Here is a 72,089-nt window from a genome sequence, read left to right on the forward strand (position 1 = left end):
TGAACATTCTCATTCCTCTATTTATAAAGACTTCAGTAATCTAGGTTTTCAGCTGAATTTCCTGGAAGTGGGTTCGTGCTATATAGTATGACACCTTTTAATTCTTTTAATCCATTTTGCCAGATTATATCTTAGAAAAATGTTGCTAATTAATGTTCCAAATAACAATTAATAAGAGGGCCTATTTTTATGCACCAACCCTAAATATTATTATTAGAAAGTATTTTCTAAGTTGGTCGATGAAAAACAGTATCTTATTGTAATTTTAAAGTTGCATTTGTTGATTACTAGTGAGGATGAGTATTTTATATACATTTCTAGACAATTTGTTATTCTTGTGTGAATTGCCTATTTGTGTTCTTCATAATAATTTTAATTGATGAAGATTAGTGGTGCTTTGAGGGCAGAAATATATCTTATTTTTGCTGGAGCCTGTTTTCATCAGTGTTGCACCCTGGATCTAGCCCATGCCAGGACCTAAAAGTATTTGTAGAATGAAAGAATGAATGATAATCCACTATTATATTTTTACTGGTTATTAATAGAAGGGAATCAAATTAATGTTGCATACACTTATTTAGTGAGCAATGAATGCCATTTTCTCCACAAAAAAGTTTTTCTCTGAAGAAAATTTAACTTCTTTTCAACAATAACACCATTTATAGCCTGAATGGATAAATACAAGATTGGACAGATTTGGCTATTTTCATGTTTGTTTGTTTTTTCTTTTTTCTCAGCAACTGTCAGATTTTTCTATTCTTGCTAGCTATTTTGGAATACTAGGACACAATTAGGGATTTGTTACCTCATTTCATTATAGAAAATGAAAGCACCAAAATAAAACATCTCAAATGCTCATCATTTCTGAGAATATTCTACAAATTTGTGCTTTCTCTGGATTGCGTTCCACAACTGAGACAATACTCAAACTTTTTTGATCTTAATTGTACTTAAACTGACCTACTTTTTTTTTTTCCCAGAATATTTTGTTTTCAGCAGAACTTCTATTTTCATTGAATCTAGGGATATGAAAGTGACATATTATAGATGTAGAGTCTTTCACACCGTTGCACTTGCATATATATGTGAGTAGGTGTATGTATACACACAAACATACATATATTTCTTTTGGGCAAATTGTTTTTCTTGTTAACTTTTCTCAAAAATCCTGTTACGAAGAGAAAGTAGAAGCCACAATTTTTTGAGGCAGCTCCTGGTGTCATACATACAAACATATTCTGTGATCTGCATTGTATAAAAAACCCTTGTTTACCCTGCATCCCACTTCAGTTTCTGTTCCAACTCCGCTCCTTCTAAAAGAAAACTGATCTCCATTGATCACCCTTACTTCCTGTTTTCTTCCCAAACTATTCCAAGTGGGCTTTGGTTTTGGCATTGCTGTAGAAGCAGGTTTTCTAGATCTCCTACTTCTTCCTTTCCAGAGCAAGCATGGAGCTAGTAACACTTTTCCAGTGTTCCCAACCTCTCCTGGGACTCTCTAGGACTGGGAGTAGGCAGAATTAGCAGGCCAGGTCACATTGGTCAGGTACATTTGAACCCACTAACTAAAAATTCATCACCAGCCTGGCCAACATGGTGAAACCCTATCTCTACTAAAAATACAAAAATTAGCCAGGTGTGGTGGCAGGCACCTGTAATCCTAGCTACTCAGGAGGTGGAGGCAGGAGAATCGCTTGAATTCTGGAGGCGGAGGTTGCAGTGAGCTGAGATCGCGCCACTGCACTCCAGCCTGGGCAACAGAAGGAGACTTTGTCTCAACTGCCCACAACCCCCACAACAACAACAAAAAATTGTAATGTAGACATAGCTGTGGACTCTTGATTTCCATAGTGGAATTTGAGAAAGTGCTCCTGGTATTTAGTGAGCAGGGGCCAGGGATGGTAAACCATTTGCAATATATAGGACAGCTTCACCAAAAAGGAGTTATCCTGCACTGTTATCAATGATACACTCCTTGAAAAACACTTATCTAGAGGAAGAAACTAATTCCCTAGTAACAAAAGTTGAGATTGCAGAAATCAGAAAACTGGACAGAGTTAAAGGGAAAAAGCAGATATTATGACCAGGAAAGACAACTGGGAAAATAATATATACCCAAATCTAACTATACTTAAAAAAGGAATTAGAAAAGGGGAAGATGCCTTGTCATTATTAGATCAGAAACTGTGGCAGAGGTCCAAAGAAATCTTAGGTAGAAAGAGAGGGGAAGATATGAGAGGGCAGACTGAATTGTCTGTAGACCCTGCTGAGAAGCAGGATCCAAAAAAAAAAAAAAAAAAAACTGTTGAGAGGTAGCTCTTAAAGCTGAATGTGAAAAATTCATAATATAGACAATTGGGAACCCACTATCTTAAGGATTGAGACTGCTATTTTGAGTAGTTACAAAGATTCTGGACAGATTATAGAGAAGAGTAGGAAGATCAGTAGAAAATACTGGAAGAATTACAAGGGAAGTATCAATATGACAGTTTTGGATGAACTTCATGCTGGATAAGTAAATGGAATAGACTTCTAAGGGAAGACGCAACAATAATGAGGCATATTATGGGGGAATCAGGCAGGAATAAAAGAGAATGAGTCCAGTTTGATGGGGAACAATCACTTGAGTGGGATTGTTCTACTCAGAGAGGAGAATGTGAACAAACTATTTGAACCCTACAGTCAGATTGGGTCTCTGAAATCTAAAGCTATAGCCATGACCAGAGTCTATGCAAAATAACAAACCCAGAATTAACCTGAAGCCGTGTGTTGGGAGTAAATTCTTACGAGATTATGGATATATGCTTCATGGATCCACGAGCCTATTCCCTCAACAGCACCACCTTAGCCTTGAATGATGAACAACATAAATAGAATGTTAGGCAGCTTATCTACATTGTCTCCTATGTCTGGCACACACATTTAAAGCTAGGAGCTTGCATACACTAAAGCTCCCACAGAACTTGGCATCACTTGATAGTCCTGGACTGCAAGCCTGACTGCAAAACACAGAAAAACTAAAAAATAAGTTTAAATCCCTAACATCTAGAAGGCCTGTATAAAAGGAGGCTATTGTGGTCAACTTCCGTATTCGCCCCCTCTCCCCACCTTCCTCTCCCCGGCACATAGGCTGGTGTCTGGAGTCCTTGTCTGTGTAACAGCTACTTACCTCTGCATAATACCAGCATAAGCAGACATGAAATGAACAAGGTCAAAATCCCAAATGACCTACAGTTTAAGGTCATTCACTCAGACCGCAGCAGGTAAACACCAAACTCACATGGCATAAAACAGGTCACTGCCAGTCTCTAAATTTAAAACCAAAACGAAATTGGACCACAAAATCTTAAATTCCTCCTATGGCTTAAACATTTTCATGGGCAATTTACTTCTCAAATTTCATTTATCCTTGCAATGTTCCTAACCGATGCACCAGATGTCTTGTATATACACGTGGTCCCAGGTATGTATCTCCCTGCTGTAGTTTCCTCTGGTTTTCATCTATTCTTTTAAACATGGCTCTTCTGATCTCCATCTCAGGAATTGTTTTTTATTCTTGAAAAAAGAGAGTTGAAACACTGGGCTATTTTGACAACTTATATAGGATCCTCAAATTCTAGAACTCCCATTGTTACAGTACTTTTCTAAATAAAGCCATAAATAAGTAAAGCCAAATATTAAGTATATAATTTGAAAGAAAATCATATAGAAAGAACACCTGTAATTCTATCATATAGAGATAATAGTCAATAACCATTTATTGTTATTGTTATTGTTTAGAGAGGTATAGACACATTATGGTCATGTGTGTATGTATATACATATATTTTATAAAACTATAGTAGTTGACAATAGCGTGTATTGACATTTTCCAGTTTTAAAATAAGAATATATTATTATGGTGTAAAATTTGTTAACAACCTGATGTTATTCATATGATATTGTCCCTTATTAGATATTTAGGTTGTTTCCTTTTTAAAACTGTTATTATAAACAACTCTTTAACATTTTTTTTTTTTTAATTTTTATTTTTTGAAGATGGAGTCTCGCTCTGTCGCCCAGGCTGGAGTGCAGTGGCCGGATCTCAGCTCACTGCAAGCTCCGCCTCTCGGGTTCCCGCCATTCTCCTGCCTCAGCCTCCCAAGTAGCTGGGACTACAGGCGCCCACCACCTCGCCCGGCTAGTTTTTTGTATTTTTTTTTTAATAAAGACGGGGTTTCACCGTGTTAGCCAGAATGGTCTTGATCTGCTGACCTTGTGATCCGCCCGTCTCGGCCTCCCAAAGTGCTGGGATTACAGGCTTGAGCCACCGTGCCCGGCCTTTAACATTATTTTTAAATCAAGAGGACAGTTAGTTCCACCTGTAGATATTTTTTTCTACCCTCAAATTGTTAATTGTATTATATTGAATAACCAATCCATCATATATGCACTGATTTGAAATATCTTTATCATGTACTAAATTCATATTTGTGTCTGGAATTTTTATCCGATTAGTGGTGCAATAAATTCATAGTCACTGATTTCAGCCAAGTCCTTATTACTTATTTGTATATCTTCATGCTTGGCTTCCACTTTTATTCTCCTCAGGTATTAGTTTAGAACTTCACTATAGTCAATGCTCCCTTTTAATCTTGGTGCTAGTCTCTTAACTTTGTCATCAGTAAGATAAAGGCCACAAGTGAGGGCTATGACAATGGAAATTTATACTGTCACAGTTCTAGGGGTTAGAAGTTTGAAATCAAGGCATGAGCAGGGCCATGCTCCTTCTAAACCCTGGAGAGGAGAATTCTGTCTTGCCTCTTCCTAGCTTCTGGAAGCTCTTGGCAATACATGGTGATTCTTTAGCTTGCAAATGCAGCACTCCAGTCTCTGCCTCAGTTGTCATGGCCATCATCCCTCATGTGCCTTCACATTGTCTTCCTTGTGTGTGTGTGTGTGTCCAAATTTCCCTCTTTTATAAAGATTGCAGTTGTATTGGATTAGGGGCCCACCATAGTCCAGTATGATATCATCTTCACTAATTACATCTGAAACAGCCTTATTTCTGAATAAGGTCACATTCTGAGGGAGTGGGGTTAGGACTTGAACATATATTTTGGGGGAACACAATTCAACCCATAGAAATCTCTCCTCCAACCGCACACCACCCACATTCGCTCTCATTTCACTCTCCTCTTGTATTGAAGGATGATGGCATCTTTCTGTTCAGGTTAATTTCATGTTTTTGTTCTTTATTCCAACAGCTTCTATGTGTTCTGAGACTTTGCTCTATCAACCAACCACTCTTTTTGGCATTTTCATCTTCTGCCTTTCCATTAAAAACTCCCCTGCGTTCCGACAACACATCGCTCTCATGTCCCTTTCTTATCCCTCTCCTATTCAAGATACGAAGTTATCCCTTCCTTGAACTTGAACCCCGCTTTAGTCATAATTACACCTTTCTCTCATTCTTTATATATTAGGTCTCTTCACTTCTATCAAGGGCATTCACTGCTTAGGGTTTTCATAAAGAATTGCCACTGTTGTCTTTTGACATGAATCATTGCGTGTAGAGGACAATTAAAGAAAATCAAGACTGAGTTAAGATGTAAATATTAATTCATTTTGATTTGATTTCTATATATGGTGAGACATAGAGTCTAGTTTTATTCTTCTATGTATGGTTATCCAGTTTTCTCAGCATCATTTATAGAAGAAACTGCTTTCTCCTTATTGTATTTTCTTGGTATTTTCATCCAGAATGGGTTGGCTGTAAGTGTGTGGATTGGTATCTGGGCTCTCTCTTCTGTTCCATTGTTTTTATGCAGTACCAGCTGATTTGTTGTCAGGTACCATGATGCCTCCAGTTTTGTTCTTTTTGTTCAAAATTTCTTTGGCTATTTGGGGTCTTTTGGGGTTTCATATTAATTTTAGTACTTTTTTTCTATTTCTGTGAGGAATGTCACTGGTATTTTCACAGGGATTACACTGAATCTGTAAATTGCTTTGGGTAGTACGGTCATTTTAACAATATCGATTCTTCCAATCCATGGGCATAGAATATACTTTTGTTTAAAAATAAAGATACTACTAGACCAAAAAGCTGTAAAGCTACTAGAACAAAACACTGGAGAAATGCTCCAGTACATTGATCTGGGCAAAGATAGTTTGAGTAAGCCTCAAAAGCACAGGAAATAAAATCAAAACTAGATAAATGGTATTACATAAAGCTGAAAAGCTTCTGCACAACAAAGAAAACAATCAAAAATTGCATAGACAACCTACAGAATGAGAGAAAATATTTGCAAACTATCCATCTGACAAGGAATTAATAATCAGAATATATAAAGAACTCAAACAACTCAGTAGTAAAAAACCAAATAATTGATTAAAAAATGGGCAAAAGATTCTGCCATTTTGAGAAATGGCAGAAACTGACATTTCTCAAAAGAAGACATACAAATGGTTAACCGATATATGAAGAAATGGTCACCACCACTAATTATCAGAGAACTGCAAATCAAAACCACGATGAGATATCATCTCACTCCAGTTAGAATGACTTTTACAAAAAAGACAGAGAATAACAGATGCTGGTGAGAATGTAGAGAAAGGGGAACCCTTGTACACCATTAGTGGGAATGTTAATTAGTACCTTCTTTTTTCAAAAAGACACCCGCACTTATGTTTCTTGCAGCACTATTCACAATAGCAAAGTCATGGAATCAACCTAAATGTCCATCAGTGGTAGATTGGGTAAAGAAAATGTGGAATGTATACACCATGGAATATTACACAGCCGCCAAAATGAAATTATGTCCTTTGTAGCAACATAGATGCAGCTGGAGGCCATCATATTTTAAAAACATAACTAGTGAGATGGCTGCTGATGCTGTGAAAAGTGCTGCTATGATTATCATACTGATTCCAACAGGAATAGTTTGGTTGAGACCAGTAAGGGTCGAAATTCAACCACAATTGCCCCAGTTATGAAATCCTACAGCCTGGAGTGCATGTACAGCAAACTAACAAATATAGACGAAGAAGAATACAAAGAATCTGAACGAACTGTCACTCCTGAAAGTTCCATAAAGTGGTCTGTACCAACAGACAAATGAACAAGGAGCAAAAAGCAAGAACCACGGGATACTCAATCCAAAATCAACCACTCTCGCAAAATCAACACAAAACCAAGACAAGCATCTGAAGATATTTAGAAACAGTGTTACAGCATGGAACATCCAGAAGTAGTATATAAGCTTTACTGTCTTTTGGAACTCTGTAGGAATGTCACAGAAAAATCCTGATAGAAACAAAGTTCTACAGGAAAATTGCTAAGAAGTGGCCAATTATTTTTTCTACCATGTTGAGTGAAGTTTTGCATTTCTCATTTCCGATGATCTCATTCCCGATGATCTTTTCTTTCTACTTCTTCTTGGTGTTTAAGAAGTTCAGCTTGGGCCAACACAAGTTATTTTTTGCAATCAGTGTATAAACTGGATGTTTCTCTGTTGGTTTCACTATTGCTGGTTGTATATTGGGTACATTAGGCATCCTCACACTGCCTAGTGGAGGTCTGAAGGGATTGTTGAGATCTGGTCCAAAAGAAAGGAAATGAATATGTCCAAGAGATGTCTGCACCCCCATGTTTACTACAGCACTATTTACAATACCCAAAATATAGAATAAACCTAAGTGCCCATCAATGGATAAATGAATAAGTAAAATGTAGTATATACACAATATTATCCAGCCGTAAAAAGAATAAAATCCTGTTATTTGCAGCAGCATGAATGGAAGTGAAGGACATTATGTTAAATGAAATACACCAAGCACAGAAAGACAAATATAGGATGTTCCCACTCACATGTGTGAGCTAAAAAGGTGGAGCTCATGAAGATAGATTTCCAGAGGCCAGGAAGGGTGGGAAAGGAGGGAATAAAGAGAGATTATTAATGGGTACAATTATACAGCTACTAATAGATAAAAGAAATAAGACCTGGTGTTTGATAGATCAGTAGGGTGACTATAGTTAACATTAGTCTGTTAAACATTTCAAAATAGCTAGAAGAGAATAATTTGAATGTTTCTAGCATAAAGAAAAGTTAAACATTTCATGTGATGGATATCCTAATTACCCTGATTTGATTATATGTATGTATCAGATTATCACATGTACCCTGAAAATATGTACATCAATTATGTCTCAATAAAAATAATTTTAAAAAATATGTAAATGTTGGATAGTTGGCTCAAATCCTTCCTGAGTATCCAATATTTTCCCCCATGAACCTGACAGTGTTAGGTTAATATTCATGAATCAGGAGAATCATGATGGTGTGCCCTGGATGCTTGGAATGTCCTTAAATTGTGGTAACAGAGAATTTTAGATATATTACATTATAAAAAATTATTTTGTCACACTAACCTTAAACTAACAAAGATTTGAGAACTGGATTAAGTTATCTTTCTATCCCCAGGACCTAGCAGAGTTTGGAACCTATTAGGCGACCAATAAATATTTTCTGATGAATGGGATCATGGATAAGCAAATGATGTCTATTCTGAGATAGCTGGTGTTACAAGATGGTTTGTCCATATACAGATCTGTTTTACACATTCATTTCATTAATGCAGTACTTTAACCAGGAAATGGGCCATTCAAGGTAAAGGTTACATAATACAAAAGAAAATGGAATTTTCCAACCAGATATTCTGTGAAGCATTGTTCATATATTATAGGAGGTAAAAATAAATTACTTTTAAAAAAAGTGCTTGTGTGCAAATAAGTTTGGGAAGAACTGAGCTTTTTTGCCTCTTATTTATTTAGGTCTTTCACATCTTTATTATTTTATTAATATTATTTTTAAATTGATAGATAAAATGGTATATATTTATGGTGTACAATATACACATGATGTGGAATGACTAAATCTAGCCAGGAAGGTTTTTCTTTCAGTGCAGAAATTCTTAGAACTCACAAATTATTTAGATTTGCATTTGGCTGCATGTGACAGAAATCTGATTGCATAGATATAAACAAGTAGGAGTTTATTTTTCTTATGTAGAAAAATAAATGCAGACACAGGCATCCAGAGCGGAACGTCAGTTCCAGGATGCCTCCGGTGTGCAGTCTCCTTTCTGAATTCTCCTGCAGCCTCCCTGGAATAGTGTGGGCCTTTCTTTCTCATGCTCACACAGTGGCTGCTGCACTTCTAGGCAGGAAACACAGGGAAGACTCAGGGGCAGAAGGTGGAAAACAGGAAATATGTCCCTTTATTTCTGGAAAGAAATATATTTTTCTCAGTTGTCCACTTAGTTACCTTGTGCTTATGTCTCACTGCCAGGAAATAATAGGTCATGTAGCTATCCCTAGCTGTAAGTGAGTCTGGAATAAGGAGTATTTTTAATTGATGCATTGCTGCCCTAAAGCAAAATCAAAGATCTGTTAGTTAAGAGAGGAAGAGGGAATGGGTATTGGTCTGGCAACCAACAGTGCATAAAACTAAGGTGTATTGTGACTTCCCAAAAGGGGGAATATAGTCATATGTGTTATTTCTTCACTCTGTTTTTCAAGATTTCCTTTGAGGAGGCTTTACAGGTATTCTGGCAAGAACATAATTGACATCATGACCAGAAGGTAGCCTGTCACTGATTTTAATCTTCCCAGCATATAATTCTGTCCTCTCTTAGGTAAATAATCAGAGACATTAGCTTTTTTCATACTGCATTTCTGAAGAAAATGGGCCTTACATTTCTTAGGTTACAATACTCTAGGCAGATCTCGGTCAACTGATAAGGATGCTGCCGTATCAGGGAAAGATCTCAAGCAGGAACACATAAGGATCTATTTAAAGCAAACAAACAAACCCTAAGTAGAGCTAATTTCTGCTCTGTCCGACTCTTAATTCTCACAGTGAACGACATATACTGGAAAAATTATCCACCAAGATAGTTTTTGTTTAACTGAGGTGGATTGATGGTAGCAATGGTCTTGATTTGTTTACTCCTTCCATTAAAGACACTGAGTCTATACTAGCCTTGGCATAGATCATGTGTGTAACCAACAGTGTGCCAGTTCTGAGTCCAAGTCTTTAGAGGCCCTGTGTGTTTCTTCTTGTTGCCTCTTGCTCCTCTCCCTTTGCCATGAGAATAAGGCTGGATGAACCTGCTGGTGAGCAGCCATGTGGAATACAGCAAGATGGCATAGGCTTGTGAGCAAGTTCATCCAGGATTGACTATTTAATTACCCTACAGCTAGCAATAGACACACAAGTAAGTCTTGATGAGCTCAGCTTCCATCAACAAAATGCTTAGTCAACGTAAACACTTGTGAGTAACAAAAGTTTATTGCTATATGCCAGGGAGATTTTGTGTTTTCTGTCATGGTTGTTACATGGCATTACTGTGGTAACAGATAACTGATACACTAATCCAGCTGAGAAGGGAGGTTGAACAAGTTGTGAATAAATTGGAGTGTCTGGAACACTATTACTTACCTAAAAGCCCCTGCTGTTGGGTCTCTTCTCTGCATTTCTTGCCTCAACTTGTTTTGAAAATTGCATCCGAACTTGTATATGAATCTCCTGAATATCTTTGCTCTTTATTTAGTATTATCTTTACTACATCTTTTGAATGTTGTAGGCAACATTACTCTTTTAAAAACAACTTTTATTTTAAAAAATGAATATTTTAAAATCATATAGTAAGTACTTCTGTCCCACCACACAGAATGAGTAGTTCTTAACATTTTGTTACATTTGCTTCAAGTCTCCTGTTTTATGACAGCATACTCCTACATGTAAAGTTGTGACCCCCTGATCTCCCAACTCCCCGATCTCATAACCCCTCTCATTCCTGGGGTCAGCCATTTGACAGATTTAGTGTAAATCCTGCCAATACTTTATAAAAATATATTAAAATACTATGTTTATAAACAGTTATTTTAAAATGTAGGTTTTATTATTATTTGGGTATGGTGAGGCCAACAGATCAGGACCCAATTGCCATTGAAAAGATAGTTTATTACAGTCCCCAACGGGAAGGCTATACCTCACCATGCAGGGGCCACAAGGGGAAGCACCAAGGTCAGTCAGGGGTCAGAGAGAGCTAGGGGAAATCACTGGCAAAGTCTTTATTGTGGGTTCTGCAGAAACAGGTGAGGCAGGATACATGGGCTTAACATTGGCTAATTTGAATAATTTCAGCTGGCTCAAGGGTATAGGGGTTGTCTCTAGTTGTCTGGTAGGCCCTGGGGTGATTAGGGCAGGGGAATGGTGGCCCTAAGTGAAAGAGCCCTATGGGTGCTATATAAAGGAGGTGGTGGTGGGGTGGTCTGGGCTCTGGATTGGTTGGTTTGCATATGAAAAGTACACTCACAGGAAAGTCTTTTACTGTCTCTAGCAACTAGCTAGCCCTGGGAAGGCCGGTTTCTTCAGGGTCAGCAAAGCTCCCACCATGTCAAAGCATTAGAAACATAGAAAATAAAAAAACAGGATTACTACAACATTGCATATCTATAAATAAGGTATTACATTCCATGCATTTTTATAGACTGTTTTTAGAGAAGTTTTAGACTCACAGAAAATTGAGTGGTAGGTACAGAGACTTCCCATATATCCCCTGTCCTATACATGTGCATCACCTCCCACATCATCAACATCCCCTATCAGAGTGGTATGTTTGTTACAACTGGCGAACCTACATTGACATATCATTATCTTCCAAAGTGTGTAGTTGACATTAGAGTTCCCTCTTGGTATTGTACATTCCATGGGTTTGAGCAAATATATCATGATGTTTCCACCATTGTAGTATCATACAGAATAGTTGCACTTTCCTAAAAATCCTCTGTGCTCTGCTGATTCATCTCTCCTTCTCCTCCTCAATCCCCTAACAACCACTGATCTCTTTATTGTCTCTGGAATTTTCTCTTTTCTAGAACGTCATGTAGTAGGAATCATACAATATATACCGTTTTCACGTTGACTTTTTTCACTTAGTAATTTGCTTTTAAGATTCCTCTGTCATTTATTTATTTATTTTGAGACAGAGTCTCGCTCTGTCGCCCAGGCTGGAGTGCAGTGGCGCCATCGTGGCTCACTGCAAGCTCCACCTCCCGGGTTCACGCCATTCTCCTGGCTCAGCCTCCCGAGTTGCTGGGACTACAGGCGCCTGCCACTATGCCCGGCTACTTTTTTGTATTTTTAGTAGAGATGGGGTTTCACCATGGTAGTCAGGATGGTCTTGATCTCCTGATCCCGCTATCCATCTGCCTCTGCCTCCCAAAGTGCTGGGATTACAGGCATGAGCCACCACGCCCGGCCTAAGATTCCTCTGTCTTTTCATGGCTTGATAACTTGTTTTCTTTTGGTGCAGAATAATATTTCGTTGTCTGGATATACCATCTTTTTATCTGCTCACCTTTTTATTTTAATTTTTATTTATTTATTTATTTTTGAGACGGAGTCTCGCTCTGTTGCCCAGGCTGGAGTGCAGTGGCCAGATCTCAGCTCACTGCAAGCTCCGCCTCCCGGGTTCACACCATTCTCCTGCCTCAGCCTCCCGAGTAGCTGGGACTACAGGCGCCTGCCACCTCGCCCGGCTAGTTTTTTTGTATTTTTTAGTAGAGACGGGGTTTCACCGTGTTAGCCAGGATGGTCTTGATCTCCTGACCTCGTGATCCGCTCGTCTCGGCCTCCCAAAGTGCTGGGATTACAGGCTTGAGCCACTGCGCCTGGCCCCATTCACCTTTTTAAAAACCTCTTGATTGCTTCCAAGGTTTGGCAATGATGAATAAAGCTTCAATAAACATTTGTGTGCAGGTTTTTGTGTGGTGGTAAGTTTTCAACTTCTTTGGACAAGCACTAAGGAGTGTTATTATTGATTGTCTAGCAACCATATACTTAATTTTGTTAGAAACCACCAGACTGCTTTCCAAAGTAGCTGTACCGTTTTATATTCTCACTAACAGTGAAGGAGAGCTCCTGTTGATCCATATCCTCTCCAGCCGTTGTTGTTGTCAGTGTTCTATATTTTTGACATTTGAATAGGTGTGTAGTGGTATTTTATTGTTGTTATAATTTGCATTTCCCTGGTGACATGGGATGTAAAGCATCTTTTCAGATGCTATTTAGCATCTGTATATTTTCTTTAGTGAGGTGTCTGTTAAGGTCTTTGGTCCATTTTTAATTTAGTAGTTTCTTTTCTTTCTTATTGTTGAATTTTTTGAGTCCTTTATGTTTTTTGGTTAAGTCTTATCAGATGTGTCTTTTGCAAATATTTCTCCCAGTCTGTGGCTTGTCTTCTTATTCTCTTAAAGTTGTCTTTTGCAGAGCAAACGTTTTTAATTTTAATGAGGTCTGGCTTATTAATCATTTATTTCATGAATTATGCCTTCAGTATAATATATAAAAAGTTATTGCCATACCCAACGTCATCATCTCCTATATTGTCTTCTAAGAGTTTTATAATTTTGTACTTTACATTTAGGTCTATGATGCATTTAGAGTTAATTTTTGTAAAGGGTGTAAGGTCTGTGTCTAGATTCACTTTTTTTCTTTTTGCGTGTGGATGTCCAATTGTTTCAGCACCATTTGTTGAAAATGACTCTTTGCTCCATTGTATTGCCTTTACTCTTTTGTCAAAGATTAGTTGACTATATTTATATGTGCCTATTTCTGGACTCTCTATTTTTTCCCATTGATTTATTTGTCTAGTCTTTAGCCAGTACTAAACTGTCTTGATTACTTTAGCTTCATAGTAAGCTTTGAGGTTGGGTAGTGTCAGTCCTCCCACTTTGTTCTTGCATTGTGTGCATTTTAAAACCTTATATACCTTTCTTTTTCCTTTTGTTTAATTCAAAGATAAAAGTAGTATGCTTTTTAAACAAATTTTTAATTTCCGTAGGTTTTTAGGGAAACAAGGGGTATTTGGAATATACAATGTTTGGGTTTCCATTCCTGGAGTTACTTCACTTAGAATAATAGTCTCCAATCCCAACAAGGTTGCTGTGAATGCCACTAATTCATTCATTTTTATGGCTCAGTAGAATTCTATCATATATATTTATCACAGTTTCTTTGTTCACTTGTTGATTGATGGGCATTTTGGTTAGTTCCACAGTTTTGCAATTGCAAATTGTGCTGCTATAAACATACATGCACAAGTGTCTTTCACATAATGACTCTTCTCCCTCTGGGAGATACTCAGTAGTGGAATTGCTGGATCAAATGGTAGTTCTACTTATAATTCTTTTAAAGAATCTTCACACTGTTTTCTATAACGGTTGTAGTGGTTTATATTCCCACCAGCAGTGTAGAAATGTTCCCTTTTCAATGCATCCATGCCAACATCCATTATTTTTTTATTTTTGAATTATGGCTATTCTTGTAGGAGTAAGTCGGTATTGCATTGTGGTTTTAATTTGCACTTCCCTGATCATTAGTGATGTTGAGCATTTTTTATATGCTTGTTGGTCATTTGTGTATCTTCTTCTGAGAATTGTCTATTCATGTCCTTAACCCACTATTTGAGGGATTGTTTTTTTTCTTGCTGATTTGTTAGAGTTCCTTGTAGATTCTGGATATTAGTCTTTTGTTGGATGTATAGATTGTGAAGATTTCTTCCACTCTGTGGGTTGTCTGTTCATTCTGCTGACTGTTCCTTTTGCCATGCAAAAGCTCTTCAGTTTAATTAAGTCCCAGCTAGTCCCATCTATTTATCCTTGTTTTCATTTCATTTGCTTTTGGTTTCTTGGTCATAAAATTCTTGCCTAAGCCAATCTCTATAAGAGTTTTTCCAATGTCATCTTCTAGAATTTTTATAGTTTCAGGTCTTAGATTTAAGTCCTTAATCCATCTTAAGCTGATTTTTATATGAGGTGAGAGATGAGGATCCAGTTTCATTCTCCTACATGTGGCTTGCCAATTATACCAGCACCATTGGTTGAATAGGGTGTTCTTTCCCCACTTTATGTTTTTGTTTGCTTTGTCAAAGATCAGTTGGCTGTAAGTATTTGGTTTTATTTCTGGGTTCTCTATTCTGTTCCATTGGTATATGGGCCTCTTTTTATACCAGTACCATGCTGTTATAGTGGCTATGGCCTTATAGTATACTCTGAAATCAGGTACTGTGATGCCTCCAGATTTGTTCTTTTTGCTTAGTCTTGCTTTGGCTATGAGGATCTTTTTTGGTTTCACATACATTTTAGGATTGTTTTTTTCTAGTTCCGTGATGAATGATGGTGGTATTTTCATGAGAATTGCCTGAATTTGTAGATGACTTTTGGCAGTATGGCCATTTTCACAATATTGATTCATGAGCATGGGATGAGTTTCCATTTTGTTGTGTCCTCTATGATTCTTTCAGTAGTTTTTTGTAGTTTTCCTTGTATAGGTCTTTCACGTCCTTGGTTAGGTATATTCCTAAGTATTTATTTTATTTTTGCAGCTATTGTAAAAGGAGTTGAGTTCTTGATTTGATTCTCAGCTTTGTTGCTGTTGATGTATAGGAGAGCTACTGATTTGTGTGCATTAATTTGGTATCCTGAAACTTTGCTGAATTCTTTTATTCTAGCAGTTTTTTGAATGAATCTTTCGGGTTTTCTAGGTATACAATCAAATCAACAGCAAACAGTGACAGTTGGACTTCCTCTTTACTGATTTGGATGCCCTTTATTCCTTCCTCTTGTCTAATTGCTCTGGCTAGGTCTTCCAGTACTATGTTGAGTAGAAGTGGTGAGAGTAGGCATCCTTGTCTTGTTTCAGTTCTCGGAGGGAATGCTATCAGTGTTTCCCCATTCAGTATTATGTTGGCTGTGGGTTTGTCATAGATAGCTTTTACTATATTGATATATGCCTCTTGTATGCCGATTTTGCTGAAATTTTTAATCATAAGAGATGCTGGATTTTGTCAAATGCTTTTTCTGTATTTATTGAGATGATCATGTGATTTTTGTTTTTAGTTTTGTTTATGTGGTGTATCACATTTAGTGACTTGCATATGTTAAACCATCCCTGCATCCCTGTTGCAAAACCCATTTGATCACGGTGGTTTAGCTTTTTGATATGTTGCTGGATTCAGTTAGCTAGTATTTTTAAAGAATTTTTTGCATGTATGTTCATCAGGGATATTGCTTCTGTAGTTTTCTTTCTTGGTTTTGTCTTTTCCTGGTTTTGGTATTAGGGTGATACTGGCTTCATAGAATGATCTGGGGAGGATTTCCTTTCTCTATCTTGCAGAATAGTGTCAATAGGATTGGTACCAATTCTTCTTTGAATGTCTGATAGAATTCAGCTGTGAATTCATCTGGTCCTGGACTTTTTTTTGTTGGTAATTTTTTTTATTACAATTTCAAACTCACTGCTTGTTATTGGTCTGTTCAGGGTATCTAATTCTTCCTGATTTAAGCTAGAAGTGTTGTAAGTTTTCAGGAATGTATTCATCTCTTCCAGGTTTTCTAGTATATGCATGTATAGGTGTTCATGGTAACCTTGAATGATCTTTTGTATATCTGTGGCTTCAGTTTTAATATCTTCCCTTTTGTTTCTAATTGAGCTTATTTGGCTTTTCTCTCTTCTTGATTAATCTTGCTAATGATCTATCAGTTTTTTATCTTTTCAAAGAATCAGCGTTTTGTTTCATTTATCTTTTGTATTTTGTTTGTTTGTTTGTTTCAATTTCACTTAGTTCTGCTCTAATCTTCGTTATTTCTTTTTTTCTGGTGGGTTTGGGTTTGGTTGGTTCTTGTTTCTCTAGTTCCTTGAGATGTGACCTTAGATTGTCTATTTGTGCCCTTTCAGAGTTTTTAATGCAGGCATTTAGGGCTAGGAACTTTCCTCTTAGCACCACCTTTGCTGTATCCCAGAGGTTTACATAGGTTGTGCCACTATTGATGTTCAGTTTGAAGAATTTTTAAGGTTTCATCTTGATTTCATTGTTGATGCAGTGATCATTCAAGAGCAGGTTATTTAATTTCCATGTATTTACATGGTTTTGAAGGTTCCTTTGGAGTTGATTTCCAGTTTTATTCTACTGTGGTCTGAGAGTACTTAATGTAGTTTCAATTTTTGAAAAATTTATTGAGGCTTGTTTTGTGGCCTATCATATGGTCTATCTTGGAGAAAGTTCCTTGTGTTGATGATAGAATGTATATTCTGTGGTTGTTGTGTAAAATATTCTGTAAATATCTGTTAAGTCCATTTGTTCCAGGGTACACTTTAAATCCATTGTTTCTTTACTGACTTTCTGTCTTGATGACCTATTTAGTGCTGTCAGTGCAGTATTAAAGTCCCCCACTATTGTTGTGTTGGTGTCTGTCTCATTTCTTAGGTCTAGTAGTAATTGTTTTATAAATTGGGGATCTCCAGTGTTAGGTGCATATATATTTAGGATTGTGATATTTTCCTGTTGGACAAGGTCTTTTATTATATAATGTCCCTCTTTGTTCTTTTTAACTGCTGTTGCTTTAAGGTTTGTTTTGTCTGATGTAAGAATAGCTACTCTTGCTTGCTTTTGGTGTCCATTTGCATGGAATGTCTTTTTCCACTCTTTTACCTTAAGTTTATTTGAGTCCTTATGTGTTAGATGAGTCTCTTGAATGCAGCAGACAGTTTGGTTGGTGAATTCTTATACATTTTGCCATTCTGTATGTTTTAAGTGGAACATTTAGGCTATTTACATTCAACGTTAGTATTGAGATGTGAGGCACTATTCCATTCATCATGCTATTTGTGGCCTGTATACCTTAGTTTTTTTTTTTTTTTTAATGTATTTTTGTTTTGTAGGTTCTGTGAGATTTATGCTTCAAAGAAGTTCTGTTTTGATGTGTTTCCAGGATTTGTTTCAAGATTTAGAGCTCCTTTTAGCAGTTCTTGTAGTGATGGCTTGGTAGTAGCAAATTCTCTCAGCATTTGTTTGTCTGAAAAAGACTGTTATCTTTCCTTCATTTACGAAGCTTAGTTTCACTGAATACAAAATTGTTGGCTCATAATTGTTTTGTTTAAGGAGGCTAAAGATAGGGCCTCAATCTAGCTTGTAGGGTTTCTGCTGAGAAATCTGCTGTTAATCTGATAGGCTTTCCTTGGTTACCTGATGCTGTTGCCTCACAGCTCTTAATATTATTTCCTTTGTCTTAACGTTAGATAACCTGATGGCAGTCTACCTAGGTGATGATTTTTTTGTGGTGAATTTCCTAGGTGTTCTTTGAGCCTCTTGTTTTTGGATGTCTAAATCTCTAGCTAGGCTGGGGAAATTTTCCTTGATTAATCCCCCAAAGATGTTTTTCAACCTTTTAGATTCCTCTTCTTCTTCAGGAATGCCAGTTATTCTTAGGTTTGGTCATTTAACATAGTCCTAAACTTCTTGGAGGCTTTGTTCATTTGTCTCATTCTTTTTTCTTGACTTTGTTGGATTGAGTTAATTCAAAAACCTTGTCTTCGAGCTCTGAAGCTTTCTTCTGCTTGTTCAATTCTATTCTTGAGACCTTTCAGAACATTTTGCATTTTTCTAAGAATGTCAATATTTCCTGAAGTTTTAATTGTTTTTTATTTATGTGATGTATTTCACTGAAGATTTCTTCCCTTATTCCTTGTATCATTTTTTGATTTCCTTAAATTAGACTTTATCTTTCTCTGGTGCCTCCTTGATTAGTTTAATAACTGACCTTCTAGATTCTTTTTCAGGTAAATCAGGGATTTCTCCTTAGTTTGGATCCAGTGCTGGTGAGCTAGTGTGATTTTTTTTAGGGGGCTGCTAAAGAATCTTATTTTGTCATGTTACCAGAATTGTTTTTGTGGTTTCTTCTCATTTGGGTAGGCTGTGTCAGAGGGAAGGTATAGGGCTCAAAGCTGCTGTTCTGATTCTTTTGTCCCATGAGTGTTCCCTTGATGTAGTACTCTCCTGGCTTTCCTAGGAATGTGGCTTTCTGAGAGCTGAGCTGTAATGATTGTTATCTCTTTTCTGGATCTAGTTACCCAGCAGGTCTACCAGGCTCCGGGCTGGTACTGGGGGTTGTCTGCACAGAGTCCTGTGATGTGCACCATCTGCAGGTCTCTCAGCCATGGATACCAGCACCTGTTCTGGTGGAGGTGGCAGGGACAAAATGGACTCTATGAGAGTCCTTAGTTTTGGTTGTTTAATGTACTATTTTTCTGCTGGTTGGCCTCCTGCCAGAAGGTGGTGCTTTCAAGAGAGCATCAGCTGTGGTAGTATAGGGAGGGTCAGGCAGTGGGTAAGGCCCTAGAACTCCCAATAGTATATGCCCTTTGTCTTCAGCTACCAGGGTGAGTAGGGAAGGACCATCAGGTGGGGGCAGAGCTAGGCTTGTCTGAGCTCAGACTCTCTGCTTGGGTGGGTCTTGCCACAGCTGCTGTGGGGGATGAGGGTGTGGTTCCCAGGTCAATGGAGTTATGTTTTCAGGATGACTATGACTACCTTTGCTTTGTCATGCAGGTTGTCAGAAAAGTGGGAAAAAGCCTGCAGTCACAGGCCTCACCCAGCTCCCACACTATCCAAAAGGCCAGTCTCACTCCCATCGTGCCCCCACCAATAGTACCAAGTCTGTTTCCAGGCAGTGGTGAGCAAGGCTGAGAACTTGCCCCAGGCTACCAGTCTCCCAGCTGCAAAAACAAGCAGGGCTTTCATGCTTCCCCACCTGTGGAGTCTGCACACCGGAGTCACACCCTCCCCCAAGTCCAGGCCAAGAGACCTCGTGTTTGGGTGGAATTGTTACAAAGAGCAGGTGGAGATTTTCTTTTCCCTGTCAACCTTTCCCAGTTCCTTTGGCAGCCCTCCCCAAGGACCCCGTGAGACAAGGCAGAAATTATTTCCCAGGGGACCCAGAGAGTCCACAGGACATTTCCTGCTGCTTCCTCTACCCTTGTTTTTTGCTCGGCTCTCTAAATGGACTCAGGTCCCGGTAAGACCAGAATCTTCTCCCGTGATCTAGACCTTCAGGTTCCCCAGTGAGGGTGTGTGTTCAGGGGTGGACAATTCCTCTTTCTTATTTCCACAGCTTGGGCACCCACAATATTTGGGATGTCTCCTGGGTCCTGTAGGACCAATCCACTTCCTTCAGAGGGTCTGTGAGTTCTGTCAGCTTTCCTGGTTTATTCCTGCAGTAGTTCTGGAGCAAAAGTTCATGTGAGTTTCCACACACTGCTCTGTTTGCATGGGAGCTGTAATCTAGTCCTGCCTCCCATCCACCATAATCCCTCCAAATTCCCCTAACTTTCTTATTTCATCCACTGCCATATTCAGTGAAAGCAGAATATGCATGTTAAGGTGCATATATTTTACCTACTTACTTATTTTTCCTGTTGAACTTTTACGTCATATTCTAACATAAGAATATTTCTCGAGTGTTGAGAAGATGGCCGAATAGGAACAGCTCCAGTCTCCAACTCCCAGCGCGAGCGACACAGAAGACTGGTGATTTCTGCATTTTCAACTGAGACTCCACCTCTGGGGACAGCGCACAGCTGAAGACCAACAGGGGAAGCAGCGGGGGACTGTGCAGACGCGAACGACTCTGTCTGACAGCTTTGGGGAGAGCCGTGGATCTCCCAACGCGGAGGTTGAGATCTGAGAACGGACAGACTGCCTGCTCAGGTGGGTCCCTGACCCCTGAGTAGCCTAGCTGGGAGACATCCCCCACTAGGGGCAGTCTGACACCCCACACCTCACAGGGTGGAGTACACCCCTGAGAGGAAGCTTCCAAAAGAAGAATCAGACAGGCACACTAGCTGTTCAGCAATATTCTATCTTCTGCAACCTCTGCTGCTGATACCCAGGCAAACAGGGTCGGGAGTGGACCTCAAGCAATCTCCAACAGACCTATAGCTGAGGGTCCTGACTGTCAGAAGAAAAACCATCAAACAGGAAGGACACCTATACCAAAACCCCATCAGTACGTCACCATCATCAAAGACCAGAGACAGATAAAACCACAAAGATGGGGAAAAAGCAGGGCAGAAAAGCTGGAAATTCAAAAAATAAGAGCGCATCTCCCCCTGCAAAGGAGCACAGCCCATCGCCAGCAACGGATCAAAGCTGGTCAGAGAATGACTTTGACGAGATGAGAGAAGAAGGCTTCAGTCCATCAAACTTCTCAGAGCTAAAGGAAGAATTACGTACCCAGCGCAAAGAAACTAAAAATCTTGAAAAAAGAGTGGAAGAATTGATAGCTAGAATAATTAATGCAGAGAAGGTCATAAACGAAATGACAGAGATGAAAACCATGACACGAGAAATACGTGACAAATGCACAAGCTTCAGTAACCGACTCGATCAACTGGAAGAAAGAGTATCAGCGATTGAGGATCAAATGAATGAAATGAAGCGAGAAGAGAAACCAAAAGAAAAAAAAGAAGAAAAAGAAATGAACAAAGCCTGCAAGAAGTATGGGATTATGTAAAAAGACCAAATCTACGTCTGATTGGGGTGCCTGAAAGTGAGGGGGAAAATGGAACCAACTTGGAAAACACTCTTCAGGATATCATCCAGGAGAAATTCCCCAACCTAGTAGGGCAGGCCAACATTCAAATTCAGGAAATACAGAGAATGCCACAAAGATACTCCTCCAGAAGAGCAACTCCAAGACACATAATTGCCAGATTCACCAAAGTTGAAATGAAGGAAAAAATCTTAAGGGCAGCCAGAGAGAAAGGTCAGGTTACCCACAAAGGGAAGCCCATCAGACTAACAGCAGATCTCTCGGCAGAAACTCTACAAGCCAGAAGAGAGTGGGGGCCAATATTCAACGTTCTTAAAGAAAAGAATTTTAAACCCAGAATTTCATATCCAGCCAAACTAAGTTTCATAAGTGAAGGAGAAATAAAATCCTTTACAGAAAAGCAAATGCTTAGAGATTTTGTCACCACCAGGCCTGCCTTACAAGAGACCCTGAAGGAAGCCCTAAACATGGAAAGGAACAACCGGTACCAGCCATTGCAAAAACATGCCAAAATGTAAAGACCATCGAGGCTAGGAAGAAACTGCATCAACTAACGAGCAAAATAACCAGTTAATATCATAATGACAGGTTCAAGTTCACACATAATAATATTAACCTTCAATGTAAATGGACTAAATGCTCCAGTTAAAAGACACAGACTGGCAAACTGGATAAAGAGTCAAGACTCATCAGTCTGCTGTATTCAGGAGACCCATCTCACATGCAGAGACATACATAGGCTCAAAATAAAGGGATGGAGGAAGATCTACCAAGCAAATGGAGAACAAAAAAAAGCAGGGGTTGCAATCCTAGTCTCTAATAAAACAGACTTTAAACCATCAAAGATCAAAAGAGACAAAGAAGGCCATTACATAATGGTAAAGGGATCAATTCAACAAGAAGAGCTAACTCTCCTAAATATATATGCACCCATTACAGGAGCACCCAGATTCATAAAGCAAGTCCTTAGAAACTTACAAAGAGACTTAGACTCCCACACAATAATAATGGGAGACTTCAACACTCCACTGTCAACATTAGACAGATCAACGAGACAGAAAGTTAACAAGGATATCCAGGAATTGAACTCATCTCTGCACCAAGCGGACCTAATAGACATCTATAGAACTCTCCACCCCAAATCAACAGAATATACATTCTTCTCAGCACCACATCGCACTTATTCCAAAATTGACCACATAATTGGAAGTAAAGCACCTCTCAGCAAATGTAAAAGAACAGAAATTATAACAAACTGTCTTTCAGACCACAGGGCAATCAAACTAGAACTCAGGACTAAGAAACTCAATCAAAACCGCTCAACTACATGGAAACTAAATAACCTGCTCCTGAATGACTACTGTGTACATAACGAAATGAAGGCAGAAATAAAGATGTTCTTTGAAACCAATGAGAACAAAGATACAACATACCAGAATCTCTGGGACACATTTAAAGCAGTGTGTAGAGGGAAATTTATAGCACTAAATGCACACAAGAGAAAGCAGGAAAGATCTAAAATTGACACTCTAACATCACAATTAAAAGAACTAGAGAGGCAAGAGCAAACACATTCAAAAGCTAGCAGAAGGCAAGAAATAAGTAAGATCAGAGCAGAAGTGAAGGAGATAGAGATACAAAAAACCCTCCAAAAAATCAATGAATCCAGGAGTTGGTTTTTTGAAAAGATCAACAAAATTGACAGACCGCTAGCAAGACTAATAAAGAAGAAAAGAGAGAGGAATCAAATAGACACAATAAAAAATGATAAAGGGGTTATCACCCCCGACCCCACAGAAATACAAACTACCATCAGAGAATACTATAAACGCCTCTACGCAAATCAACTAGAAAATCTAGAAGAAATGGATAATTTCCTGGACACTTACACTCTTCCAAGACTAAACCAGGAAGAAGTTGAATCCCTGAATAGACCAATAGCAGGCTCTGAAATTGAGGCAACAATTAATAGCCTACCCACCAAAAAAAGTCCAGGACCAGATGGATTCACAGCTGAATTCTACCAGAGGTACAAAGAGGAGCTGGTACCATTCCTTCTGAAACTATTCCAATCAATAGAAAAAGAGGGAATCCTCCCTAACTCATTTCATGAGGCCAACATCATCCTGATACCAAAGCCTGGCAGAGACATAACAAAAAAAGAGAATTTTAGACCAATATCCTGATGAACATCGATGCAAAAATTCTCAATAAAATACTGGCAAACCGGATTCAGCAGCACATCAAAAAGCTTATCCACCATGATCAAGTGGGCTTCATCCCTGGGATGCAAGGCTGGTTCAACATTTGCAAATCAATAAACGTAATCCAGCATATAAACAGAACCAGAGACAAGAACCACATGATTATCTCAATAGATGCAGAAAAGGCTTTTGACAAAATTCAACAGCCCTTCATGCTAAAAACGCTCAATAAATTCGGTATTGATGGAACGTACCTCAAAATCATAAGAGCTATTTATGACAAACCCACAGCTAATATCATACTGAACGGGCAAAAACTGGAAAAATTCCCTTTGAAAACTGGCACAAGACAGGGATGCCCTCTCTCACCACTCCTGTTCAACATAGTGTTGGAAGTTCTGGCTAGGGCAATCAGGCAAGAGAAAGAAATCAAGGGTATCCAGTTAGGAAAAGAAGAAGTCAAATTGTCCCTGTTTGCAGATGACATGATTGTATATTTAGAAAACCTCATTGTCTCAGCCCAAAATCTCCTTAAGCTGATAAGCAACTTCAGCAAAGTCTCAGGATACAAAATTAATGTGCAAAAATCACAAGCATTCTTATACACCAGTAACAGACAAGCAGAGAGCCAAATCAGGAATGAACTTCCATTCACAATTGCTTCAAAGAGAATAAAATACCTAGGAATCCAACTTACAAGGGATGTCAAGGACCTCTTCAAGGAGAACTACAAACCACTGCTCAGTGAAATCAAAGAGGACACAGACAAATGGAAGAACATACCATGCTCATGGATAGGAAGAATCAATATCATGAAAATGGCCATACTGCCCAAGGTTATTTATAGATTCAATGCCATCCCCATCAAGCTACCAATGAGTTTCTTCACAGAATTGGAAAAAACTGCTTTAAAATTCATATGGAACCAAAAAAGAGCCCGCATTGCCAAGACAATCCTAAGTCAAAAGGACAAAGCTGGAGGTGTCACGCTACCTGACTTCAAACTATACTACAAGGCTACAGTAACCAAACCAGCATGGTACTGGTACCAAAACCGAGATATAGACCAATGGAACAGAACAGAGTCCTCAGAAATAATACCACACATCTACAGCCATCTGATCTTTGACAAACCTGAGAGAAACAAGAAATGGGGAAAGGATTCCCTATTTAATAAATGGTGCTGGGAAAATTGGCTAGCCATAAGTAGAAAGCTGAAACTGGATCCTTTCCTTACTCCTTATACGAAGATTAATTCAAGATGGATTAGAGACTTAAATGTTAGACCTAATACCATAAAAACCCCAGAAGAAAACCTAGCTAGTACCATTCAGGACATAGGCATGGGCAAGGACTTCATGTCTAAAACACCAAAAGCAATGGCAGCAAAAGCCAAAATCGACAAATGGGATCTAATTAAACTAAAGAGCTTCTGCACAGCAAAAGAAACTACCATCAGAGTGAACAGGCAACCTACAGAATGGGAGAAAATTTTTGCAGTCTACTCATCTGACAAAGGGCTAATATCCAGAATCTACAAAGAACTCAAACAAATATACAAGGAAAAAACAAACAACCCCATCAAAAAGTGGGCAAAGGATATGAACAGACATTTCTCAAAAGAAGACATTCATACAGCCAACAGACACATGAAAAAATGCTCATCATCACTCGCCATCAGAGAAATGCAAATCAAAACCACAATGAGATACCATCTCACACCAGTTAGAATGGCAATCATTCAAAAGTCAGGAAACAACAGGTGTTGGAGAGGATGTGGAGAAATAGGAACACTTTTACACTGTTGGTGGGATTGTAAACTAGTTCAACCATTATGGAAAACAGTATGGCAATTCCTCAAGAATCTAGAACTAGATGTACCATATGACCAGCCATCCCACTACTGGGTATATACCAAAGGATTATAAATTATTCTACTACAAAGACACATGCACACGTATGTTTATTGCAGCACTATTCACAATAGCAAAGACTTGGAATCAACCCAAATGTCCATCAGTGACAGACTGGATTAAGAAAATGTGGCACATATACACCATGGAATACTATGCAGCCATAAAAAAGGATGAGTTTGCGTCCTTTGTACGGACATGGATGCAGCTGGAAACCATCATTCTTAGCAAACTATCACAAGAACAGAAAACCAAACACCACATGTTCTCACTCATAGGTGGCAACTGAACAATGAGATCACTTGGACTGGGGAAGGGGAACATCACACACTGGGGCCTATCATGGGGAGGGGGGAGGAGGGAGGGATTGCATTGGGGAGTTATATATGATATAAATGATGAATTGATGGGTGCTGACGAGTTGATGGGTGCAGCACACCAACATGGCATAAGTATACATATGTAACAAACCTGCACGTTATGCACATGTACCCTAGAACTTAAAGTATAATTTAAAAAAATAATAATAATAATAAAAAAAGAATATTTCTCATTTTATTTATGTTTCTTATTTTGGACATTTGGATGACAGCTTTCTTAGTCCTTTAAAGCTGCGATAATAAATACCTTAGACTGGGTAATTTATAACAATGGAAATTTATTGCTCATAGTTCTGGAGGCTGGGAAATCCAGGATAAAGGCTCCAACAGATTGGGGGTACTGGTGAGGGCCTAGTCTCTGCTTCAAAGATGGCAGACACCTTCTTGCTCTATCCTCACATGGTGGAAGGGGAGAACAAACTCCCTCAAACCACTTCTATAAGGGCATAATCCCCATTCATGAGAGCTTTGGCCTCATGACTTATTCACCTCCCAAATGTCTGTCTCTTAATGCCATTGTACTGGCATTCAGTTTCAATATATTAATTTTGTGGGGATACAGACATTCAGAACATATTAGGAAGTAATGAGTTTTTATGTTACCAACAATGTTGTGATGAGCATCCTTGTACTTGCCTCTTGGGACCTGTGTCTATAGGTATGCTGAGTTGTAGAATGTGGCACCCAGAACTCTAAGAAGGCTCCTACAATTCCTTGTGCTCTAGTGTACACAGCCTATGTCAACCTCCCCGCTTTAGGGTGGTTGAGACTGTGACTATAAAGGATTTCACTCCCATGGTTAGAATATACTATAAGACAAAGATGAAATGAGTTTCAGATGTAATTAACCAAAATTAGTTGACTTTGACTTAATCAAGAGACATTATTCTGGGTGGACCTGACTTAATCAGGCAAGTTCTTACAAGGAACTGGACCCTTCTTAAGAAAAGAGATCAGAAGCATGAGGGAGATTTTCCATGCTGGCCTTTAAGAAGCAAATTACCTCATTAACTGCTTATGGAGGGAGCTGTGTGGCAAAGACCTGAGAGCGGTCTCTAGAAGCCGAGAGTGGTTCTTGTTCAACAACCAACAAGAAAATAAGTACTCAGTCATACAACTGCAAGGAATTCAATATTGTCAACAACCAGTTATCTTAAAGGTGATCTTGAAACCTTAGATCTAATCTACTTTCTGTCACTACGGGTTGGATTTTATTTGCCAGAATTTGTATAATAGAACTTTACAATCTGTACTCTTTTTTCTCTGTCTGTTTTCATTCACCATAGTTATTTTATGACTCATCCGTGTTGCATGTATTAATAGTTTATTACTTTTATTGTGTAGTAGTATTCTAGTTTTTCTGTCCTTGTGAATATTTGATTTGGTCAGTCTTTTAAATTGTAACCATTTTAATAGGTACGTAGTAGCATCTCGATGTGATTAATTTTTGTTAGTGACAAATGATGCTGAATATCTTTTTATGTGCTTATTTGCTATCTATATATGTTTGCTGATGAAGTGTCCACTTAAATCTTTTGTCCTTTTTTTAAATGATTTTTTCAAATTAAGTTTTGAGAGTTATTTACATTTTGTAGATACACATCCTTTATCAGATAAGCAATTTGCAAGTCATTTTGTATGTGATTTACAAACATTATCTTTTGGTCTGTGGCTTGTCTTTTTACTTTCTTAATAGTGTTTTTTGAAGAGGGTAAGTTTTTAATTTTCATAAAATCCAACGTACCACTTTTTGTTTTATGGATTTTGGCTTTGGTATTGTATTTAGGAATTCTTTTTCTAAAATACCATCATAAAATTTTCTTTTATCTTTTCTTCTTGAAGTTCCATAGCTTTCAGTTTAACATTTAGGTATATTATTCATTTTGAGTTACTTTTTCAATATTGTGGATAGGAGTACTTACTTGGTATATGGATATCCAATTGTTCTAGCACCATTTTTTGAAAAGACTATTCTCAAGTGAAAATTGTTTTACACCTTGGTTAAAAATCAATTGCTCATGTGTGTATCGATCTATTTCTTGACCCTCCGTTCTTTTCCATTGTTCGAGTAACCTGTCTTCGTGTCGGTATCATACTGTCTTGATTACTATATTTTTTATAATAAGTCTTGATATTGCAATGTCACTTCTCACTTTGGCAAGTCTCTGAAGTTCTCTTACTTGATAATGCTTGCTTCCATTTGGCTGACTCTGGTCCCAAAGGTGGGATGATTGCAACTCACGATTTTTTAAGATTCTGATTTCAAAATGATAGACCAGAGGATCAACAGCCCTTAGATAGCAATATTCCTCAAAGTGTGGCCTGAGGACCATTCACATCAGACACAACTTTGAAGTTTGTGTGTGTGATATTACCATTTACATTCCTGTATGTTTATGCCTGATCTATTAAATCAGAATCTTTAGATATGGGGCTCATAAATCTTCACATTTAGTAAGTTTTCTGAGTGATTCTTACGGACATAAAAGTTGAAGAATTGCTTATGCAACAGTGCTGGGAAAAAAAAAACCCTTTCTTGTGCATTTTTCACATTTGTCACACAGATGAGTAAAGCAGTAAAATGGATGTACTTAGTTAGGTGGAAATAAAGAAAGCTTTAATTTACCTGTTCATTTATATACTCCCTCACTTTTTTATTCAAATGTTTATTTACTATTCATAGATGACAAAGGATAAAGTAGAAAATGTAAAATGTAAAAATGCAAAAACACAACTTGAAGAATTCGTGGAATCTATTTTCAAAGACAGGATATGTTTCTCAAGTATTATTTATGGCTGTCTGATGATGACTCAATGCTCCCTGCAATCAGGAAACAGAGGAACATTGTGCTGGAAGAACTGCCCACAAGCATCCCCACCCCCAGACTTTTTGCAGATTTCTTTTAAACAATCCCAGACCAAAACAAAGCTAACTTATCCTTAAACCTATTTAGGATGGGAAATTTTGTGGCCTCCTTCAAACATTAGTTCTAGTGCTGAATAATACCACTTCCTTTAATATAAGTTCCTGAGTTAAAACAGATACAGTTTCTTTATCATGGAAAATTCAAGGAGGTGGGAGGTGGGGAGTGCTGTAGAGCCCACCCTGCCCTGAGAAATATGAGAACTATTAAGAGGCTGATCAAGCTGGGTCACCTTGTTTTCACTTTTGGTCTCTTTTAGTGGTATGTCCACATCATAATGTTTTCTTTGGTTCCCTGTAACTCCCAATCTCTGCTAAGGAAATAGTCTTGAAAACTCATTCACATCAATGGCAAATGATAGATAAATGCACAATATCTCACACTGTAGAACTGAAGTGTGGTACTTCAGATACTGTCAGTGGCAGTGAATCTGTACAGGTCTGCAATCACCTCAGTTCTTGCCTCCTCAGAAGAAAGAATTTGACCGAGGGCCATAAGACAGAGTGAGGGATGGAGGCAAGTTTTAGAGCAGAAGGGCAAGTTTATTAAAAGGCTTTAGAACAAGAATGTGTGAAAGGAAAATAAATCTTGGGGCTCCCAAACCACTAAACTAAAGGGAAAAATCAAGCTGGGAACTGCTTGGGGCCAACCTGCCTCCCATTCTATACAAAGTCACCCCTCTACTCACTGAGATAAATGTACATCTGATTGCCTCCTTTGGAAAGGCTAGTCAGAAACTCAAAAGAATGCAACAATTTTCTCTTACCTACCTGTGACCTGGAAGCCCCCTCCCGCTTCAAGTAGTCCCAACTTTGTGTCAAGTTGTCCCGCCTTTTCTGGATAGAACCAATATTCATCTTACATATGTTGATTGATGTCTCATGTCTCTCCCTAAAATGTATAAAAACAAAACTGTACTCTGACCCCATTGGGCACTTGTCATCAGGACCTCCTGAGGCTGTGTAACGGGCGCACATCCTCAACTTTGGCAAAATAAACTTTCTAAATTAACTGAGACCTGTCTCAGGTACTCGGGGGTTCACAAATGAAAGGAAGTAAATTGCACTTGGAAGAGGGCCAGTCAGGCAACTTGAAAGATCAAGTGCCCAGGTTGACTTTACCTTAGGGTTTGGCATGCTTCCGGGTCTTATGTTACTTCTCCCGATTCTTCCCTTGGGATGGGCTGTCCTCATGCACAGTGGCCTGCTAGTGCTTGGCAGTGGGGGGCATATGCACAGTAGTTTACGGGAGTTGTATGCATGTTCTCTTGAGGTTTTTTTTCCCACTTACCAGTCAAGTGCTCCTGTAAGGTCATATATCAGTTAAACTCTACCATTTTGCCTTAGAGCACATGCTTGAGCCCACTCACCCAATTCCTGAGGTCTTACTGGAAAGCTGATCAACAGTTTCAGGTTTTTCTTTTTTCTTTTCCTTTCTTTCTTTCTTTTTTTATTATTATTAGATGAAGTTTCACACTTGCACAGGCTGGAGTGCAACGGTGCAATCTTGGCTCACTGGAACCTCCACCTCCTGGGTTCAAGCGATTCTCCTGCCTCAGCCTCCCAAGTAGCTGGGATTACAGGCATGCACCACCACGCCTGCCTAATTTTGTATTTTTAGTAGAGACAGTGTTTCTCCATGTTGGCCAGGCTGGTCTAGAACTCATGACCTCAGGTGATCCACCTGCCTCAGTCTCCCAAAGTGTTGGGATTACAGGTGTAAGCCACGATGCCTGGCCTCAGGTTTTTCTATCTATTGGGGGACTGCTTTTCCCTGGCACTGGCTGAGACTAATTCTTATTTTAGAGAGACAGTTTAGCAACTGCCTGACCGTCACCTGTAGGTTGACTGACATTCCTGGTGCAGGGCAGGGGGGTCCTCTCCTGCCCTGTCCATGTTTGGTTAGCAAACTACTGTGACAATATCAGAGCTGCATAAGATAGATACTTTGGTGGATCCTCTCCCGTGTTTCTGAAATTAGTTGCAAAAGGCATTTTGTTATTCTGCTTTCTCGTTAGACAGTCTTGCAGACTGTATGATATAAGCTCTCAAAAGGGTCGATAATTAAGATCAGTCACAAAAAATGACTCTGTATTAGAGAATAGACATCACGTCTGTTAGGTTTGCAAGATAGAGAACTTAGAGATCAAAGAAACTTTACACTCAGAGAATAACTGAGCATGTTCAAAGTTGGGAGGGGCCTTAATATCCAATCATGCAAAGAAATTATATGAGAAATGCATTGTTAGACAATTTCATTGTGAAGATTGTAGAGTGTACTGACACAAACCTAGACTGTATAGACTGCTTCATACTGAGGCTATATAACATACAGCCTATTGGTCCTAAGCTACAAGCCTATATAGCATGTTACTGTACTAAATACTGTAGGCAATTGTAACACAATGGTAAGTATTTGTGTGCCTAAACACATACAAACATAGAAAAGGACCAGTTAAAAGATGGTATATTGGCCAGGCGTGATGGCCCACACCTGCATCCCAGCACTTTGGGAGGCCAAGGTGGGAAGATAGTTTGAGGTCAGGAGTTTGAGACCAGCCTGGACAACATAGTGGGACTGTGCCTCTACAAAACGTAATTCAAAAAAAATTTTTTTTTTAGCTGGGCATGGTGGCATGTACCTGTAGTCTTAGCTACTTGGAAGGCTGAGACAGGAGGATTACTTGAGCTCAGGAATGCAAGGCTGCAGTGAGTTATAATTGCATCACTGCATTCCAGCCTGGGCAACAGAGCTAGACTTTGTCTAAACAAAACAAACAAACAAAAAACTAAAAGGCAATATGAAAAACAAAATATGATACATCTGTATGGGGCATTTACCATGAATGGAGTTGGTGGAACTGGAAGTTGCTCTGGGTGAATCAGTGACTGGTGAGTAAATGTGAAAGCCTAGGGCATTACTAAACACTACTGTGGGCTTTATAAACACTGTTCACTCAGGTGACACTAAATTTACAAAATTCTTTTTTAATAATACATGAACCTTTGCTTACTGTGACTTTTAAACTTTATCAACTTTTAATGTTTTTAAAACATTTTGACTCTGGTAATAACACTTAGTTTAAAACACAAACACATTATACAGCTGTACACAAATATTTTCTGGCTGGGTGCAGTGCCTCACGCCTGTAATCCCAGCCCTTTGGGAGGCTGAGGTGGGTGGATCACTGGAGGCTAGGAGTTCCATACCAGCCTGGCAAACATAGTGAAACCCTGTCTGTACTAAAAATACAAAAAATTAGCTGGGCATGGTGGCACGCGCCTGTAATCCCAGTCACTCTGGAGGCTGAGGCATGAGAATCGCTTGAACCCAGGAGGTGGAGGTTGCAGTGAACTGAGATTTCATCACTGCACTCCAGCCTGGGCAACAGAACCAGACTCTGTCTCACAAAAAAAGAAGAATTTCTTTATATCCTTATTTTTTAAGCCTTTTTTCTATTTTCAAAGATTTTTTTTTTGTTTACTTTTTAAACTTTTTTTTGTTGTTGTTAAAAACTAAGACACAAATACACATATCAACTCAGGAGTACACAGGGTCAGGATCCTGAATATCACTCTCTTTCACTTCCATGCCTTATTCCACTGGAAGATTTTCAGGGACAATAACATGCATGGAGCTGTCATCCCTTGTAAAAAAAAATGCCTTCTTCTGGAACACCTCTGAAGGACCTGCCTGAGGCTCTTTTACAGTTACCTTTTTAAAAAATAAGTAGTAGGAGTACACGCTAAAATAACGATGAAAAGTGCGGTACAGTAAACACATAAACCAGTAACACAGTTGCTTATCATCGTTATCAAGTACTATGTACTAACCTATATTTTTGACTGGCAGCACAGCACATTTGTTTACACCAGCATCACCATGATAACAGAAATGTTTCAGCTCCATTATAATCTTACGGGATTACTATTATAAAAGTGGTCTGTTGTTGACCAAAATGTCATTATGGGTGCATGACTGAACTGGACTCATTACATAGATGAGGAAGCTGGGTTCCAGGGAGGTAAAGTGATGCATTCTAAGTCACATAGATGACTAGGGACTATCTGTAATGTGGAAATCAGATACAGCAGCCTCTACATTATTTTGGTAACATAATTATCATGGGCTTACTAATAACCCAAAGCAAGTAAAGAGCATGCTAAATACCTTCTTGTTTCATAATCATGGCAAGAGCTCTGCAGTACAAATGCAAGATAATGTCCTCTGAGTCCAATCCTTTGTGGGAAGAGGCAGAGTATAAATAAATAAGCAAGTAAGCAAGTAACCTCCAACTTACACTCCCAACAATGAAGAGTTTTAATTTTTTTTTTAATGAGTGCATCCATAGGGGTATGTATGTATATTAGCTTATATCGTGTACTGACTAGAAAATGATCCATGAGATCTCGGAAGGCCCATTCCCTTGATTAGTGGTAAGTTAGGTTAGTTAATTAAGGTTACTTTAATACTAATTAGTCAGGGCTTTAATTATGCTTTCAGAACAGGAACACAGGACTCATATGGTTCTTAGTGACCCAGTTAACTAAAGTGATAGGATTTTTGTCTTTCATCTAATAATGATTCGTGATAAGGAACAGATGGAGAAAAGCTGATCCTAATGGGATTATAGGAGAATTCTTTAACCAGAGTCAACTAGAGAGCAGCAGAAGGTCTGAGATTAAAAAAGCATCCTCTGTAGCTTCTGGAATAGCTCTGCAGGGAGAACAGCCAAGGGGTTGAAGCATGGCTGACTTTGTCACGAAGCGCTCCCAAAAATTGGCCCCAAACTAGTAAGTCAATGGATTGTAGAGTATAAGCAATAAATGACGGTTTTAATTGCAGAAGGGGTGTCATGACAAACAGAAAACTAAGCAGAAAAAGCCTTTTCCCAACCATGGTAGTGGGCTTTACTTACTGAGTGCCCTTTGTATGCCAGACCATAAGACTTGCTGGAACTGTGGAAATGAGCGTGTCAGGATTCCACTTCTCAAGGCAGAGATAGTCTGGTGGGATGGACAGATTTGCAGACAGATAAACTATGCTGCAACATGCTAAATGTGCTATTGGGAAATCTGTCCCTCCTACCCAGACTGTAAACAGACTGGAATGCATCCAATTTTCCATCAAATTCAGCATGAAAATGTGGTTAACTTCTTGCCAGTCCCAGTACGGTCTTCTGGTAGCTGTAGCCTCTTGTATTCTGGCATAATGTGGTGATAACAATGTCCTCTAACTTGTTTAGGAAGACTTTTTGAATTCGGTGCCCTTTAGAGATGACAATAAGCAATGTGACAACTCAAGACTGACTCGAACAACTAAATTTGCAGCAAGTCATTGGATCTGTACATGTTTGTGGTTTCAATGGATTATATCTATTTTCCATATTTGCAGAATACTTTGTAATCCCCATCCAGTAAAGCCATTTCCCTCTACCATAGAAATGGTAGCAGAATAATCTATGAAAATATTATTTTGTACTGTAACATCCTTTCTTTTGCATGTATTTTCCTTCCTATATACCAAGTCTTTGTGATTCCCTGTCTGGGGGGTCTTTTGTACCATGGGCCATAAAAACAAACTAGTTTTGTTTTTTAAAGCCCAACCTCAATATTGTACTGGATCTTTGCTGGAAGGAGCCATTATGCAGGCAAAGTTAAGGCTGAAGCTTGGAGGTTGAAACACCATTATGGAGAGGGGTGGGGGCAAAGGGGAGGCCAGCCCTGGGCTTTACAGTTTCTAAAAGAATTGCACATTTTATCTACTTGGGGTGGCTGTGGAATCTCTGATGAGACCTGCGGTGCAAGTGGAAATTTTGGATACTTTGATCCTGACAAAGACATATTGGAGTCCCTGCTCTCAAAGAGCCCCTGCTGGCTTGAATAATGAGCATACAGGCAATGAACTTCACGAACAGGAAACCAGAAGGCCCTTCCCAGGCAGTGGGCTTGGCTCTGCAGATCTCAGAGTCTGTGTAGCAGATCCTAGAGTCTGTGTAGCAAACTCAGTGATAACAAAGATTGAATTTCTTGCCAGCTTTTTTGAATAGGAACTCAAAACACATAGAATTTGTTTTAGAAAATTATAAGTAACGTTGACATTAATCCTGTGTTGTGGCTTACAAATTCTTACACATTACCCCACTCATATTCCATAATAAGCAAATGCATTCTTTGCTCCTGAATCAGGGACATATGTTCTCAGCAGTCTCATTTCTGCGTTCTTAGGACCCTTGATACCTACTGCACAAAGCTCCCCTCCATTACCACCGGAAAACTCCCCTTTAGGATCTACGTATCTGACTAGAAAGAAGCTTAGACTAGTATTAGTTATAATGTAAACTCATTTCACATGAACTCGGAACATTCATGAATTCAAATCTATCTGCTAGTATTCTTTGGTACAACCACAGCTTTTATCTGGTACTCGACCCCAGGAGTAGTTTGTATTAGTGCTGGAGCAAAACCAGTCTTCTTTGGACTTATTGAGAAATTTGTATCTGTATAGGGTTGATATATAAAGTATTCTGCTTTAGATGGACAATTTGGAAGATTTTCAAGGATAATTTTTGATTACTAAAATTTTGCCTTCCTTTTTTTTTTTATTCTAGAAACTAGGTTGGCACAAAAGTAATTGCAGTTTTTGGCATTACTTTTAATTGCTTATTGTCCAGTTCCGCATTAAAAGTAATGGCAAAAACTGCAATTAGTTCTGCAGCAACCTAGTAGCTAACTAATATGACACTTGGTCATTTTACACATATCTTTCTCGAATCACACAAATATTACTCATTAGATAAATAAATTCTAGTTTTTTCAACTCTATCCCGATGATATTACTATAATCACAAAAGGAGATGCCACAGAAGTCTGAAGGTGAACGGGAAGGCAGATGACAGCAGCATCTTCAAGGAAAGGCATGGAGGATATTTAGGAGTTATCAAATCACAGGTTAGAGAAGTTATAGGAAGACAAAAGATAAGTGCGGATTTTTTTTTTTTTTTTTTTGGCTTTAGATCTCTGTTATTTAAGCTCGGTGCCTCATACAGTTCATGCCTTAAGCCTCTCTAAAATCATTAACACTATCTTGCAAATAACACTGTATGAGGTTGTGAAATCTCGGTTTGCTTCCCCAGATCTCCCTCACTTATTCCTGGAACTGTTTCCATTACTGATATTCTGATAGCTTCTGAATGTAACTCTGCAACCATGACCTCTCTCCCGACCTCCAAACTGTTTTTCAATCCAATTGCCTACCTGACATCTTCTCTGAATTTCTAAAAGGTCACAAAATAAACAGCCCTCTCCCCGAATCTATTCCCAGTTCTCTCCCCTTTTCAATAATTAGCCAGTTCTCTAAGAGTTGCTTCAGCTAGAAATCATGCAGTGTTTTGTTTGTTTGTTTGTTCGTTTGTTTTTGTTTCTTTTCTTTTTTTCTCTTTTGAGGCGGAGTCTGTCACCCCGGCTGGAGTGCAATGGCACGATCTCGGCTCACTGCAACCTCCGCCTGCCAGTTCAAATGATTATCCTGCCTCAACCTCCCGAGTAGCTGGGATCACAGGTGCCAGCCACCACGCCTGGCTAAGTTTTGTATATTTAGTAGAGACGGGGTTTCACTATGTTGGCCAGCCTGGTCTCAAATGCCTGATCTCAAGTGATGTACCCACCTTGGCCTACCAAAGTGCTGAGATCACAGGTGTGAGCCACCGTGCCTGGTCCCATGAAATGTTTTTACCACTGTTTTTTTCTCCACTTCAACATCCAACATGTCAGCAAATCCTGTCTACTGTATCTGCAAAGTATGTCCTAAGTCAGCTAAGTATTTTTCTGTTTCCAGTGCTGCTATCTTCATCTCAGCACCCACCATCATTTTCCTGAAATACTGCCATGGTCTCTAGACCGATCTCTCCACTTCCCCTTCTGCTGCCACTTCCTTCCACATTCCAGGCTTTACAGAGCAACTATGGTGAAGCCACAAAAACAAAATTCAGATCATGGCAATTCCTAGCTAAAACCTTCTAGAAGTTTCCTATTGCACACAGAATAAAGTCCAAATGCCTGACGTGGTTTACCAGTTTCTCCATGACTCAATGCCTACTCATCTTCATGAATCACCTTCTGCCACTCTTTCACTTGCTCACACACTGCGGTTTCCCCTGTGACCTTCTCTTGGGTCTTTGAAACGCCAAGCTTATTATGATCTTCAGGCCTGTGCCCTTGCTGCTAATGCTACCTGGAATGTTCTTCCTTCAGGATCTTCACAAGGCTGATTGTTTTTTGCTTTTCAAGTCTCAGCTCTAGTGGCATCTTCTCGGTGAGACCTACACTGACTCCAGCTCTCAATTGCGTCAACGTCTTTAATTTTTTATTAAACTCATTTTATTAAACTAAAATGCCCTTTGGCTTTTATTTGTGGGCTGGTTTATGATCTACTTTCACCTTCCTGTGTCTGTCTTATTCTCTGCCATGTCCTTGGCACCTGATAGGATGTATTCACAGAGTAGACCCTCATGAACAAGTGGTAAATGAATGGATGAAGGTCTCTAAGGTATATTCCATTTGGGTTCATTAATATGGTTTTTTGACCTAAAATGTGGCAATCCCCACATTTTTTTAAATCTTGCTTTATTTCCCTTTTGGGATACCTGCTGCTAAAACCTCCTCTTGTCCCATAGCCACAGGGATGAGTTTCTGCAGCCTAACTAACCCTTCTTCCCTCCTCACTTCCCCCACAGAGGGGCAGACAATGAACATTTTTAGCATGACCATTTCTAAAGCTGCATCAAGCTTTCTCGAGCTAGTTCAATGAATCCAAACAGTAATGGAACTACTTTTATATGAACCTAAGGAAAGTGCCTTTTGCTTTTCATGGCTGTGCCCAATCTGTGCTCCTGGTTTTAGTGGCCCACTGAGCTCTCAATGAGATAGTTTTTGAGTATATATATATATTTTGCAGTCCTCTTTCCCAAGGATTCAGATAGGAGTTTAGGGCTATTGTGGACCTGGGGAAATATATGAGAAACAGACTCCATTTGTTCATAAAACATTGCTTCTCACGAAACTGGTTCTGGTCAGTGTCTGGACCTGATACTTTCAAGGCCCCTGGTTCCTAGTGCAAATAGCTTCTACAGATCTTTCCTCTCCAGGCTGCCAGCCTTGCCTGGATATAACTGGATCCCACCATGAACACAGCTTAAGCTCCAGCTGCTATCCCCAGTCCAACGCCAAAGTGATATTATAATCCTGACACAGGACTGATTAACCGTGCCTAAGTGGTTAGGAAGGGATTCATGGAGGAGAGAATATTTAAGCTCATTTCACAGGGTATCCTGAAGAATTTGGGGCAGAGAGGGAAGTGAAAGCAAAAAAAATTGATGTATATATGCAAAGACATAGAATTATACAATCAGGTTCTTAAGAGGAATTTAGTAGTGTTAGAGTAGAAGAGGAGGGAGAATGAGAAGAGACGGGGCTGGTAAGGGAAGTTGGAATCAGGTCATTTAGGCCTTGTGGGCCCTGGCAAGGAACTGAGTTTTAACGAATAGGGGAATGTCACTGAATACATTTTTAAGCAAGAGACAGATGTCATCAAAACTTTCTTTTATAAATATAACTCTGGTAGGAGCATATATAATAAATTAAGGTGGGAGAGATTACTGGTAGAGAGATTGGAGAGGGGTCTATTACCAGGGTCAGGCAGAAGAAAAATAGAAACATGGACTAAGGGGATAGCAATAATGGTGGTGGGGAAAGAATAAGAAGGGTCTTATTTAAGGTGTATTTCAGAGATAGCATAGACCTGATATTGGCTGATTGGCTCTGAGGGATTATGGAAAATAAGTTTCAAGGATGATTAACCAAATTTTACTCTTGGAAAACTGTGAAACTTAATATGGCATCAATTAAGATAATTAATCCAAGACAACAAAGAACAGAGAACAAAAGAGAAAGATGTTTGCCATGCTTCGATAACACAGCCCAGAAGAAAAGTCTTACGTCGTAGATACAGTTTTTAAGATTGGAGTTGTAGTGCTACTCGGACAGGAAGATAGGCCACCCCATTGATATTGTTGATAGAATGGAGGGGTAATCTGACACATGTGGCATATTAGTAGTTTGTACTGAGGATTTTGATCTGTATTGAAAAGGTAACTGATCCTCAAAGAGTCACTGGTCCTTGTCTGACATTTACCCATTCTCTAACTTCCATTAGCAGTCTGTTGGCATTCTTGTACTGAGATATACAGAGCTCTTTGCCTTTTCAATCTCATTGCACAAACACTGAATCACTGTCTGTGCTGTAGGAAGGAGAAACCAATGTTTTGTTTTTTGCTTTTTAAAATGTGTGGTGTTTAAAGCAGAGAGGGGTTGAGTACAGAACTAGGAGTCAAAAGATTTTGGTTCTTTTCCCGGTTGCTCAAGTTAGGTAGCCTTTCCTTTTTTTTTCTTTCTCCTTCCTTCCTTCCATTTTTCCTTTCCTTATTTTTTAAAACTTTGGTTTCATCATCTGTAAAATGGTGATGAATAGTGGTAGTGGTAACATTTTGGCTACTTGGCAGGTATCAAATGTAAGGATCAAGTGGGATCATGTTTACAACGATTCAGTGGGTTACTATTTACTTAAAGCATAGTAGCAGCAAATGTTATCCAATGAAATTACCTGGTATGTTGTAGAGAATGCTCCATGATGCCTGGAGAAGATGACCACATTTCCATACAAGTCAGTTTTGTGTAATAATAAAATAGTGATTGAGAGCAGAGGCTCCGGAGCACACCGTGGCAAGTGGAAGTCCTAGTCAGCCACTTTTCAGTGGAATGATCATAGACAAGTTATTAGGACTCTTTAAATCTTTCCTTCACTATCAAGAAAATAGAGACAGTAATTCTTATTTCACAAATTTTATATAATAAAGCAGATGATACAAGTATTGAAGATATTGATTTTATCCTATCACACTTGGGGGTAAGAAATGTCATATGATTCTTCTAAATAAAAACGAAATCTCACTATGAGCAGCCATTCACCAGGAGAGTGAGACAGCTATTATCATTCATATTTGTTCTTTGCCTCTAGCCACAGATAGTTGTTTGCAAAGAATCTAGGAGTCTTACATTGTGTCTTGAAGGAAAAAAATTCTCAACTCCTCAACCCATTGTAGTTGCTATTAGATGCTTATAGTTCAACTCTAATAGAAGAGGCTCTGCTCATTCTGTGTCAAGTTTGGGTGTAGGGGCCTTTGCTAAGACTGGCAGGTTCAGCTTTTAGTACCCCTAGTACAACACACATTCACTCCAAGGCCTTGTATCTTCTGAGAGAGCAGAAACTGAATTAGGTATGGATCTTCACTACCTGCAAAACCAGTCAAAACCCCCACCCCTTCCCAGGTTTGGGGTATCTCCCTGTCTTTCAGGTTCAGAATATTTGACCTCTCTGCTTACATACTTTCTCCACTCAGCCTTGGCATTTTCCAGGTAATTTCTCTTCAAAGGATCTTTAAAAACAATGTTGCTATTTCTTTCCTGGGGGGTGTGGTGAATAGCATATTTACCCAGTTGATGCTGTCATGTGAAATCCCTGGTTTATACACATAGATCACTTATCATACTTCTTGGCACAAGATAAGTGCTCTATGAATGGCAACTGTGATGGAGAGCTGCTGTCTTTCCTGAACCATCTTCCAACTTCTTCAAGCTTTACAATCCGGCTCTGTGCCCAGTAGGCTGACACACAGGATGCATCATTGAGTTCCCATATTCTCTGGCTTCTGGTTAGACTCTGTCTATAGAGGGAACGAGGGACAGGGAGAAGAGTTAGGTTGAGGAATTCATTCTCCTGGCTGCTCCCTGTGGAGTCACATGTAGCTGCCTCACTCTGTGGCAGGCTACAGCTTTTGCTAGATGGCCCATGCTTCATGGTCTTTTCTCTTCTTTTCCTGCCTCTTCATGCCTTAGATATGGTGACAGCTCCCGTGGTTACCAGCTCTAGAGTATTACCCCACCCTTTGTTGCTTTTCCTCCTTTGGTAAATAGCTCCCATCCTCATTATTCTTTATATATATATATATATATATATTTTTTTTTTTGATGAAGTCTCTCTCTGTCACCCAGGCTGGAGTGCAGTGGCTTGATCTTGGCTCATTGCAACCTCTGTCTTCCGGGTTCAAGCAATTCTCCTGCCTCAGCCTCTTGAGTAGATGGGATTACAGGCACATACCACCATGTCTAGCAAATTTTTGTATTTTTAGTAGAGGCAGGGTTTCACCATGTTGGCCAGGCTGGTCTTGAACTCCTGGCCTTAGGTGATCTACCCACCTCGGCCTTGCAAAGTCCTGGGATTACAGACATGAGCCACCACTCCCAGCTTCTTAATAAAATTTTTATTTTATTCAAGTATTGAGTTCTTAAGTGCTTCCTGGATCACTTCTCAAAACTAGAGGGATAAATGTTGAGGCCAATCATAATCATTTTATTCTCATGTCAGCAAAAGATGGTCATGTGCTGCACTTGTCAGTTAAATAAAAGAAAGAGGGTTCCTGGGAGTACCTCAGAAGGTTTTCTTTACCCTTAAAAAGAGACACCTAATAAAAACTTGTGCTTTTTAACTTTACATGTTGTTGTGTATGGAAGTGATAATTGGAGCCATTGGAGCCACCTTGTGACCATGAGTGAAAGCAAAGAGAAAATCATAGAGAAACCTGATATTGTTAAGTTGCTGAATTAAGTCTAGAATTTCCTGCTGTCAAGCATTTGTTATAGGATATAATTAATTTCCTGTGATTTAAATGACTTCAGTTGGAGTTTTATGTTACCTGTAGCTAAAAATAGCCTTGGGGTTTAATCCCAATCTCTCTTTACACTTGTTTGCTTTTAGTGCAAAAACAATTCTTGATAGAAAAATAATTATTTTCAATTGTTCAGTAGCTGCTATTTTTTCTACTGCGTTTTATTTTCAAGTTAAGATCATAAAATAATAAAGAACATTTGAATCTCTTTAAAGTGAATACTTCTAGCAGTATAAAATTTCCACATCATCTGAGAATGGCACACTTCTGAGATGAGTGGGATAGGAAGTGGGAAATCTACCATTTCAACATATGTCAAATAGGGGTTAAACTTTTCTTGAGAGAACAAACAAACAAAAATCCATCTATAAGATTACAGAAAAAATGTTACCTTGCTTTTCTTAGAATTTCAGTTTTACTGTGGAAATGGTGAAGTCTGAAAAGGAAAAGCTATTTGCTTACAGAATTAAAGAACAGACAATACTGGAGACTGGGAAACTTCAGTATCAACCATTCTCTCAATTACTGATTTACAATTTGCCAAATGCTTGGAAAAGTTCCTGGCCTATTGTTACCATGATGTAATTATTTGTTTAACATATTTTCTAGCAAGAAAAGAGAAGTAGAAGCCAGAAGTGATAAGTTTTCAATTTCAGATACAGGTCAGAGGTAAAGGAGTCATATAGCTGAATTTTCCAGGAAAGACTCCATTTCTAATATGGATTGATTCATTCAGTTCTACTTCAGCGACTCAAGTATCACACAACGTAAAGACCATAAGTCATATGACTCATCTCTTTCTTTTTTTTTTTTTTTTTTTTAACCAGAAACTCTACCAGTTGCCCAGAAATAATTACAATTTCATAAATCCCCTACCTTCCTTAGGGAAGGTACATTTCCTTCCTTCTAATGCCTTTGTCATACAGAGACAGAAAACAAGGAAAAGATATCTGGGGATGGGAAAATGCTACTATCAACATTTATTCTGTTTCCCTCCTCTTTACTCCTCATTTTCAATTTGGTGTGCCAACTCAGGTAACCATCCTCCCACAAACCTAGACTGTGGTGGGGAACAAGGAGGGGGCGGATGTTGGCTCTGATAAATAGCTGCCTCTCTTTCTATGCCTCTGCTACAAAGTACTTATTGATACAAAAATAAAAAAGTACTAAACATAGTATCCAGTTTTTCTGTGTAAATCCAAAAAAGACATTATTATTGACTGGGTTCTATATCAAGTCGGGGCAAGTTATCCACAAACAGGATAAAGATAATAAACTCTTTGGGGCATCAGTATACCATACAACAATCTCACTGTTCCCTAGAGCTGTGGAAGAATTCATTTACTTCACATAGGTGAACCTTTCTCTTCCCCAGAGAGCATTTTGTTCATCTTAGCTCAATACAAGATCAGATCCATTGTCAGCAGTAACGATTTGTACCGTGTGTGTGTGTGTGTGTGTTTTTCCACTGGGTTGAAACTTAAAGCATCTCTGAGTGGAAAATAAATGGCAATAGCTGTATCTCAATTTTTACAAAGGGGTCGAGAAGGAGAGAGGGAGAACCTTAGATTAAGATGTTCTTCTGGAATCACAGGTTCATCCAATGAGCAATAAAGCAAGAAACTAAAGCCAGGCCTCAGAAAAAACCACTCCATTTATTCCCTAAAATCTTGTTTTCTTCTTTGCTTCAGGTCCATGGTAATTCTTGCCTCACTAGCACTCTTTCAAAGACAGTGAACAGTCCCTTAGCATTTGGAAAGAATTTTATTTTGCAAAATTTTGGAGCCGGCCTTGGCTGACTCTCTATTAATGTTAAAGAAAAAGTCAAATAACATGATTTTTCTATTAAAGCAAAGGTTTCTACATTAACTCTGAACTTCAGGACACCACACAGAGCTGAAGATAGCAGTTGGAGTGACAGTGACACAGAAATGAAATGAATTAAAATTGCAACTGACAATAAAGCAGGAAGAGGTGGGAGGCAGTAAAGGCTTGTCCCTGAAAATTTTACAGCATTGCTGATGCTGGAAGGAACAGTAATTTAAGACAGTTATGGACCTTAAAAAAAAGCAATAATGTTGAAGCCAGACTCAGTCTATATGGAATGGTTATTATTTGGTTTAAACTGTGAAGAATGCATTTACTACTTCGGTAAAAAAGAGATACTGACCTTGACGCAGTGCAAATTTGATATGGGATTAGAGGTCCTTGTTCTTAGATTGCTGCTAAAGACAGGGGAGCGGCAGTAAAACAGCATCCTGGCACTGAATAGGCACATGTGGGTGCAGCTCCACTTCAGTCAGGGCTTAGAATCAGCAGACACTTGCGTTTTAGGGATGTAGTCTCAAAGCTCTGAGAGGACTGAAGTGGTACTTTGAGAACACATATGCATATGCTCCCTCCAAGGGAGGTGTCCTGTTCTATTTGGGATCACTGTGCATTATGCAGGAAGTTGGTCACAGAATAAGGAATCAGGATTTCCAGACATCACATCTGCCTACAGGTCAGATCACAGCTCTTACTGCCTGTGTTATCCTGGGCAAGTTATATTCCTTCTCTGATTTTCAATTTTGCCATCATATGTGATTATAATTATATTTTGTTTTTAATGTTAAGTAAATGAAGATACTTTTTCAACGTTGAGCACTATATAAAAGCTGAAAATTGTTCCCACTAGATTGGACTGACAAGGGAATGTAGGTTTCCCTTTTATTAAATATATGTGCATATTTTTGTTTATGCATTTGATATCAGTTGCTATCTGAGACTTGGACAAAATTGCAAAGAAGGCAGAATTTGAATATTTCTAATTTTCCTATGAGCAACTTATCTACCCATTTCTTTTTTCCCTTTTCTCTCCAGAAAACTAAGTCAGAGCAGAAGGAGAATTGAAATGGTGATAAGGTGAGTGGGCAAAGGTAATGGCGTGTAGGCAAAGTGTCAAGGGCATACAAGATTTCAAGAGCTACAATGAGGTTTGAGACTTGAAAAAATAATTTTGGCTTCACTGAAGCTTAGCCAACTTATATAAAGTTACTATACTATGTATTTATTGTATGATGTGGGCAAATTTTAATATGTTTTATATTATACCAATTATGTGCCTAGAATTTTAGAAAATCTTAAAAGGACTTAGGGGGATGATAAGGAAAGACCCTTTCACATGGTAAGATCAGCATCTTACCATGGGAGAAAATGTTCAGCTGGACCAATAATCAGTGTACGTGTGTGTGTGGGGGGGAGGGGAGGTGGGGGATGAGGTGAGCACGCATCACTCAGCAGTAGCTAGGGGGCCATTTTTCAAATTCACACATTTCTGTCTCTCCATGCAGGACATAAGGTAAGATGTGGGAAGTGACATTCCAGGCTATGATAGTTTTTTCTCCTCAGTGTATTCCTAGCTCTGTCAAAGGTCTTAGCACACATTAGGCACTCAATAAACACTGAGTGGATAAATGAATGGGTGGTCTAAGTCAGGGGGTACCTGGTGTTGCCAGAGCAGGTAGAAGTAGAGGGAGAATGGTGTCAGGGTGTCATGAGTTAAGCACTACGAAGTGACTAACCTGAGAGTTACCCTGAATGAGATGAGGCAGCATGGGAAATTGAGTTTTTGGAAGGGATACTAAATAATAATAATAATACATCAACAATGACATTTTGAGTTTACCATCTGGCAGGTGTTATAATAAAAAACTTACATTCAGCATCACATTTTCTTATCACATTGGCTCTATAATATGGGCAGTATTACCATAGCCATTTACAGATAAAGACATACAGAAGTCAGGTTAGTTACTTAAGGACACAGAACTAGTACGTGACAGAACTGAGAGTTAAACCCAGGTTGGTCATACTTCAAATCTGGGCTCTTAATGACTACAATGTAGGAATCTGTAAAGCATACAACAAGCATAGAAATAGAGCTCCAATCCTAGAGGGTGCTGGAATAGTTATTAAAACACAGGTTATTGAAGCGAAAAACTGTTTTTAAGGGAAGGTATCAGAAACTCATTTTCTTAAATAGAAAATGAGGAAGAGGTTAAGTTATAGGAACAAGAAAGGAACCTGATTTGGAACTGGGTTGGTTCCAAAGCTTAGACTGGAGGTCCTAGTTAGGAGATCAAAGTCACTAGTTGTAGAGAGATCTCTCCTTTAAGGCACTCATGCTGATGCTGAGTTGTAAACGTTCTGTGTCTTATTTGAATCTGTCCTTTCTAAGTCTAATCACTCCTCTTTCCTTACAGAGGAGTCTCTCTAACGGGTCTAGACCATTTCTGGTTCTTAAACAGAAATGCTTATAGAAGTACTTGAGTAGCTCACGAAAATATCTATGTTTGAGCTTCACCTCAGACCAGTGAAATAAGACCTCTTGCGGGTGAAATCCTGGCATTATGGTTTCTTAATAGTTCCTATGTCAATTTAAATGTGCAGCCAAGGTTAAGAACCATGGTTGTAGGTTAACATTGCTGATCAACTAACCACTATTCACATAAATTTGGTTCACAGCTCTTGGGTGGCATATATATATAAATGTATGTATTTGTATAGTTACGCTTTTAAATAAAATTTTTCTAATTATAAAATTAAGACAAATTTATACAAAAATAAATCTTTTCAAAATAAGAGATATTTATTGTTTCCTGACAATATGATAGAAATCCTCGTACAAGAGCTGAAATTGCTATCAAAAAGCCCTTTTTGAATAAATACAAGGAGGAATTTCTGAGAAATCAGCAGAAATTGCCAGAAATCAAACTGAAAAGAGCTGAAAGACACATTTCTAGGCTTGTGTTAATGCTACGGATGCACTGGGGCCAGTGTTGGGTGGCAATGGCCCAACGCCTAATGGAGAAAATGTCCTAGGACTGTGGAAGATGAAGGCTTGGAACTGAGACCCCCTCCCCACCCCCCCCGGAAAAGACAGGCACTTGAAAGCCTTCCCTCAATGAAAAGGTGAAGAGGGGGCCAGAGGGTTGGGTAGTGGAAGGTGAGTTATATTAGCCTGGGCTCCAGATAAAAGAAATTTCCCCTCTTGCAATTTATACCTTTGACACAATGCACTGGACACAATTTATGTACAATCTCATATTTGGTTGATCTTTCTCACCTTGGGAGCCTGGTGGCTGCTTCCTCGTGGGACCCCTGGCTGCTACCTCTGTACCAGACACAGCTGCCACCACCTTATCTGCCAGCCTCTGTTATGATTGCTACACTTTCCACTGGAGCCATAGCAGATCTGCAGACCAGGCCCAACCAATTGCACCCACGGAGACCTGGCTCCCTTAACCAATTCTGGATTCAAATAAACCACTACGACCAATTGTTTGGGAAATTCAAGTTAAAATAATTATCATAATTTTGCTCATAACATTCTGGCAAGCCTGATGAAATCGAAAAACAAATCTCTTTTAATAGAACCCAAATAAACTCAAAACCCAAATCTTGCAAGAGTCTCATAAATTATGCAAAACAAATTCACAATTAAACAACAACAGAAACAACAAAAGAAACATATACACACAGTAATAAGCTAACAAAAGCATGAATCAAGAGGGGAAAAAAACACAGCAAATGTACTCTTCGGGAGCATCATGCAATGGGAATATCAATCGGTGAATGTAAAATAAAATTTTGGTTTCCCTCCAGAAGCTGACTGCAAGGGAAGGATTCAAATGCAAGTAGTTTCTGTAGTAGACGGTCCCAGAATGTATCAGTAAAGGATTGGGAAAATTATATCAAAAAGAGAAAAAAGTCAGAAGATTATCTATATTATCAAATGGGTTTTTACTGTGGACAACTGAATCTCAGCATTGGGTCTGGAATTGGTAGGTTCTTGGTCTCGCTGAAGCTGTGGACCCTCGCGGTGAGTGCTTCAGTTCTTAAAGATGCTGTGTCCGGAGTTTGTTCCTTCTGATGTTTGAATGTGTTGGGAGTTTGTTTCTTCTGGTGGGTTTGTGGTCTCACTGTCTTCAAGAGTAAAGCTGCAGACCTTCCCGGTTAGTGTTACAGCTCTTAGGGCAGCGCATCTGGAGTTGTTCCTTCCTCCCGGTGGGTTCTGGTCTCACTATCCTCAGTGGGTTGGTGGTCTCACTGACCTCAAGAGTGAAGCTGCAGACCTTCACCATCAGTGTTACAAGCGTTACAAGACATAAACAAGTCACAACGGCAGCACAGACCCAAAACATAAAAGCAGGAAGATTTATTGCAAAAAGCGAAAGAACAGCACTTCCACAGCCTGCAAGGAGACCCAAGCGGTTGCCAAGGCTGGCTCAGGCAGCCTGCTTTTATTCCCTTATCTGACCCCACCCACATCCTGTTGATTGGTCCATTTTACAGAAAGCTGATTGGTCCATTTTACAGAGAGTTGATTGGTCTGTTTTACACAGATCTGATTGGTCCGTTTTGACAGAGTACTGATCGGTGCATTTACAATCCCTGAGCCAGACACAGAGTGCTAGACAGAAAAGTTCTCCAAGTTCTCACTAGGTTAGCTAGATACAGAGTACTGATTGGTGTATTTACAAACCCTGAGCTAAACACAAAGTACTGATTGGTGCATCCACAATCCCTTAGCCAGACATAAAAGTTCTCCAAGTCCTCACTAGACCCAGGAGCCCAGCTGGCTTCACCCAATGGATCCCGCACTGGGGCGGCAGGCACAGCTGCCTGCCAGTCCAGTGCCTTGCACCCCTCAGCCCTTGGGAGGTCCACAGGACCAGCTGCCGCAGCGCAGGGGGTGGCACTCGTCTGGGAGACTCGGGCCAAGACAGTGGGGGCGAGGCTCGGCCATGGCAGGCTGCAGGTCTCAAGGCCTGCCCCACGGGGAGGCAGTTGAGGCTCGGTGGGAATTCCAGCACAGCCCTGGTGGGCTGACACTGCTGGGGGACCCCAGGCACCCTCTGCAGCTGCTGGGCCAGGTGCTAGGCCCTTCATTGCCTGGGGCCAGTGGCACCCGCTGGCAGTGCCTGCCGGCTGCTGCATGTGAGCGCCCTGTCAAGCCCACACCCACCTGGAACTTGCGCTGGCCGGCGAGTGCCACCTGCAGCTCTGGTTCTCACTGGCACCTCTCCCTCCACACCTCCCTGCAAGCAGGGGGAACCAGCTCCCGCCTTGGCCAGCCCAGAAAGGGGCTCCCACAGTGCCGTGGCGGGCTGAAGGGCTCCTCGAGCACTGCCAGAATGGGCTTTTGGAGCGAGAGCGAGGGCTGCTAGTGTGTTGTCACCTCTCAGTATCACTGGGAACGCTGCTAGCAGAGGTGGAACATGCTTCAGAGTTATCCCAACTAAGATTAAGGAAGCTGGGGATGCTTATTGATCAACTTCTTATCCATCATTAAATAAAGGGTGTTTCTGGAAACACTGGCATTCACCCTTTGAATTTTCTTTGCGCCTGGGCTGAGTGTGCCCTTAGGATCAAGCAAAAAGTAATCAGGCAGAGAATAGCAAGATCCAGCTAACAGATTTTGGCATGTAGAGGTGAATGTCAAAGGGTTAGGAGCAGGAATATGAGGATTTGATCACTAAGAATGTTTAAAGAAATAAAGTGCAATTTAATTATATATATAATATATAAAAGATATAAAATTATTAAAAGATGGAAAACTTCACTGTCAAGAATCCTTCCCAAAATTCAAACAGGAATAACGAGAAATCTCCTTTTGAACACGCAATCAGGCCTATCGCAGAGACTGTAGAACACCAGAGGCAAACAAGAGGTAATACAAGTGGTCAGAAAGAAAATACAAATTACAGCAGATGTCTCACAGACAAAAGAAAGACAGAAGCATAGTATCTTCAAAAGACTTAGAGAACATCCTGTCAACCTAAAATTGAATTCCTTGGCTAAACTTTATTCAAAGAAAGAATACAATAAAAAAATTTTCCGACAAACAAAAATAGAGTTTACCACCAACAGAATGTGCCATATCTCACAAAGATATTTCTAAAATGCTTCAAAAAGATAAAAACTGACCTCAAAATGAAGATCTCTTAGATCAGAAGTCAAGAAACTATGGCTCAGAGGTTGAATCCAACCTACAGATGGATTTTGTAATTCCTGTGAGCTAAGAATATTGAAAAAATAACTTTATATTTTATAACAATATTAGATTTAGAGAAAAATTAAAGAGCTAGTACAGCGAGTTCCTATATATACGCTTCCCCACCTCTGCTCTAGTTTCTTCTATTGTTAGTTCTTATATTTGTGTGGCACATTGGTTAAAATTGATGAAACAATATTGACAGACACATATATACACCTATACACACACATACTCATACACATTACTGTGTGTACATACAGACATACATACATATGTATATACATACTTCTACCAATACACACATTATGGATTTTAATGTCTTCTTGGAGCATGACCCCTTTATCACTATGTAACCGTCCTTTTTATTCCTGTTACAGTAGTTTCCCTTGAGGCCAGGGCTTTGCTAAGAAAAATGAAACACTCTGGGCATATTTCAAAATGTTTACTTTTTCTCTCCTCCTGCCAAAAAATGGGAGAAGATTTTCCTCCAATCTGGGTTCCTGAAAATAAAACTCACAAGGGTATAGGGATCTCCCTATGACTGGACCCCTAGGAATTTTTAACTCTCAAGCTAGTCCACACTCAGCCTCCAACAATTCGTCAATGACCATTAAGTATTCCTACCAGTTACCGGCTGCAGCTCCCAGTAAGTTGTGAGCGTTCTTTTTTTTTTTTTTTTTTTTGAGACGGAGACGGAGGCTTGCTTTGTCGCCCAGGCTGGAGTGCAGTGGCGGGAATTCAGCTCACTGCAAGCTCCGCCTCCCGGGTTCGCGCCATTTTCCTACGTCAGCCTCCAGAGTAGCTGAGACTACAGGCGCCCGCAGTCACGCCTGGCTAAGTTTTTTGTATTTTTTAAAATAGAGACGGGATTTCACCGTGTTAGCCAGGATGGTCTTGATCTCCTGACCTCGTGATCCACCCGCCTCGGCCTCCCAAAGTGGTAGGATTACAGGCGTGAGCCACCGCGCCCGGCCAAGTTGTGATTCTTATATTGCCCTCTCTCTCTAGTTTTCCAGGTGGTGATATGTTCTGTGTCCTCAATTCTCTGATGGATCTAAAAGGAATTGTTGATATTCAGTTTTGTAACTTGTTATGAGGGTAGGAGTGATGACTTTAGAACTCTTGCTATGTCTCATCTGAAATAAGAAGTCCTCTAAGAATGTTTTTTATGTTTTAAAATGGTTGAAATAAAAGATGAATAATATTTTGTGGTACATGAATATTACATGAAATGTAAATTTCAGCATCCACAAATGAAGGTTTATTTGAGTTATGCTCATTCTGCTTTTTTTTTTTTTTTTTTTTTTTTGAGTCAGAGTCTCACTCTGTTACCCAGGCTGGAAGGCAATGGCACTATCTCAGCTCACTGCATCCTCTGCCTCCTGGATTCAAGCAATTCTCTTGTCTCAGCCTCCATAATAGCTGGGACTACAGTCGCATGCCACCATGCCCGACTGATTTTTGTATTTTTAGTAGAGGCAGGGTTTCACCATATTGGTGAGGCTGGTCTCGAACTCCTGACTTCAGATGATCCACCTACCTTGGCCTCCTGAAGTGCTGGTCTCATATCTATTGACTCTGGCGACTTTTGTGTTACAAAGGCAGAGTACAGTAAATTGTGACAGAGACCATATGGTCTGCAAAGCTTAAATATTTACTCTCTTATCCTATACAGAAAAGTTTTGCCATGGGAAATCTCTGTATAGTTTAACAGGGAACAGTGACATGTGGATAAATATAAACAACCATTGACAGTGTAAAGCAGGGTCATGAGTGGCCTCTGGAGCCAGGTTGACTGGCTTTGAATCCTGGCTTCACCACTTAACTAAGTGGTCACAACTGGGTGACATAAGGCAAGTTCATTAACTGCTTTCTACTTCAACTTTCTCATATCCAAAATATAAGGAGACATAGTACCTATTACATAAGTGCTAAAACTTCAGGGGGTGGCTATGAGGCTTAAATGACCTAATATTGATAAAATACTATAAACAGGGTCTATTTGTATACAACTAAGTACACAATAATAATGAATGATTTGATAAAATTAAAAAAACTAAACTACTAAAAAAAAATTATAATTTGTAAAAATGGAGGCAATGACCAAGTTTAAAACATTCTGAAAACCTTATAATGTTTGGGTAGAGATAGAGATTTGAAAACTTCAGATTTGGCTAAATATGCTGTTGTAGACATGGCTAGCCATGCACCAAGAATTTGTTCTCAGACATAGTATAGAGTTGATGCTGGGAGGGATGGCTGTCCACCAAAGACTGTTATTGTATCCAGTAAAATATAAAAGGTAATGATGGTGGTCACCCAGCAGCCATGGCTCTTAAGAAGGGACTCAGGCTTCTTACTCTATTAAATTAAGAGATTACCTACATCCTGGGGATGATGAAGGCACAAGAGCGAAAGGACCTGGATTCTTAATTTATCCCATAAAGGAAAGCCATTTGAAGATTAGGAACACTTGCATTGGGCTGACAGATGTCTAAGGAACATATTTACATTATATTAAGCAACTGAAACATGAAGACTGGTTACAAAAGCTGGTTTTATACTACCCAAATGCATGTATTATGTAACTACTTAGCCATTGGTGGAGGGAAAATAGAATGTAAAATGCCTGATAAATTCAAAAGCAAGCAGGAGAGGAGAAAAGAAAAAGAAGCAGAGAAATAGCTAGATAAATGTAAAGCACCAAGTGGTAGAAATAACTCAAAATGTACTATTAAACACAATAAATGTCAATGGAGTAAATATGCAGGACAAAATATAAATATTCTCAGTTTAGATAATTAGTAAAATCTAAGTATACGCTATTTTTAAAACATACCTGTGCATTAGACACATAAAATTTCCAACTTAAAGGTTAAGTATGTTAGGCAAATACTAAACAAAATAACCTGGTATAACTACATAGATATATAGATCTCTATTAGAGAAAATTATCTTCAAAGTAAAAACTTTCTTTTGGGAGGTAAAGAGTGTCAATATTTAATGATGAAAGGTACAATTCTCACAGGAAAATACAAAAAAAATCTAAATTTATAAGCTCATAAAAACATAGTCTTTATATCTGTATATACAGTTCTCCTTCAATATCCACAGAAAATTCGTTTGGTTCCAGGACCTTTGCAGATACCAAAATCTTTGCATACTCAAGTCCTGAAGTTGACCCTACGGTAGCTGCATAAAGGAAAAGTTGGACGTTCCTATCCATGGGGTTCATAACCCACAAATATTGATTTTTTGATCATCATTTGATTGCTGATTCAGAACCCACAGTTAAGGAAGGTCAACTGCATTTATTGAAAAAAAAAAAATCTGTGTATAAGTGGATCCATGTAGTTTAAACCTGTTTTGTTGTAAATGTAATATATTTTATATATATATATAGAGAGAGAAAAATGGACAAAATTGTGAGGAGAAATTAATGGATTAACATTCATAAGAAATCTTTAACTTATTCTTAATATATAATAGAGAAAGCAGACAAAAACATTAGTAAGGATATGGAGGATTTGAACAACACAATTAACAAATCAAGATCTAATGGGCACCTACAACTCTATGCCAACAATTAGAGAATGTATATTCTTCACAATACACATGGACCATTTGTAAGAACTGAGTATATTCTAGAACATGAGTCAGGTATCAAAAAATATCAATTTTTTTTGTTAAATATATTATCTTTTCTTTAAAAATGTATTGAAGCCAGGGGCAGTGACTCATGCCTGTAATCCCAGACTTTAGGAAGCAGAGGCTGGAGGATCGCTTGAGGCCAGGAGTTTGACACTAGCCTGTACAATAAAGTGAGATGCTATCTTTGTGAAAAAAGTATTTAATTTAGAAGTGTAAAATGCTAACTTAAAATCTATTTAGAAATTATAATAAAATACACCTCCAAATCATTCTTGGTCCTAAGAAAAAACCATAATGGACATTAGAAAATATTTTAAACTGAAAATGCACAGAAACATTACATCCTGAAAGATAGGGTATATAAGTAAACCACTACTTAAAATAGTTTTAACACCCTGATTATTTGTATTATAAATAAAGTTTGAAATTTGGTAATCTAAGTACCAAAGTTAGAGGAGTTAGAAAAACAACAGAATAAACTCAAACTAAGTAGAAAGAATGAAATCATAACATAACAATAAGAAAAGAAATTAATTAAATAGGAAAAACAAGAAATAAAGAGAGTCCACAAAGCCACTCACTGTTTGAAGAGTTTAATAAAATGGACACCCTCTGGCAAGTCTGAGTAAGAACAACAGCAGAAAAAGAGAATCCATTAAAGAATATTAGCAGTGAAAAAGAGTAGTGTCATAACCCCAGAAACAGAAGAGCAGATTTTTTTTTTTTAAGAAGAAGATATAACAATTTTAAGCCTTTAAAATTGAAAACAAGCAAACTTTTCAATTTTTTGGAGACATATAGCTAGGTGACTCAAGAAGAAATTATAAACCTAATTCTTTGTGATGAAAAAGACCAAAATGATGATTAAAAATCTCACTCCTCGAACCCCCATTCAAAACTGGATATCTAAGCCAATAAAAGAAGACAAAATAAGGCAAAATTTCAGTCAGAATCCCAGCCTTTTTTTCCTCCTTGTAACCTGACAAGATGATTTTAAAATATATGAAAGTGCAAATGGTTAAGATAGTCAAGATAATTTTTGAAAACAAATACAATATAAGAGGGCTCCTCTAACATATACGACTACTTATTATAAACTATAAATGATATAAACCCATAAACAATAAAGACAGTGTACATTGTTCTAGGAAAGATAAGCTTGTGGAACTGAACAGGGAGATGAAATAGGGCAGTGCACAGGTGGAAACCTGATATATGGCAAAGGAGATACCGCCCACCAGTGAATCAGTGTTCATACCTTTGATTATCCATATGGAAGAAAAAACTGTGAATCCCTGTCCCTAACCAAGCACCATAATTAATTCTATGTAGATCAAATACTGAAATGTGATAGCAACAGTTAAAATATTTTGAAGGAATTACAGGAAACTATTACGTCAGAATAGAGAAAGTTAGATATTTTAGTCAATCATCTGTTTACTTTGTGATATGAATCCAAATATTAGGATTGCTTAATAATTTTTACCAATGAAATAATTTTATACTATCATTATTATTTTCCTGCCCTGGTTGGTTCTGTATACAGAGCACTGGTGGATCACATTTATTCTTCCCTTGAGTGGTTATTGTTCAGATGAATCAGTAACATTTCATAGTTCAAGCCAAGTAACTTTACAGCAGAGTTTACATAGATAGAATTCTTTAAACTTTGCATATTAAAGTTTTCCTCTAAAGCAAGGTAAATATGAGTCAGAAATATACCTTAAACTCATAGGAGGAAATATTGTAGCATTTAATGTTAACTTAAGAACAGTAACAAAATTTGTGCTTTTAATGAACTTATTTTTTAAAAATAAAATTTATTGACTAAATCATATGAATGATGAACCAGAATATATTTATAAAATCTACATTGCAGTGGCATAGTTATTTGGAGCAGAGTATTACAGAATATTTATAGTGATGTACATTACTGTTAATTCTTTTTTTATCTAGTATAGCACTTATAAGTACAAATTGGTAAATTGGCATATAGTGCTTTTTATAGCATAATTTTGCCAGTGAAACATGAACATTGTATATTTTTATAAAATTGTTAATGACAAACTTGACTATAACATGATTTAAAAGTAAGATCTATTTTTATATAGTCTGGTTTTACAGTTTTCTGTTCATCTGACTGCATAAAGGAAGCAAGTGTGAATGCCTTGTGCGTTTAAAGAGACAAAGCCAAGAGTGCAATTTGTAATAGTGCTCCTCTAACCCTTTTAAGAAACAAAGTAATTTTATTAATGCACTTATTTGGAAGTATTAGTAGTTTTAAATGTTCTAATTTTAAAAATGTAAAAACTATAGTTTTCGTAGAGGAGTGTGATAAATCAACATATTTTCACTAATATTTTTCTGTCTTAGGAACACTAATCCTTTAACACACCTGCAGGGTTTTGGCTGCAATAAAGGAGTCAAGTAACTTTAAATGCTGTTTAGTCATCCAGGAAAGGGGGCCATCTATCGCATGCCACACCATAGCTTTTTCTTTTTGATTTGCATGGGTACTTTTGAGTGACCCTTGCTAAATATGCAAGGGATTTGAATGAAAGATGGGAATAGACAATACAGTCAATGCGCTGACTTTGCATGCTAATTTTCATTACCACAATTTCAAGCCTTTACTTCGTTGTGCAGTATGGGGAAATGAAAATATTCTATTGTTATTTTTTGTTAATCCAAAGATGAAAATAGTATACGGTAATCAATTAGACTTCCGGTCTCTAGACAGCGATTTTGATATTATAGTACAGAGTGGTGCCTGGAAATCATTTTGAAGGATATTTTTTGTTGCCTTTCTGGCATGTATTCTCTCTTCCCCTTACTATTTTTTTAAGCCAAGAATATCTTTTATTATTATTATTATTTTATTTTATTTTACTTTAAGTTCCAGGATGCATGGGCAGAATGTGCAGGTTTGTTACATAAGTATACATGTGCCATGGTGGTTTGCTGCACCTATCAAACTGTCATCTAGGATTTAAGCACCTCATGCATTAGGTGTTTGCCCTAATGCACTCCCTTCCCTTGTTCCCCCCACAACGGGCCCCAGTGTGTGTTGTTCCCCCCGCTGTGTCCATGTGTTCTCATTGTTCAACTCCCACTTATGAGTGAGAACATGTGGTGTTTGGTTTTCTGTTCCTGTGTTAGTTTGATGAGGATGATGGCTTCCAGCTTCATCCATGTCCCTGCAAAGGACATGATTTCATTCCTTTTTATGGCTGCATAGTATTCCATGGCATATATGCACCACATTTGCTTTATCAAGTCTATCATTGATGGGCATTTGGGTTGGTTCTGTGTCTTTGCTATTGTAAATAATGCTGCAATTAATGTATGTGTGCATGTGTCTTTATAGTATAATGATTTACATTCCTTTGGGTATATACCCACTAATGGGATTGCTGGGACAAATGGTATTTCTGGTTCTAAATCCTTGAATTGCCACACTGTCTTCCACAACGGTTGAAAGAGCCTATATAGCCAAGACAATCCTAAGCAAAAAGAACAAAGCTAGATGCATCATGCTACCTGACTTCAAACTATACTATAAGGCTACAGTAACCAAAACAGCATGGTACTGCTACCAAAACAAGAGATACAGACCAATGGAACAGAACAGAGACCTCAGAAATAACACCACACATCTACAACCATCTGATCTTCAACAAACCTGACAAAAACAAGCAATGGGGAAAGGATTCCCTATTCAATAAAAGGTGCTGGGAAAACTAGCTAGCCATATGCAGCAAACTGAAACTAGACTCCTTCCTTACACCTTATACAAAAATTAACTCAAGATGGATTAAAGACTTAAATGTAAAACCCAAAACCATAAAAACCCTAGAAGAAAACTTAGGCAATACCATTCAGGACATAGGCATGGTCAAAGACTTCACGATGAAAACACCAAAAGCAATTGCAACAAAAGCCAAAATTGACAAATGGGATATAATTAAACTAAAGAGCTTCTGCACAGCAAAAGAAACCATCATCAGAATGAACAGGCAACCTACAGAATGGGAGAAAATTTTTGCAATCTACCCATCTGACAAAGGGCTAATATCCAGAATCTACAAGGAACTTAAATTTACAAGAAGGAAAGCAATCCCATCAAAAAATGGGCAAAGGATATGAACAGACACTTCTCAAAAGAAGACATTTATGCAGCCAACAAACATATGAAAAATAGCTCATCATCACTGATCATTAGAGAAATGCAAATCAAAACCACAGTGTGATACCATCTCACACCAGTCAGAATGGTGATTATTAAAAAAATCAAGAAACAGGAGATGCTGGTGAGGCTGTGGAGCAACAGGAATGCTTTTACACTGTTGGTGTGAATGTAAATTAGCCAAGAGTATCTTTATGTTTGAGGGAGAAATTTGCTCCCTCCAATTTTGTAATCAAGCAATTTGGGAAAGACTGAATATATGACTTGCTTTAGGGGTGGGCATTTGTTGTCTAAAAGCCTATCCAAAGTATTGTAACTTTGTTGCCATAGTTATTGTTTCAAGCAAAGGCATGTGGTCCAATTCAGGCCAATTAGAGGAAGTGATTCCCAGGATTTACACAGCAGCTTCTACTGTTAAGAGACTCTTTCCTCCTTGAGAGCTTTTCTGTGAGGGTCTGACATCTGGAGTTGCTACAAACGTTTGCAAAAATTGAGGAATACTCTGGAACTCCCAGTGGACTACCAGGGCAGTGTGGTAATACAGCTAACGGAGAAGCAGAGTAGAACGACTATGAGATAGAAAGTCCTGGGAAATCTTATTTGACGTGGGAAATCAAGCCTCGTTTTAACTTTTCAGTAACATAGGTTAATATTCCTTTTATTTTTAACTTTTATTTTTAACATTTTGACTTTAGAACTTTTAATTTAATTTCATTTTTTGTCACTTGTTACTGAAACATTCCTATTATAAATGCTATATGAGTATTTTGACTTTGAGGTACTAATGAGGGAAAGACCTCTTGATTGTTATTCCAGGATTCCAGGTTACAAGTAATGGAAGGTTACAAACTGGAAAATAAGAATTTTTGGAAAGATTTGTAGACTTATGGAACCAAACTGCAAAACCAACCAACCAAACAAACAAAAAACCTACCTTTTCGCCATATTTAATGGGATCTCAAGCTTCTCTCTCTCTCTCTGTCTCTCTGTCCCTATCCCTTTCTTTCTTCTTCGTCACGTGCACATGTTCATCTCCTTTCTCTGGACATGTCTACTCCAACTTTGGTACTCGAATTCAATAGACCTACCTGAGTATCCATAATCTTCTTTCTCTAAATCTTCCACCACAAACTACATCTCCAGTGTTCTCTTATTTGATGTTGGAACAACCATACATCGTTAACACTAAACAGAAGATTTTCAGTTATTTTTATTTTACCTTTCTCTTATCTTTAAGCACATTCAATACATTACCAAGTCCTGTGCTTTTTTACATCCAAAGTAATTTTCAAATTAATCTATTTGTATGCCACTACTGCTAATACCCCAGGATAATACTAATCATCTTGAGCCTTGACTATTACAATAGCCTCTTTTCTATTCTAATTTCTACTCTTCGGTCCATTTTCCACATTGTAGCCATGGATAATCCAATCACTTTTAAATAAGCATCTATTATATTTAGAACATTGTTGAAACTTCTTGCCATGGCCTGACAGATTCTGAATGACTTGGTCATTCTGAAACTATGCCAAATTCTCTCCCATCTTGGGACATTTACACATGCTACTTCCATAACTTATTTATTATTTATTTTATTGAATTTCCCTGAAATCTGCAAATTCCTAGTCATTGCATTCCCTGAATTTTTGTCCACTGTGTAAGAGCTTTATTGAGATAAGATTCAAATGCAATGACACTCTTTTTGTCTGTCTGTTACATGGCATAAAGAACCCCAAAAGTTAGAAGGTGATCTTAGCTTTAATTCCACAAGGCTCTAACTCTGTTTTCTGGTGGAAGCATTCTTCTAGCTGACTCTAATACCACCCAAACAACTGAATCTAAGTTTGAAGAAAGGGAGGAAAAACTTTCTCTAATAGTTTATTTGGAGTATTAATGAGAGGAATTATTCTCAGCTCTATAACTTGATTCCCAGACCTGTTAATTCTGGCTATAGGGTAGTGGCACTAACTATCAACTGCTGGTTTAAGAATATACTTTATCCTTTTAGTTAGATCCCTGGTTTCCCATGATGTTGTTTTCTACTCAGTGTCCAAACTGTGGCTTCAGCAGTGCATCTCAACATTCTGTTTAGCCAACTGTTTTTGGGTGATGATGGCATATGGCAAGGGTCAATTATGTGAACAGAAGTCTATTGTTACACACCCTTTTCTGTAATATATGTTGCCCATTATAAGGTTATTTGTGTGGTATACCATGGCTGAAGATGATAAGGTATTTGGAAGGGTGGTATTGGCAGAAGTGCTGTCAACAGTTAAGGTACTTAAGCATCTAAAATATATGTGTCTATCTCTGCGAGAACAAATCACTGTCTCTTCCATGATAGAAAAGTTTATTGTAATCAACTGTCACCAGGTAGTAGGCCACTCTCTGCTGGAGAATGGTGTCATATCAGCTTTCTTGTGGCAGGTTGGCCATTTGGCATGGTGGTAGCAAAATCAGTCTTTATGAGGGGAAATTGAAGGTGTTGAACATGTGAATAGCCTTCAACTCTACCCCCCACAGATAGTCTGTATGTAGGTCATTTTAGCAACCACTGGGGAAGCAGGACAACGAGGCTAACTGAGATAGCCACAGGAAAAAACACCTTGACAACCTGATTATTGAAAGCATTCTCCACAGTGGATTTGTTCTGGTGGGGATTTATGTAGAAAAAATATTTTCACACTTTGTACTCTTTCAAAGAAGTTCTGTTGAAACTGTCTCAGAAGACACCACTCTTAAAATTTTATTCTTTCCATGTTCCCAATCATTTAGACAACCTGGTGGCCACTATTCATAAATCAGTATGGTCCTGAACCTGAGGCTATCTTCTTTCTGTGTAAAACAGGCAATCAGGTGTGCTACCTCAATTTCTGACCACAGGAACTATTTCTTCACGCTATTTTATTTCAAGACTTTCCCTGAGTTGGACTACATTGCAGTGACTATCAACTTCTGATTTAAATGAGCATATTAAGCAGGTCTATCTATAAACCATAGTCCTGCTTTTCTTTCCTCATTTATTGGTCATAGGGAATTCCCATGAGGTCACATGTGTGGGTTGTGGGAGTGTCATAGTCTGTTTTCTGCTGCTTATGAAGAATACTTGAAACTGGGTAATCTGTAAGAAACAAAATCTATTTCTTACAGTTCTGGAAAATAAGAAGTCCAAGGTTGAGGGGGCACATCTGGTGAGAGCCTTGTTGCTATTGAGAACTTTCTGCAGCATCTTGAGGTGGCACAGGGAATCATGTGACGGGTGAGGGGGATAAGCATGGTCACTCAGGTCTTTCTTCTTCTAAAGTTCCCATGAACTACTTAATTCTTGAATTAATGGGTTATCATGGGAGTGGGACTATAAAGAATGGGTTAATGGATTAATGGACCTAATAGCCTTTTAAAGGCCCCACCTCTCAGTACTGCCACATTAGAGATTCCATTTCAACATGAGCTTTGGAGGGGACTCATGCTCAATTGTAGCAGGAAGAGGTGGTGAATTTGTAAGCTTGCACGCAAAAAAACTAGAAATCTGTACAGGTTCACATATATGGTTTATGTTGCTTCCCAAACACAGACAAACTTAGCAAGAGTTGCACTTTTATGTGTGTGTGTCTGTGTGTGTGTGTGCTCTCAGTACAATATATAGCAACTTATCTTTTACTAAGAAGAGGATATACTAACAGTCCTTGGACTATTAGATCCTCAGAATATCATATTCTCCTGAATTTTTATAGGCCTTATTTTCTACTTTCTGGCATGTACATGTCTTACCAAGGCATCTAAAATGCTTGCCCTTCCTGTTCATTAGATCCAGTTAGCAAAATGTCACAAGTGTAATGGACCAGGGTTATGTTCTGTAGGATATCAAGATGATCAAGGGGGCCTCAAGACTATATTATGACACTGCGGGAGAGGTGCCATAGCTTTGAGGCAAGACCATAAAGGTGTGCTGTGGTATCTGTGAAGGCAAACTCTTGATTATCTTTGCTTAAAGGTATAGAAAAAGGATTCCAGGTTAATTAGGTCAATAGCTGCATGCTAGCTGCCAGGGATTGGGCTGATTTGCATCATTAAAGACATCACATGCAGAAATTCACTTGTTTTTGGTATCCCCCCCAATTAAGTCTATAATAATGTACTTTCATTTTCTATGACCCATTTGGTTTGTGAACCAGACATACGACTATGAGAAATTGGAATATTATAGATATTATGTGAATGCTTAAAGTATTTGAAGATTTTACTAACCTCTATAATTACTCCAGGAATGCAAAATTGCATTTGGCTTACTTTTCTTGACAGATGTAGATACAGGAAGGTGGGGAGTTCTGTAGGTTTTCATGCAACATTTTCTACCTGCTCTGTTCCCAAACCTTCCTGATCTGAATGTTCTCAAAAATGACATGTTGAAAATTAACCCTCAAGGTGGTAGAATTAAGAGATGGAACCTTTGGGAGGTAATTAGGTAATGAGAGCAGAGCCCTCATGAATGGGATTAGTGCCCTTATAAAAGAGGCCTGAGTGAGGGAGCCCTTTTACCTTTTCACCATGCGAGGACTAGCTAGGAAGTACCATCTTAGAAACGAGTGAGCCCTCACCAAGTACTGAACCTGCTGGAGCCTTGATCTAGCGCTTCCCAGCCTCCAGAACTTGGGTAATAGTTTTTAAATTACCCAGTATATTTTGTTATAGCTACCAAAATGAACTGAGACACTATCAAAATAGATTTCACTCAATGGTTCTCCTTCCCACTACTAACCTGATTGAAGCATCTAATCTGTATTGCCATTGTATAGCCCTTTTACAATCAAGGTTTGGGCTTGGTGGGCAGCTGTTATCTCCCCTGTGATGACAACAGATGAGAAGTCTCTCAGAGCTGCCATTAAGGCTTATGATTTTTAGCTGGGATCTTGAGTTAGAAATTCACAGCCTTCAACTTTTCCTTAGGTAATCTCTGTAGGATCATATGAAACATTCAGTTGATGTCATAATCACTATAATCATTATTGCTGTCACAGTGATCAATTGACATAGCCATTTGTTCTCCCAATGTCGTGTTCTCCTGTGGTACTTCCTCTTATGCCATCATTAAAGTCCCTCTGGACTAGTAAGTGTGGGGAGGCTGTTACTACTCCTCAGCCTAAAAGGGTAATAAGAGGGAATTTTTACTAGAATTAGAAAAAATAACTGTACAGAGAAAGGCAACTGACAAGAGTTAAATCCTTTAGTAGAAAGACACAAACACATGCCTGAATAAAACAGAAAATAAATACCTAACTTATTTTTCTCCCATCCTGTAACATCCTTTTTCCATTGGCCAAATTCAACCTGTAGTCAGAGGTAAAGGCAACCCATTAACAAAGTCCATGTGAGTCAGCTTTCTGCTGCACAGAGCAGAGAGAAGGGTGAATTTGGTAAGACAAAGAGGAAATATCTACAACCCAAATCTTCAGTTGGCTAAGTCAATTCACCTTTTGTTTCTTAACTCACATATTATTTCCTCATAGTTTTCCTTAAGTCCTAAATACAAAATTTTGCATCAACTGTCTTTACTCTTAGGACATCGCTGTTTATCTTTCTAGGTCTTGTTATATTATCTAACTGTATATGATTTAGTTGGGTCTATAGGTTAATTTACATAATGACTCCTTTCTCTCCTCTTAACTTTTATTTTAGGTTCGGGGGTATACGTACAGGTTTGTTATATAGGTAAACTTGTGGCACAGGGGTTTGTTGTACAGATTATTTCATCATTCGGGTACTAAGCCTAGTATCCAATAGTCACTTTTTCTACTACTCTCCCTCCTCCCACCCTCCATCCTTGAGTAGACCCTGTGTCTATTGTTTCCTTCTTTGTGTTGATGAGTTCTCATCATTTAGCTCCCACTTATAAGTGAGGACATTCTGTATTTGGTTTTCTGTTCCTGTGTTAGTTCACTAAGGACAATGGCCTCAAGTTCCATCCATGTTCCCACAAAAGACATTATCTCATTTTTTATGGCTGCATAGTATTCTGTCTTATATATGTACCACATTTTCTTCATCCAATCTGTCATTGATGGGCATTTAGGTGGACTCCATGTGATCTGATTTGGCTCTGCGTTCCCACCCAAATCTCATATCAAATTGCAATCCCCACATGTTGAGGGAGGGACCTGGTGGGAGGTGATCAGATCATGGGGCTTCCCCTACACTGTTCTCGTGATAGTGAGGGAGTTCTCATGAGATCTGATGGTTTTAAAAGTGGCAGTTTCCCCTTCACCCTCTCTCTCTTCTGCCACCATGTAAGACATGCCTTGCTTCCTCTTCACCTTCTGCCATAATTGTAAGTTTCCTGAGGCCTCCCCAGCCATGCATAACTGTGAGTCTATTAAACCTCTTTTGTTCATAAATTACCCAGTCTCAGGTTGTGTCTTTGTAAGAGTGTAAAAACAGACTAATACATCGTATCTTTGCTATTGTGAATAGTGCTGCAATGAACATTCACATGCATGTGTCTTTATAGTAGAATGATTTATATTCCTCTGGGTATATACCTAGTAATGGAATTGGTGGCTCGAATGTTAGCTCCGTTTTTAGCTTTTTGGGGGAATTGCCACGCCACTTTTCACAATGCTTGAACTAATTAACACTACTCCTAACAGTGTATACTAAGTGTTCCCTTTTCTTCCCAACCTTGCCAGCACCTGTTACTTTTTGTTGTTTTAATAATAACCACTGTGACTGGTGTAAGAGGGTATCACATTGTGGTTTTGATTTGCATTTCTCTAATGATCAGTGATATTGAGCTTTTATTCATATGCTTGTTGACTGCATGTATATCTTCTTCTGAAAACTGAATGACTCACTTTTTTATTTCACTTTTTCTCAGTTGTATTGCAGTGACTACTTTGGTATCTTACACACAGTAGATGCTTATTAAATGTTTGTTGAAAAAAAAAAGAATAAAATAATTAGACCCATGTGGATTGGTCTGTGGCCTCAACCTTCATAAATAATATTATCTCTTCCAGAAATTATCTTCTCAAATGTAAATCATTGGGGATTTATGTGAAATCCATAAAATTTATCTAAATTACAAATCCATGAAATTTTTTTAAATCCATGAAATTTGTAAAGTTTGAATCTTTCCAAATCAAGTCTAATCTGTGTGTATCGTTTATACCTGACCTCATATGGTTGCTAAAAAATTTTATAGCAATTTCTGTGTCCTCATTTATTTTTAAGTTCTTCCCAGAATTGTCATATATCTGACTTTCCAAAGAGTCTAGATGAGTATTGATAAAGTGATTTTATTTTTGACAAATTAATTAACACATCTAGAAATAAATAAATGTTTCTGAAATGTTGAAAGACAGCAATTTGACCCATTGTGGGAACCCAGAAATAAATGTGGACTAAATGAGAAACTAACAATTAAACATTACAGTATTTGCCAGACAGGATGCTGAATACTTTGCATGGTTAAATTTAGAACCACAGCTAGTAAACAGATAATTTTATTCCCATTTTACATATTGGAAAATAAAGGCTCAGAGGGGTTAAATGGTGGAAGTCCTTCAGTGTACTGAAAAAAGGAATTTTCTTTAGGAACGCATATCTTCCCCTCTTTTCTGGGTGGTCACATTGAAGCATATGCCAATTATCAGTATATATTTGTATGCCAAGAGTAGGTATATTTTTCTCAATAATTTTTAAAAAATTTTTGTTGATTATTTAGCAACATGTATAGAAAACTGAATCCCTCTCAGATGATGCCCTCTGTTTTATCAAATAGTAAAATACATTCTTTAAGAGGGAAATATGATTCACAAGAATCAGCTTAGTAGGATCAAACTAAGAGCCAAATAATTTATCAGGGGTAAAATATAGAGGTTTCCTGATTACATTCATTCAGATCTTAAAAATCGTTATTATTGTAACACTTCAATGTTATTTGATACCAATGCTGAATGCAGCTTCTCTAACGGCAGTTATCTGGTGTGTGAGGTTCTATTATGCAATGATGGCAGTATCTTCTGTAGTTTTAATTTCACGAGGATCTCACTTGAAGTAGTTTTCTTTTGTGGTTCTGACATATTTCAAAAAGATTAACAGTATTTTATTGTCCATGCCACAGAGCCATGGTCAGCCTTTGGCAATGTTGAAGCATTTTACATGCTTAATTTAATGGTGGCACAGTTCCACATATGTGATTAGTACCTACAGACAATGTCCAGTATAGTATAATTCAATAAGAGAATAAGATGTGGCAATAAAAGAGCTTTGTGCAAAATACCCCAACTAAATATATTTTAAAGGTTCAAAACATTGACAAGTTGAGCTTTAGCTAAATGCACATAAATTCTTTAGCATTAAAGCATTGCTCTAAACAAAGGTCAGAAAACTTTTTCTGTAAAGAGCTTTGTGGGTCATATGTTCTCTGTCACAACTAATCAACTATGCCATTGTAGCATGAAGATAGTCCTAGACAATATGTAAATGAGTGAGTGTGGCTGTATCTCTACAAAACTTTATTTGTAACCACTGAAAATTAAACTTCCTGTAGTTTTAATGTGACACAAAATATTCTTCTTTTTCCCACCATTTACAAATGTAAAAAAACATTTTTAGCTCATGGTGTATAAAAAACAAACAACGGACTGTATTTGGCTCATGCATAGTTGGCTCATCCTCGAATCTGATTGAGACAGATTTTGCCTTCTTTTATGGTCAATTAACCTTTAGTTCTGATAAAAATAGCTAAACGTCCACCAATAATTTGTGCTGTTTCTTCTATATTATAGCTGGGCTTGGAAAGCAGCTGCCCGGCCAAGATTTCACCATCCCCTCCCACTGGACCCACACCCCTGCTTCTGTTTGGAGCAATGTGGTTGGTTCTCACCAAAGGGATATAAGTGAAAGCGACGTGTGTCACCTCTGGACCAAAGCACTTAGTTGGTCATTGTGCCTTCTCTGTCTTCAGTTTTCCTTCTGCATGGATCAGAGGACTATGAGACCTTGGGGAATGCACAGTCACAGAAAACAGAGATGGCACAGCCACTGAAGTCTTGAATCATAGTATGGGTGAAAGATGCCCGTAGCTCAGGACACCTACACTGAAATGTTATGTGAAGGAAAAATAAGCCTATTTTGTTCAAAACAATGAAATAGGCTGGGTGCAGTGGCTTACACCTGTAATCTCAGCATTTTGGGAGGCTGAGGTAGGAGGATCACTTGAGCCCCAGAGTTCCAGACCAGCCTGGGCAACATAGGAGAGAACCTATCTCTACAGACAAAAAAACAAGCAAGCAAGCAAACAAGCAAACAAACTGAAAAAGTTAGCTGGGCGTGGTGGCACGTGCCTGTAGTCCCAGCTACTCTAGCGGCTGAGGTGGGAGGATCGCTTGAGCTCAGGGAGGTCAAGGCTACAGTGAGCCGAGATCATGCCATTACGCTCTAGCAGGGGTAACAGGGTGAGGCCCAGTATGAAAAAAATATATAAATAAATAAAACAATGAAAAAGTGAAGTTTATTTGTTATAGCCACTAGCATTACACCAATGAATACAATAATAATAATTGTATTTAATACCTGCAGGGTAAAAATATTTCCCTAGAAGTGAAAGTTGGTTTTTTTCTGTCTTTTGTTACACAGTCACAGGTGGTAGGATGAATGCTGTGCTGGGAGAAGGCCAAGAGCACATACAAACATTTGGTTGTACTATGATCTTCTGTCCACTTCGACTATTTTACATCAAGCAAATATTTTCTGTGGGCTTATTTCTTAATATAGTCCATCGATTATGGCCCATCAATAGTTTTCCTCCATAATTTCTCCAAAATTCAACTAGAATGAACTTCAAAGAAAAAATTCTGATCATGCCACTGGCCATTGTCCTTAAAATATCTAAGTGTCTGTTTATTGATCTTCTAGATTGAATCCCAAACTGTTTTGGTTTTGCAGGTCTGGTTTTCATCCTCTTCTCCAGGCTTGTTTCTACATCAATAGATGTATTTTCATTTTCAATACTTCAGACTTATTTTTCTCCCATTAGTCACTGGATTTGTATATCCTGTTTCCTTGTTGAGGAAGTTCTACTCTTTCTTCAGTTGACTTCTACTCTTTCTTTAGATCTGATTTCCGTAAGCACCTCTCCAGAGAACATTTTGCATCTCCCTAAATCAGATTCTACTATTGCTTATCATATCACCTTATACCTTTTCTTCGTAGCATTTATTAAAGATGAGACATTAAGCTTAATATGTAAATCTTTAAATATATGTTTTAAGTTTCATGAAGATATGGCAATGCCTTTTTTTAAGTCTATAATCCAAGCACACAGTCTATCAGAGAAGAGGTGATCAAAAATTTGATGATGATTGATTATTAGGAAAATGCAAATTAAAACCATGATAACATATTACCTCACACCTGTTAGAATAGCTACTATCAAAAGATGAAGAATAACAAGTGTTGACAGGGATGTGGAGAAAAGGAAATCCTTGTTTCACATTGATGGGAATGTAAATTATTACTGGCATTATGAAAACAGTATGGAAATTCCTAAGGAAATTCAAAATACACTACCATGTTTTTCTGAAATCCCACTTTTGGATTTATAGCTAAAGGAAATGAAGTAGGCACATCAAAGAGATACCTGCATTTCTACATTCACTAAAGTTACTCACAATAGCCAAGATACAGAATCAACTTAGGTGTCCATCAATGGATGAACAGATTTAAAAAATGCGATATGTATACACAATACTATTCACCCTTAAAAAAATAAACAAGTCCTGCCATTTGCAACAACATGGATGAACTTGGAGGACATTATGTTATGTGAAATAAACCAAGCACGGAAAGGCCAAAACCACATGGTCTTACTCATATGTGGGAGCTAATAAAGTTGAACTCATAGAAATCGTAAAATTATGGTTAGCAGAGGCTGGGAGGTAAAGGATTGAAGAGATGTTCGGCAAATGGCACAAAATTTCAGTTAGAAAGGAGGAATAAGTTCAAGAGATTCGTTGTATATTGTAGTGACTATAGTTAATAATTATATATTGTATACTTAAAAATTGCTAAGAGTTGATTGAAAGTGTTCTCAATGCAAAAAATAAGTATGTGAGGTGATGCATAAGTTAAATAGCTTGATTTAGCTGCTCCATAATATATGCATGTATCAAAACATTATGTTTTACACCATAAATATACACTATTTGATTAAAAGTAAAGAAAACGGCCGGGCGCGGTGGCTCAGGCCTGTAATCCCAGCACTTTGGGAGGCCGAGACGGGCGGATCACGAGGTCAGGAGATCGAGACCATCCTGGCTAACACGGTGAAACCCCGTCTCTACTAAAAAATAGAAAAAACTAGCCGGGCGAGGTGGCGGGCGCCTGTAGTCCCAGCTACTCGGGAGGCTGAGGCAGGAGAATGGCGTAAACCCGGGAGGCGGAGCTTCCAGTGAGCTGAGATCCGGCCACTGCACTCCAGCCCGGGCGACAGAGCGAGACTCCGTCTCAAAAAAAAAAAAAAAAAAAAAACTACAAAAAACTAGCCGGGCGAGGTGACGGCGCCTGTAGTCCTAGCTACCCGGGAGGCTGAGGCAGGAGAACGGCGTGAACCCGGAAGCGGAGCTTGCAGTGAGCTGAGATCCGGCCACAGCACTCCAGCCTGGGTGACAGAGCGAGACTCAGTCTCAAAAAAAAAAAAAAAAAAAAAAAAAAACAAGTTGTGGAATAAATGAAAGAAGGAATACTAGTTCCAGATATTTTGTATTACAGGAGTCTTCCACTTGCAGATAATTTGTGTCTTGTACAATGTTTGATATCTTTTTTTTTTACTTTACTTCATAATAGCCTTACAAATTATGTGGACCTTATTTTTTTATAACTGTGGAAGCCGATTCTCAAAGAAATTGAATGCTTTGCCCAAGGTCACTACCTACCTAAGTTCAGAGCAGGACTCTTGGCTTCTAATTATTTTTCCCTTTAATTATTCAAATTTCATGCAGAGCCAGGTGTGTACAAGTCACAAAAACAAAATGGACATGATCTGTGTTCAATATAAAAAGTAAACCAAATGTCTTATGAAATTAATCTGACATGCTTAAAGATATGCATAAATGTTATTGTGTTGCATAGTGATTAGGTATGGATTCTAAGACCTTTGGATAAATTACAATAATTAGTATTACTTTTCCTTAGACACAGCCACCGATTGGGACACTTGGGTACCCCCAACAAATGCATAATCATATTCAAGTGACAAGACCTGCTGTCTAAGACTCCTCAGGAGACAGAGACTACAGATAATTTCCCTTTGATAAGACAACTGATGAGAGAAAAATACCTGTAGGAAGGGCTTTTAACCCAGAATCTCCTGGAACAGATACAAAAAGAGGGAAGAAATGGATGGGCTGTCAGGGGAGGTGCAATAGAAGAGGGATAAAGGGGGCAGCGTTGGGTAGGGAAGTTTGAGTCTACAGTTAACTCTGTGTATGCTTAGCTTTCTCATTTTGAACATGTCATATCCATGATGTCTTTGGAGTCAAGACCGACTTTGAAATTCAATTGCAAGGACAGTCTATTCCCTATCAAATGAACCGAATTATATGACCTACAAGTTTTTGGAGCTCTGAGGGTTAGTGAGAACTAGGCTCATACTTACTTGCTCTTCATTGCTTTTTCACATCCATTATTCTGCCATTTGATTCGCTTAATAAATAATTATAATATATATTATTTCCCTTCCTATTTCCTTCTCCTTCTTTTTCTTTTTACTACCATAAAAATGGAACTCGATTACTATCTGTCATGCAGGTTCTATACTGTGACGTCCAGGAGTTCAAAGTGTAAAACAGGAATTATTGATGCAGTAAAAATAGATTAAGGGCATATGTTCATTCATTAACAACCAGCCCAAGAAAGACAGAAAATGGAACCAAGGTACACATACTATATAGTTATAAATATTGTGTAGAAAACTCTCTCTATTAGGAAATAGATAACTTTTCTTTCTAAAACACCATCACCTGAAAAATAAGACACATTTTTGGTGAGAATATTTGTATAATAGAAGGAATCTGTGGTATACATGTAGGAAATTATACTCCTTTCATTTTTCTACTTACCTCTCAGTGATAATGCATGTATATGGCAATGCTCTCTTGCATTTTTAGCAAGTGCTTGGATGAACACAGATTCAGATGAATAAGTTTATAAGCTATTTTTAGATATTATTATTGTAACTAGATTTACACATATTTATATATGTATATGTTTGTGTATGTATATATGTATACATATATCTTAGCTAACTCATAAGTTTAAAAAATTTGATTGTAAATTTGTTACAAACTATTGCAAAATGTCAACAAATAGCAAATAAAATAATAGTGAAATGAGTATAGACATTATCAAAGTAAAATGAAATCCAGATGCAACTAACTCTTATTTCCAAAATCTACTTTTAGTTTGTCCCAAGATTCAGCTGTGCAGTTTTAATAGTTGTACCTTTTATGAGCTCTAAGTGGTAGTGGTTAGACATGATAAAATAAAAATAGCATTCATATATAGACTGGATAATTCTTTCACCTATCAGAATAATTCAGCTCTAATATATACATGACACTATATTAGATATTTACTGAAAGAGATAAAAGTTAAATTTACAAGTGACATAAGAAACATCTTATCTTTGAAAAATTATGACAAATTCAACATTGATTAAATATCATGGACAAATAAATGCAAGGTAATTTGAGAAGTAATAAACCATAGCCACACACACACACACACAAACGCACACAAACAAGCCTGTTAACAAAAATAAACATTGCATTAAGCCTTATTATCTCCCAGAAACTTTGCTAAATGTTTTACTGCATCACCTCATTTAATCCTCAGAGAGACTCTGTGAGGTTTTATCTCCACTTCAGTGATAAGGAAACTAAGGCACAAATAGGCGAAGTAACTAACCCAATGTTACACAGGTTTGTCGACCCAGGATTCAATCCCAAATCTTCCAGACTTCAAAGTCCACATAGGACTCAGTCGGTCATACTGCCTTCTCAGTGCAATGCAGCATATATGAGTGAAAATGACACATATAAGACTTGAGGAGAGTGGACCACCTTCCAGGTATCAACCTAAGATTAGTTTGTTCCTTGTTTCTAAGAGAATGGAGGCTTTTATGGAAGTGAATTTGAACTGCCCTTTGAGAAAAGTCATGGATGTGGAATAGAATCAATAGTGAAGTAATATTCCTAGGAAGATGGCCATGATGTGAGATAATGCATCAAGAAGTACGAGAAATGAGAAGTTACAGCCAGAACCTGAAGCTAGTGTCAGTAGCCAGAGGGTTAGGTCAGAATTAGAGAAAGCATGGGGCAAATGAGGATAATGTGGTGGAAGAACTTCTGAAAAGAGGGATCCTGGAAATGAAAGACCCGGGAGAAGGGGGTCAGAATGGATCATGTCTGCATAGGGAGTCTGTGAGGGTCAGGACCAGGAGCTGGAAATCAAGGATATTGGGGGACTGTGCTGAGCCAGAGTCAGGGAGAAAAGCCATATATGGAAGTTAC

General features: G+C 38.4%; 1 pseudogene; it reads right to left on the reverse strand.

The window, feature by feature from the left end:
- Positions 1 to 2,928: 2,928 nt before the first annotated feature.
- LOC117074169 lies at positions 2,929 to 37,625 on the reverse strand (annotated as a pseudogene).
- Between the last annotated feature and the right edge of the window lie 34,464 nt (positions 37,626 to 72,089).

Source organism: Trachypithecus francoisi, unplaced genomic scaffold (assembly GCF_009764315.1).
Source record: "Trachypithecus francoisi isolate TF-2019V2 unplaced genomic scaffold, Tfra_2.0 Lachesis_group5, whole genome shotgun sequence".
Lineage (NCBI taxonomy): Eukaryota > Metazoa > Chordata > Mammalia > Primates > Cercopithecidae > Trachypithecus > Trachypithecus francoisi.